Source organism: Medicago sativa, chromosome 7, assembly GCF_051527215.1.
Source record: "Medicago sativa cultivar Bolivia chromosome 7, Bolivia_mono, whole genome shotgun sequence".
Lineage (NCBI taxonomy): Eukaryota > Viridiplantae > Streptophyta > Magnoliopsida > Fabales > Fabaceae > Medicago > Medicago sativa.
Window position 1 is genome coordinate 58,950,019 of NC_140755.1, and position 72,089 is coordinate 59,022,107.

General features: G+C 34.9%; 3 protein-coding genes, 3 long non-coding RNA genes and 3 pseudogenes across 9 annotated transcripts in view; 5 read left to right on the plus strand and 4 right to left on the minus strand.

Annotated features, from left to right (window-relative positions):
* Positions 1–786, plus strand: part of LOC146907208 (uncharacterized) — a 4,175-nt gene extending 3,389 nt beyond the window's left edge. For both annotated transcript variants that reach the window (XR_015017879.1, XR_015017878.1), the window contains exon 7: positions 370–786. This is a non-coding gene — a long non-coding RNA (uncharacterized LOC146907208). The remainder of the gene's footprint in view (positions 1–369) is intronic.
* Positions 1–5,220, minus strand: part of LOC146907207 (uncharacterized) — a 9,547-nt gene extending 4,327 nt beyond the window's left edge. The window contains exons 1-6 of one of the 2 annotated variants that reach the window (XM_085723947.1): positions 5,092–5,220; positions 2,833–2,951; positions 2,528–2,740; positions 2,356–2,448; positions 2,177–2,278; positions 1,766–2,083 (exon numbers count right to left, since the gene is read on the minus strand). In XM_085723947.1, the coding sequence (XP_085580073.1) occupies positions 1,766–2,083; positions 2,177–2,278; positions 2,356–2,448; positions 2,528–2,740; positions 2,833–2,877 (771 nt within the window). In that variant the 5' untranslated portion in view covers positions 2,878–2,951; positions 5,092–5,220. Of the gene's footprint in view, positions 1–1,765; positions 2,084–2,176; positions 2,279–2,355; positions 2,449–2,527; positions 2,741–2,832; positions 3,062–5,091 lie in introns of both variants that reach the window. The other variant, XM_085723946.1, reaches the window with a different exon arrangement.
* LOC146907205 (uncharacterized) overlaps positions 1–5,884 on the plus strand; it is a 15,102-nt pseudogene extending 9,218 nt beyond the window's left edge.
* Positions 5,885–8,546: 2,662 nt separating this feature from the next.
* Positions 8,547–11,135, plus strand: LOC146907209 (uncharacterized). Of its 2 annotated transcripts, none has more exons than XR_015017880.1 (4): positions 8,547–9,050; positions 9,339–9,479; positions 10,398–10,538; positions 10,682–11,135. It is a non-coding gene; the product is annotated as an uncharacterized LOC146907209 (long non-coding RNA). The 2 variants fall into 2 exon arrangements; XR_015017881.1 differs by having other exon boundaries at positions 8,550–9,050; positions 10,398–10,466.
* An 8,267-nt stretch (positions 11,136–19,402) lies between these two features.
* On the plus strand, positions 19,403–20,304 carry LOC146907210 (uncharacterized; annotated as a pseudogene).
* A 10,965-nt stretch (positions 20,305–31,269) lies between these two features.
* On the minus strand, positions 31,270–32,197 carry LOC146907211 (uncharacterized). The gene has a single exon (XM_085730259.1). It carries the CDS (start codon positions 32,173–32,175, stop codon positions 31,279–31,281), a length of 897 nt encoding a protein of 298 aa, XP_085586385.1. The 5' UTR covers positions 32,176–32,197; the 3' UTR covers positions 31,270–31,278.
* Positions 32,198–35,318: 3,121 nt separating this feature from the next.
* LOC146907212 (uncharacterized) lies at positions 35,319–36,576 on the minus strand. Its single transcript, XR_015018680.1, has 4 exons — positions 36,480–36,576; positions 35,907–36,002; positions 35,703–35,818; positions 35,319–35,543 (listed from the first exon to the last, which is right to left on the minus strand). It is a non-coding gene; the product is annotated as an uncharacterized LOC146907212 (long non-coding RNA).
* Positions 36,577–47,836: 11,260 nt separating this feature from the next.
* LOC146907213 (uncharacterized) lies at positions 47,837–48,761 on the minus strand. The gene has a single exon (XM_085730270.1). The coding sequence runs from the start codon at positions 48,728–48,730 to the stop codon at positions 47,837–47,839; it is 894 nt and encodes a 297-aa protein (XP_085586396.1). The 5' UTR covers positions 48,731–48,761.
* Positions 48,762–70,264: 21,503 nt separating this feature from the next.
* LOC146907214 (uncharacterized) lies at positions 70,265–71,166 on the plus strand (annotated as a pseudogene).
* The last annotated feature ends 923 nt before the right edge of the window (positions 71,167–72,089 follow it).

Here is a 72,089-nt window from a genome sequence, read left to right on the forward strand (position 1 = left end):
GCTTAGAGGAAGTATAAAAAATTTACTTAGTCTTCGGAGTTAAAACTAAGCATCCTTCTATTACATGAATGAGATGAAAGCTTAGGATAACCAACCAGTGATGGTAAAATGAGTTTGATTTATTTAAACTATACATTCTAGGATACAATTTTAAATGAATCGATATTGTAATAAATCACAATCTCGTTGTACATTATATAGGATACCTTTAAGTTGTTTGTTGACAAGAAAGTGAAGATTGGGAAGCTGCGAGTTTTGTTTTGTGACTGCTTCCATGAATTATAATATATTTTGGTTCTGCTATTGTTGTTGTCTAAAGCATGTTATTCTTATTTGTTATCTAATCATAAAAGATTGCATTATGTGCAGGTCGCTTGGAATGAGGAACAAGAGGATCATCTAGTTCTAGGAATATTTCATGTTTTTTTTGTTCATTTAGTATAAAATTTTATTTTTCTTGTTATGAAATTTGAGGTACAAGCAAGAAGTTTTTTGCCTATTGTGTCACTGGTTGTATGTGAGGAATTATGCAGTGTGTATTTAGTCTCTTAGGTGCTGTTCTGCTATAGACGTTCTGCTATAGACTGTAAGCTAAGGAGGGTGTTATGGAGTCAATTTAGATTTGTTTGTGCTCTAATTTGTTGTATTTTATTGTATTATTGTCTTGAACAGTTTGTACTATTAGTTTGATATGTAAAAATGTATTTTGGCCATAAATATATATAAGAAAATATTTAACCAAAAAATGTGTAATTATGGTAGTTGAAACTGCCTGATATTTTTTTTTTTTATAAAATAAATCCGTATTTCACACCTGTTTTTTGCTAAAAAAATAGGCGTTATATGTTTGTTTTTACACCCTCTTTTGTGTAAAAGAGGTGTGATATATACACGGATTACACCTGTTTTCTTTAAAAAAAAGGTAGGAAATGTACTTTTCATACCCGTTAGAAAACAGGTGTTGTTTGTCAAACTTACAACACCCGCTGATATAACCTCGATAAAAAACAGGTCTTAAAACTCTAAAAAACAGGTCTTGTATCCCTGATTTGTACTAGTGACACTAAACTGATCGTGCTCTAAACCAAACTAAGAAAAACACTAAGCTAGTATAACAATCGTTATTGACCTACAATTGCATCAGAACTTCATAACCAGCAAAAATTTAATGATTCCAAGCAAAAATTTATTGACCTACAATTATTATTACTATTTTTGTGAGTACTTTACACAAAATTCACTCAAGCGTAGTTGGTAGTATGAGTCAGAGTACAGTTTCATTCCAAGCTGCTCAATTTTTGCACTCAAATATTAATACTTCAAGTATCAATTATGTGATAAAAGATTCTGGTTACTCAAAATAAATAAGTAAAGAAACAAAATTGAAAAGATATACACCGTCACTAAAAAAAAACTAGTAAATAAAAAGACTCAAATCACAGAAAGTCACAAAAAGTAAATTGAAGAATTGCCCTGCAACAGAAAATAGTCAAAAATATTCTGCTATGGAAGGAAGATGGTTCAGCAGTCAGTCTGCAGGTGCAAAATTAAGTATTTAGGGTGTGCAGACACAGTTTATAATAGGATTATAGGTGTATTTTCTACAAACTCAGGGTGTGCAGGTGCACACCCTCACTTGTACATAGCTTCGCCAGTGCACATGATGTATTATTTAGTTAAAGAAAGGAAAAAATCCTTCAATCAGTCCACATGATGTATTATTTAGTCAAAGAAAGGAAAAAAGAAGGATCATAACAGAACTTACATTTGGACCAAAGAAGCTAGCTACTTCATCAGGAATCCTTCCTTCTTTCATTATAATGTAAGCTTTAAATGCTGATTCCAAGCTTGTAAATTTTGCTTTCCAATCGGTATCAGATGATGTAGAAGCAACAGCTGAAATATTACTCAATTTTGAAAGTCGAACTCCTTTATTTCTAAATGTATTAGAAGGAACTGCTCCCATACCCATGGACCGCACTCTTCCAGAGTGCTCAGGCCCAAACACTCTTCCGATAACATCATTCGGAGAAATTTCAGATTCATCAACACTACTTTGAGTTAAACCCGTTTGAATTTGTTCCTGTTAGTATGCAAGTGATCACCAAGTCAAAAACATGCCTAAACCAGATATACAACCATGCATAAACCAATAGTTTATTCCAATTTAACTTACAATTGTAGCCATTGCTGCATCATTTGCAGATGACTCTTTATCTGGTGGATGGGTTTCAAGGTATATTTCTCCACGATTTGGTTGTCGTCCCATTTCCAAGAACTAGAACAGAAAGATGTTAGAATAAATAGTAAATTGTATTAAATAGCAAAACATTTGAAGTTAATTACTAAAACTACCATCTCATGTCTTTTCCTCGAAAGAGCTTTAGAACCACCCCTATGAGGAATCACTTGCTTGCGTCGATTTTCTTCATTTTTTTTACAACGTGCCTATTAAAAAACAAATACAAATACATTTATTAATCATATAATTAATAGCAATAAATGTGTCAAACTGATGCAATTTTACCTGTGTTTCTGGTTTCAAACGATAGTTCACAAAATGAGCCCATTGAATTCGGTCTACACCATCAGGAACGCTGCTTATAAGTTCATCCCTGGTTTTGGATCGATTATATATGTCTTTCCACATAGTTTGTCTATGCGCAGCCCACTTCTTTGAAATGTTAAGATTGCAATATCTCTTTGCTAGGTCTTCAGTGGTCATAAATTGGAATCGAGGCTTCAAAAAAGATATAACAATCACATTTTAAGCATTTGAATGATTATTTTAAATTAATATATAGATGAAAATCTATAAATGTATAATAATACCTTTAAGTCTGTTGCAAAGCAATTATCCTTGTATGCTTTTGGCATGCCCGTTTTTCCATTCCACCTTTCAAAATTAATCGGAAATAATTGGTGATTTGTTGCTAAAATTCCACAATATCCTGCAAGCAAGGCTTGTGCTTCACCATATGGAGCATTTTGTTCATCAAATGGGACAATCACACGTTCTCCAATAGGTAAGTTAACAACATCCCAAATCTGGAGTTTTATCCTTTTAGTAGTGATAAAGATATGATCATGATCAGGTACTAAATGAACAAAATATATTCTCCACTTATGATGCCAAATTAAAAATATATAACAAAATATATAGAAAAATAAATGAACAAACAGCTAGTAGTACACACTATAAATTAGACTAGTTACTAACTGAATTTTTTTTTTTTTTTGAAACCTAGTAGATTGTAATATACTAACTGAATCTTTATTTACATTCAACCTCAACATAAAAACTAGGCCAAAATGCAAAATTGGTATGGTTTCCATCCTATTTTATATAATAATATAAAGTACCTATGTTTTTTAATTTTGTTTAAATTTATTTATCATTTGTAGATCCCTACCTGAACACTGATGCGGGGACCATGTCTCCTTTTGAACATGGAGAAGTGTATGTCCTAGATGATGGTGGTGAGGTAAAAACATATATATATATATTTTTCTATCCTAAGGATGCAAATTACAAGTTTATTTTTAGGATTTTGGTGCCTAGTTGATATTCATAGTGACATGCCATTGACCATTTTCTGAATATACTTATGTTGTTTTTTACCACTTGTTCACTCTTTTCAAATTTTGTCCTTTTACATGTAAGTACAGACAAATATATCTTTTGTTTGTTCACTTAGGTGGCTTGACTCTAATTTTTAGTTTGAAATTTTTATCCTTTCTTTTATATGTATTGAAGGTTGACCTTGATCTTGGAAACTATGAACGTTTCTTGGACATTAAATTGACCCGCGACAATAACATCACTACTGGGAAAATTTATCAGGTGAATAAATGAACGTCCTTTACCTGTATTTATTATTTGGTTTTGACTAGCCATGCCTAACGTGTTGTTGGACTTTTATTTGAATGTCTTTTACTTTTAGTCTGTTATTGAGAAGGAGAGAAGAGGAGATTATCTTGGAAAGACTGTTCAGGTATGTTTAATCATTTTAATTTTTCTTCTTTGATGCCTGTGTAAATAATTTTTCTATATATATGTAAACTAATAACTAACTAAGCAAACCAAATCTAACTAGCCAGCTAGCACAAATGTAAAGAACTAATGCAGCGACGGTGATCAAGTGATGTGCATGACAGCATCATTATATATAGATAATACTTGGCCACAAAAATTAAAATTCTCAATAAACAAATTGTCTTGCAGTCTTTTTAATTACTTCATGATTCCAAATATTTCTTTACAAGAGCAACAAATCAAGTTTTGAGTCAACAAGTCCAATAACTAATTCAATATTCAATAAGAGTCTAGGAGTCAACAAATCCTAATTAAAAAGAAAATATATTCTCTAATTTATTGATTTCTAATAATCTCAATTAGCAGGCTTAGCCGACAGTGTAAAAAGAGTGAAAGCTTCAACTTTGACACTAATAATTTGTATGTATAACACTGAAATTAACACTTATAATCCAACTCATAAGCAAACAAATCTATAACACAGTTAAGTTAACTCAAAAACAGATAGAAACAGAGGAAAACAGAGGAACAATATGAGACAAGCAGGTACTACCAGCTGTAAAAGAAAGAAAATTGAGAATATGGAAACAGAATCAATTCACAATGACCAGCCAACTGAGTTTTATACAATGGCGGCCTTTGATAACCAGGTTGGCTAACAAACATGCATGAAAAACCAAATACCATAATGCAAGTTTCTAAAAATTGAGTTAATTGTGTATATTGTTCTTTAAGGATCGTGAACAATCAAAATTAACCCAAGCTTCTAACAAAACCACTTATGCAAAAACCTTTGAGAATCTTGAACGTATTCAAAGTTTGTCTATAAAAGAGTAAATTTTTATGTGAATGAATTAGACTACAAATTATGCATTCTCGTTATTTATCATGAGAACCAACAATGAAACCCTAATTACAACCCAAATCCCTAAAATTACAACCCAAATTCCTAAAATTACAATCCAAAATAGCTCAAAATCAGAACCAACAATCAAACCCTAATCCCCAAAATCCCCAAAATTACAAGGCATGAGAATTGAAAAGGGAGAAAATACCTTTGAATAGAGATAAGCAGAAGGGTGTGAGTTCTTCGTGTGAGAGAGATACGGGTGTGAGTTCTTCCTGTGAGAGAGAAGTGAGTTCTTCAGTTTTTGTTTTATGAGCGTGAGTTCTCCAGTTTTTGTTTTATGTTTTATTTTTTTTGTTACAGTGTTTGTTTTATTTTTTATTTTTTATTTTTTTTGAAGAACAGTTTTTGTTTTATATAACCCTATAAAAAATTTTATCAAAAAAAAAAACCCTATAAAATTTAGATGAAAAAAAAAGAGGGAAAAGGAAAAAATAATGACATATTAAAAAATCAGGAGCGCGGGAGAGTGAAATTGGAAAAAGGGGCTTCAATTTGTGGGGGTTATTAAACTGCCATAGAATAAGTGCCGCATGAAGTCTCAAATTCCCTTTTTAACTAATTTGCGGGGGTTTTTTATAACCTCCCTTAAATAACCGCCGCAATTGAGCGCGTTTTTTGTAAAAGAAATCATGAGGATAACATATGCATTTTGTCAAGCCTTGAAACTACAATCTCAGGATGTAGTTAATGATATGTTTCTGGTTTGTAACACAAAAACTCTTATTCAACATGTTAGAGAAGATGGTTGGGGTAAATTGTAACTAATAGAGCATTACTTTAGAGTTGAAATATATTTTCCTACCATTGGTAAACAATTAGAAGAGTTGAATAGTATATTTAGGGAGAAAGCAATGGATTTGTTAACTCTAAGTTGAGCTTTGGCTCATAAGGATAATTATAAAGCTTTTAACATTGATATTGTTTTCACTCTTGTTTGAAAAATACTATCCCAAGCTTAACTTGCATTGTCAACACCAATAATTCATTGTTGATGTCCATATAGACCATATCTAAGGGTTAATGGCTAGTGGTGGAGATAGGAAGTCCAACATGATTGCGTGTGGAGAGGAATGAATTATTGTCTGAGGCGGATGGATGCTAGGGTTGCGCAATACTTTTCTGACTGTGTTGTAATGTTTGGTTAAATTATGTTTTTAATTTATGCTTAAAGTTTCAAATTATATAATCCGAACTGCGTACTAGTCTTTGGGGGGTTTGGTACCTTACAGATTATATAATACAAACTGATATTAGCTTTTTCAGATTTTATTTTCTGATTTGTGTTGAGACAATATTCGGATGAACCAAGACAACTTGCAATTTTTTTATAGCTTTTTCAGGGGATTGGGATTATAATAATCCAAACATCATGAAAAAATGGTTCAAATTATAGAATCCAAATGAGATATTTTCTTGAAATTAGAGGGCGCGCGAGAAGTACGGAGGCTCAGAAAGAAATTCTCATCTAACAAAAATGAGTTAAAACCCATTTAGACCATGATGTGTCTTTTACAAACCAAAATACTACAGTGACGCATATTTCACTACACCATTTATTGTCTCTGGCAACACTTTTTTAGGGGACATGTAAAAATTGTCCCCTAAAAGTCTCTAAGGCAACGATTTATGAGTGTTGCCAAAAATATTTTCGCAACCCCTGAAAAACGTCCCCTAAAATACTTTTGGGGACGATTTTGGAGCGTTGCACGAATATTTCTTCGATGACAACCATTAATTGTCCCCTTAGATACTTTTGGGGACGATTTTGGAGCGTCTCACTATTGTTTCTTTGGTGACAACCATTAATTGTCCCCTTAGATACTTTTGGGGACAATTTTAGATTGTTGCATAAAAATTTCACCAACAAATTTTTGGTGGCAATCTTCCCTCCAAAGCTTGTTTACCAAAAAACAAATTTTCCCTCCAACGGTCAACACACCTTTAGATTGTTGCATTAGTTCTAAGAAAAAGGAAGATTTTTGACACTTTTAGTATCCTTATTTAATAATAATATTTTTTTTATTAGGGTGTTCTATTTTTATTTGTTTATATTAATCTACATTTTTATTCAGAAAAACCTCTTTGATAATTACAAATATTACTGGTTAGTCAAACCTATGAATAGTGATAGACATCAATGAAATTAATTACAAATATTTCCTTATTAAAGAATTAAATTTAAGAGTAAATAGTCACTTTAGTCCCTGGCTCTGCACCTCGCTGTCATATAGGTCCCTAACTCAGGATTAAATACAAACAAGTCCCTGACTCTACACTTTAGTCCCTGCCGTTAAAAAAATCTGTTAAGTGATGATGTGGCACGCTGACAAAGAGTATGACGTGTCACAGGGACTAAAGTGAAAGTAAAAAAATGGTCACTTTGGTCCCTAAATCGAAAATCAATATCCTCAATTTACTGTTAGATCCCTGACTATGTATACTTACTGTCAGTTAGGTCCCTGAATCGAAAATCAATATCCTCAATTTACTGTTAGGTCCCTGACTGTGTATACTTACTGTCAGTCAGGTCCCTGATAGTAAACACGAAATTAGGGGTCAAAATCCAAATGCACGTCTGAATGAACTACAAATGCTTACATCTTTCATGCCAACTCCAAGGGGTCCGATGCCAACTATGTGATGTTTGTTAGTTTATTTATTTATATACCGAAATTGCTAAATTATAAGCACAACTGTGGTGCGATATTTTGTTTAATATTTTGCTGAATCATTATGTAATGGCTTGTTGAATTATATGCCCAAATATGGTGCAATCTTTTAATTACTCTATGGCTGACATTAATGACTTAATAGTTATGTTATGGAAACATTTGTTATTAAACTATGGAATCATTTTTATAAGTGTTATAATAATATTTTGATATTTAGCACAAATGCCTTAGTGTTGAGTAAGTAGCATGTTAAACTAACAACTTGCCAAGGATCTTAGTGAAATTTCGTGTTTAATGTCAGGGACCTAACTGATAATAAGTACACACAGTCAGGGACCTAACAGTAAATTTAGGATATTGATTTTCGATTCAGGGACCTAACTGACAGTAAGTATACACAGTCAGGGATCTAACAGTAAATTGAGGATATTGATTTTCGATTCAGGGACCAAAGTGACCATTTTTTACTTTCACTTTAGTCCCTGTGACACGTCATACTCCTTGTCAGCGTGTCACATCATCACTTAACAGATTTTTTAACGGCAGGGACTAAAGTGATAACAGAAGTGTGGAGTCAGGGACTTGTTTGTATTTAATCCTGAGTCAGGGACCTATGTGACAGCGACGTGCAAAGTCAATTAATAAAGTGACTATTTGCTCTAAATTTAATTAAGGGAAAACTTAGGTGTATTTCCTTATTTAATTTCAGGTTTTAAGTTCTTCGGTAGTTAACTGTAGAAGTTTTCCTCGGTAGTTAACTACAGCTGGGTTCTATTTTCCTCGGCAGTTAACTACTGAAGGGTATTTTCGTCTTTTACATGTGTTTCTCAGCCTTTGCATATGTGTCAACAGCGATTATATATATATATATATATATATATATATATATATATATATATATAAAGGTTTTGAGAGTTTGTCAAAAAAAAAATATAAAGGTTTTGAGAAAAGAAGATTCGTATGTGGGCTTCAAAACCAATTTTTTTATGGTAAAAAAAAACATTATTTAAAAAAAAAAAAAGAAGAAACATTTAACATATATAAATATAACACGTATTTTATATTATAGAAAAAAAGTTATTTGTGTTGTACCTTACCTTTATCCATATCGCCTTCATCATCCCAGACACAAATTTCTTCCCCAAATAGTACCTCAAATCTTTCAATCGTTCATCCTTTCCTTCAAATCGTTCTTCAAATCCCTTCACACCAGCTTCGTTCAAATCTCCAAAACCAAATCTCATAATCCTCTAGTTCAAATCGTTCCTCAGACACACCCAAACCCTTTCGACCATGAAAACCCACTTAACCCAATTCGTTCCTTAAACCCAAGTCGCAATCGAACCCAAATCGTTTCTCAGATCTTCGATTTCTCTCTTTAGACCTTAAATCTGTTATTGATTTTGATTTCCCGAACCCATTTGACCATTTGGTATGCTTGACTTCTCTTTGCTTTGGATTTCGATTTTTCTTATTATATATTGTTTTTTGAATGATATATAGAAATTTTTAGTTTCTGTGAATAGATGAGATCGAGAGAAGGATAGGATTTATGATCCATTTCATAATTTTTCTACTTTGTGCTAATTCAATGATTTTGCAATTTAGGTCAGAGTTATTTTTGTTTTTTTAACGGTGTTTTTTCTTATTAAATATTTATCACAATATTTTTAAGACATGTTGTATTGAACTTTTGTGATTCACACATTGTCGACCGCAGATCCACTGTTGTCACCAAATTCAAATCCACCAGAATCAAATTCACTCATTGCTCGCTCCGACCCAGATCAAACGTCGTCATGAATTCTGCTCCAGTCAGATTTTGTCGTCGCCTTCACCACCAAACTCGTGAAAAATAACGGTATGTTTTGTCCTCTCTGCCAATCGTATTTACTCGCAAGGGTTTCGAGATTATCTTGATAATCCCTAATTTCCCAAAAGTTCTTTGTTGAGGTATATCTTTTTTCTGAAATCATTCTTTTATTTTTTCAGTTTTTTATTTAAACCATCATTTTCATGTTGCGTTATCACTAATAGCTCGACTGGAACATCAATTTTTCACGTTTAATCATCAACTTTAAGTTTCATTTTTGCAATGTATTCTTGAATCACATATTGTGTTGTAAATTGTTATATGTGATGTTGATTTGTCTAGATCTGAAGTGGTTTTTAGTTTGTTATATCTTCTATGGTTCTTCTTTTTTCTCTTAATTATTAGTTTTTCATTTGTTTATTTATTTATTGGTTAATTGCCTAGGTTTTGTGTTGCTCTACTTGAGTTTGGAAATATATATTATTATTGTTTATTAGCGTGAAAATAAGATGAGTATATTTTGTGTAATATGTTGTTATTTTTGTTTTTGAGCCAGTTATGCTTGTTCCATACATATAGTTATTTTAGTTTGTATGTCATGATATATGTAAAAAGGCTGTCAACATGGTTACTTCTCTAGTGTCATGATAATTTAGGAAAATTTTCTCATGGGTTTAATAGATTGTAGGTAATGTCCATATCCAATAAGTCTGCTTATGTGTGTTATGGTGATAGTATTTTCACTATTGTTTCTACTTCCATGGTCTAGTTAGAAATTAAAATTTTAGAGTATATGTCCTAGTTATAATTTGATCCAATATTCTTAAAAGTTTCACCTATTATCTTCCTTTTTTGTTATTACTATTATTCTAGCTTAAGCTTGTTTTTCTTAAAGTGCAAGCTACAATTTTGGTTTGGGAGGCTCTTTTAAAAAAATCTAATATTGTTCTGACTGTGTGACTGCAGAACTAAAATTAGATCAATAACTGCAGCTTTCGCTTCTAATGCGGGTGTTGTGTAGCTTCAACAAGATAGGTATGGGTCATGGTACAATGTTTCAGCTCGGAATGTTTGTTTTTCAACATTGAGATCAACATTTCCGTTTAGGTCTGTTGTGATTTTAGGCATTTATGGTTTAACTTCAAGCATGTCTTTGTCATATATACTATTCAATTTTGTTTTTAGAATGGTATGTGTTCTTGTTTTATTAATCTAAGAGTTTTTATGCTTTCTTTGTTGTATGCATTTAGAAGCTACTATGAGACTGAAGTGTGAAGGAACATGACAATGAGCTTGTGTCGTAAATTGAGGCATCCGGCCGTAAGGGATGGGAAGCGTTCAAGGGATGGGAAGTTGAGGCATCCGGCCGATGCCAAAGCATGTAAAGACTTTGATGCAAAACATTCAGATTTTGCTCGTGAAACCCGTAATGAATTACAAGATAAACTTGAATGATCGAGTTGTATGGTGTTTTATTTTGGATTGTAGTTAAACCACATTTTGGATTGTAGTTAAACCACTAAACTTGTCTGAACTATAGTTTTGTTTTGTTATTTTGCTAGGCTTATACTTCGAAGCATTAAACTTATCAAGTAATGTTTGACATTTTGATTGCTAGGATTATTATATTACATCTTTTGTGGTTGTATTTGCTAAATTCGATCTTGTTTGAGTTATAATTGACAATTTTAATATTGCCTTTAAGCTATAGTTACATTTCTAAAATAATTGGAAAATTCTGAAATTTTACGAGAACACTCTAAAAATGTTGCCTGTAAGCTATGGGGACGTTTTTAGGTTTTCTTAAAGATTCACATTTAAGGCAACGTTTTTTAATTGAAGCAATCTATGGGAACATTTAAAAACGTCCCTTCAGAATCCCCAAAAAATCGTCCCCTATTCTTAGGGCTTAGGCGACGTTTTGAAATAGTGCGCCCAAAGATCATGAAAAAACGTCCCCATAGACTATAAGCGACGCTCGTATAGGAGACCCCTGGAAAACGTCCCCTATACCATTAGGCAACGCTTTTCATAGTTCTGGCAACATTTTTCGATTGTTGTTATAAAGGATAAATGGTGTAGTGTTTATTAGACGGTTTTCTACTTTGTGTGGGTGTGTGTGTAATTTTTTAAAGGAATATATTCTTGATTGACAAGTTTTGGTAAGTTTCCTTATGTTTCGTACATAATTTCAGGGTCTTCCCCGACAATTCGGAGGCCCTCTACATTTTTTTATTTAGAAATAATTGAAAAAAATTCAAAATCACTTATAGTGACAGTAAAGAATGCGGCTATCTACTCCTTCAAAACATCCAAAACGTTTTCAAGACACTTGGTTTAGCATATTTGATATCAGATATGTTACAAAGATTTCATCTTTATATCTTACGGAAGCATTGTGTGATGTACTTTTTTGACATAACTGATAAGTGCCGGGAAGTAGTACTTTTAATGTTTATTTATGGCACGTTTGTTACTTGTTTCACAAGTTATCCAGGGAAAAGCTGAGAGAAAAGTGAATTTTGACCTATTACGCTTTAGTCATCTTACTCTACCCATTTGTGCAGGAATTGAGTGTCCAAACATCAAGCAAGTGCAAAAACAACAAATTTGGGCAAAGGCCAGCTTACCATGGCGAGCTGAAGGCGAGCTAAATGGCGAGGACTTCCAGAGAGCACCAGGCCACTTTGCCACTGAGATGGCCATGGCGAGAAATTTCGCCAGGCGAACCAATGGCGAGCTGAAAGGCGAAAGTTAGGCGGTTTGATCAATTTTTGGTGACGTGGCAGAATTCCATTGGTGAAGAAGACTGAGCTCGCCATGGCGAGCTTAATTCTGCCAGGCGAAATGTGACTTTTGCAGATTTGTATAAAAGCTCATTTTCTCTCATTTCTAGATATTAAGTTAGTTTTTATCTTAGTTTTTCTCAGAGTTTTCATAGGTAGATATTTCTTAGGGAGAAATAAGGTAGATCATATAGAGTGAGAGTGATTTTGGAAGTTGGATCTTTATTTCTTTGTTGAGACATCACAAGTGTAATGAATCCTTCCTTTTCAATCCATCCTTGCAAGGCTTCCATGATGATGTGTAGCTAAATACTCTTTGTTGGGATGAGAGGTACTTGATCTTGCTAAACATGTAATCCTTTTGATCTTGCAATATATGGTTCTAGCAATTTATATTCAATATTGTTGTTATTCTTGTGTTAATGCTTTCAATGAGATTCAAGATGATTTGGACACAAACTCTTGAATCTAGAGCTAGAGTAGCAATATATCTTAGGTTAACTTACTTGACATCTTTGTTAATCTTGTGATAATCACCATAATCAAGAGTTAAATGCTTTCGGATACTTAATCAGGCTGGACACGGTCGATTAAGTTATCCGATCGACTTTGTTATTGTTTAAGGGATTTGGACACGAATGTTTAAACGATACCTTAGAGCTAATTATATCGCTTTGGACACGAAGGATAGTTTAGAATTGATTGTGATAATGTTGTTTATAAAGCTAGAATTCGTATGGATCATTAGGTTACGTGTGACGCATGGTTAAGGAACGCTACTCCTAACAAGTTTCAATCCTTATTTACCTCAACTTTTACTTTTTGCAAATTAGTTTAGCTAATCACATTTCAAACAAATATGTACTCTTAATACTTTGAATGATAATTGATGTTGAAATATCCTTGATAACGCACTATTCCCTGTGGAGACGATACAAAAATACTTATCTTGTTTGATGCAAAACTACATACATCAAAATGGCGCCGTTGTCGGGGAATGGTGTTTAGTTATCATAGATAGAACGATTGATTTATCATTTTAAGCATTTGTATATAATCCGTATATATTTTTCTTTATTTGATAGTTGTTTGTACTAACCCCTTGTTGATAAACAAAGAAAAGTTTCTTGTTAGTTGTTTCCGTTTTAGGATCACCACCTAGCCAAAATCATGGCTGATCATGGTTACTTCAACTTCTATACTCCACCCGAGTATGAATCCTATCCTCAATATCAGCAACATTCTTATGAAGATGAGAGATACCAGGTGATTGAAAATACTTTGAATGTCTTCATGCAACAATCCATGATAAACATGCAAGATACCAACCAAAGATTGAAGACTTTATCACTTCAAATTGAGTTGATTCAAGCACAAATCATGGATAACCAAGCCAACAATCAATCCACTCTTAGAGAACAAGAAAATAATCCAAATATGTTTGAGAGAGTAGGAGAGATTGTTGAAGAAGTTGTTGTTCAAAATGAGGAAGTTACAACATTAAAAGAGTGTGGTGCACCACGCAAAGAAGAACTTCCTCAAGAAAGGTCACTTAGTGAAGAGGCCAAAATTGTTGATATTGAAGAAGTAATGGTGGTAAAGAAAAAGGAACGGTTACTAATCAAGGAAGATTTAATGGAAGCAAGAGGGAAGAAGATGAACAAGGTAGAAATCGATCGAGTCATTGATGAAATTTGCGCCTTGTTCAAACCAATGTTAAGGAGGTCGTGGACTCCACATCATATGTACTTAAAGTTCATGGAATTCCTCCCAAAGTGTAGGTTTTCGAAAGATGATGTGCTATTTGTTTCATTTTGGCCACCCTAACGGAAAAGGCGTCGAGCTAACGACGTTAAACAAGCGCTAGTTGGGAGGCAACCCAATTTTGTAAGTTTATTTATTGTTTTATTGCATAAATAAGTTTAGAGTCATATGTATAACAAAGCCAATCCAAAGCAGAAGCAACTTGAAAATTTTGGTCTAAAAATGTCATTTTCGCCAGGCCAAGAATATTCCGCCTGGCGAAATTTACAGGTCATTTGACCTTCGTGCCATAAATCTCGCCATGGCGAGCTTAGCCTCCGCCTGGCGAGATTGCCAAAATGGCAGTTACGTTTTCCCATGCCACTAACTCACCATAACTCCTCCCAACCACCCACTCACCCTCATTATCTCAAAATTTTCGGTTTCATTTTCTTTCTCTCCACCAAACCCATTTTTCACTTTTCCAAACCCTAGATTCACAAACAAATCCAATCCAAGTCAAATCAAGTCAAGCTTTTAATTTTTCATCATCTCTGCATTTGATTTAATCAGGTTTGTTATTAATTTCTTTCATTTTTTTACTGTGCATGTCTTGTTCTTGATAAAACCCTAGGTTAGTTGACAATAATCAATTTTAATCTCTTCTTGTCAATTTGAATCCTTAAATGACTGAGATGAACGAAAATCAGAAACTAATTTGTGTTCTTTTCTTGCTCACACCACAACTTTTGAATTTCTAACCCATTTTTGTAAATTTTCGAATAAAAAGGGTTTGTGTGGTGAAACTCTGATTTAATCATCTCTGGGTCATGATAAGGGTCGAAAAGTAGTGATATAAGTTAGAACAATAATGCAATAGGAAGAAATAAGGGAAAACTGTTGAATTTTTGTGAAAAAAAGGGGAATTTCGAAATTCTGGGTTCCCTCGCCATTGAGTTCGCCATGGCGAGGTGTTCATATAAACCCAGAAACTTTAAACCAAGCTCGCCATGGCGAAATTCTGTCCGCCTGGCGAAATTCACTGGACCCAGATTTTTTTTTATTCTGCTTTGACTGTAATTCTTTCTAATCTTTTGTCCAGTGAATGGTATGGATTTCTTGGTTTTGTTATTGACAGGCATGGCACCTAAGAATACGCAAAAAGCATCAGCTTCCGCTAAGGGAAAAAGGAAGCAAGCTGAAACTGCTGAAGCTTCAAGGCCATATGATGAGCACAGGTTCTTTAGTGCTGGCCATCAGGACAGGTTTCAGGAACTCTGCAGCCGGAAGATTTGGCATGACAAGCAGTTCCAAATCTCAGCTCAAGGGAAATACAAAGTGATGGCTGCCATCATTCAAAAGAGAAAATGGGAGAAACTGGTTGCTCCACACCCTCAACTCAACACAGAGATCGTGCGTGAGTTCTATGCGAACGCCATGCCTCTAGAAGGAGAGGGTTTTAGCTTCAGAACCATGATAAGAGGCAGGGTGATCAACTTTGATCGCGAAGGCATCAATGATTACCTTGGAAAACCGTACAAACTTAAGACCCCAGATGAACTGTGTCCCTTCCACCTCCAACAAAACAAAGGGGATTGGGATCACTCAGCCATTCAAGCAACAATTCTACAACCGGGGAAGGGGTATGAGAAGAGTGTGACCGGGAGGGATACCGTGAAGAAGTGTAACATGACCCCCATTGCTCAAACCCTCTTGAAACTGATCTTGTTCAATGTCAAGCCCAAGAGTCACCTCTCTACTTGCACCATAGATATCCCACCCCTCTTGTACTACATTCTCACCGATCAACCGGTTGACATTGCCCGAATTATTGCTGAAGAACTTAAGGATGTTGCTTTAAGCAACAAGGATAGGGTCCCTTTAGCCTTTCCCGGATTGATAATGGGATTGATCATTAGCCTCCGCATTAAAATCCCTAGCCATATCCATGAGGAGCTGCAGAATCCAATCACTGATGCTATCATTGCAAGGCACAGTGACAAAGAGAAAAAGGGTAAGAAAGGTACCGGAGCTTCCTCATCACACCAACCTCAAGCTCCAGCATCAGCTGATGATTTCTCACACATGGACCCAGCCCAGAGGCAGTGTTTTACTTACACTTGGGACTACCTGGATGCTAACAAGCGGGCGATGACTTCATTGCATGACTCTATGTACCGGATGCAGCTACATGCCGGTTACCCAGCAGACCATCAGGTTCCTTTTCCAGAGGCTTTTCAAGCTTATTGTGCTTGGCCTGGGGACAGGCCATTTGTCTATGGAGGGGGTGGTTCTTCAGATATGCATGTTGATGATCCAGCTGATGAGGATCAGGGTGGGGCAGATTTACATGATCCGGATGCGGTGGTGAGTGCAACAAATTCTAGTGAAGACACTCAGAGTTATGAAGAGGAGGAGTTTTAGGGAGCAGAACTCGAAAGCACATCTGAATTGAGAACATTTGAAGATACTTTCAGTCAATTCCTTATTTCTAGAACTCATCTTTTATTGCTTTTTGTTAATTACTCTTTGAACTATTTGCTTCTGTTGATGTTTACTTTGTTATGTATGACTTTAGTACTTTGGGATGTTTTGAATTTTGTATTGTTCCGTACTATGGGATGTTGTATTGTGATGTTTGTCAAGACAATGTGTTTAATTACGGGTTGTTAGTATTGTTTTAATAACGTATTATGTTATTTTATTTTTGTGGATGTACTTCATTCTGAGCTATTTTTAAAAAATTTGTGGAAGTTTGATAGCCAAAGTGAGCAAATCTCAGATGATTGATAATGATTCATTTTGTGATTAAAGCGCAAAGCCAAGGTACAAGTTTCCGGTTTTTCTAGATTTTTACTTGAATGTGAAACGGGTACTTTGCACAAATTTCATGTAATTTAGTTCTTCGCAATAATATATTTGTTTGTGAACCACTTAGTACTAGCCTAAAAGTGAGGAAACCTCAAATGTTTGTACATATGCAAGGAGACCGGCTTTCATTGTTTAACTCGGTTGTGTTATGTTAAATCCAATCATTGTTTTAAATTGTGTGAAGGCATGGAAGTGATCAAGGCACATTTTTGTTTATGAGTGAAACTTACTTGACCACAAATAGCCTACCTTGTGAGAGAGCGAGTATTTGCTAACCCACTTGAGCCAAATGAATCGGAGTCATCAATTATGAACTGTCAATTCATAAGCACAATGCTTGATGAAGTTGCCTTTAAATTTTTCAAAATTCAGTTCATTTTTGACGCACTTTAGGACTCTGATATGTTTTTAATTGTTGAACCCTAAAATTTCATTGTTATTTGTCCCTTTTGCCTTAGAGTAGAGGAACATTCAATTAGGGTATTTGTTGATTCAAGTTGGGGAGAGAAGGTAGATGTAAATCTTATGTCAAGTACTATGGTGTAATTTTATCTTTGATCAAGACGACATGTTGTTGTAAATACAAAAAGAAAAGAAAAACAATGTGTACATGAAAAGAAAAAAAAAAGAGAAAAAGAAAGGAAAATCCAAAAAGAAAATAAGTTGTCAAGATCAAAGTGCTTCATGTTTAAGCACCAAGGGTTTGTAATGATTGGTAGGAAAGATTGTGAATTTTAATGGTTGATACAAGGAATGTTCCTCTTTGATAGGCTTTTTGATTTCAATTGCCCCACATATGACATTTCTTTTGTAGCCAAGCCAAGTTATAACCCTCAAAGACCTTTTGATCCATGTTTTTATGCCTTTTGAAACGATATTTGGATGGCCACATAACTTGATTGGAATGTTAACTTGATTGCCGGATGTGTGTTCATAACCCTCATTTATATGTTTTCAATTGTTTATCTACTTGCAAAGAAGTGGGTTAGGTGTGGTTTGTGAATAAATGTGTTATTGTTTTGAACTATTTGACATGTACTTTGTGTTTAGAACTCATTTCACATTTGCAGTGGATTGCCAGATAAGTCGGAAGCTTCAGACTTGCCCGCGCATATTTGTCAAATCATTCATCTGTAAAAGCTTTCAAAGTCTTTCTTACTTGTGTCTGGGCGTAGCTTGTTATGTTTTTGATATTTTGTTTGAGGACAAACAAAAAGTTAAGTTGGGGAGAGTTTGATAAGTGCCAGGAAGTAGTACTTTTAATGTTTATTTATGGCACGTTTGTTACTTGTTTCACAAGTTATCCAGGGAAAAGCAGAGAGAAAAGTGAATTTTGACCTATTACGCTTTAGTCATCTTACTCTACCCATTTGTGCAGGAATTGAGTGTCCAAACATCAAGCAAGTGCAAAAACAACAAATTTGGGCAAAGGCCAGCTCGCCATGGCGAGCTGAAGGCGAGCTAAATGGCGAGGACTTCCAGAGAGCACCAGGCCACTCGGCACTGAGATGGCCATGGCGAGAAATTTCGCCAGGCGAACCAATGGCGAGTTGAAAGGCGAAAGTTAGGCGGTTTGATCAATTTTTGGTGACGTGGCAGAATTCCATTGGTGAAGAAGACTGAGCTCGCCATGGCGAGCTTAATTCTGCCAGGCGAAATGTGACTTTTGCAGATTTGTATAAAAGCTCATTTTCTCTCATTTCTAGATATTAAGTTAGTTTTTATCTTAGTTTTTCTCAGAGTTTTCATAGGTAGATATTTCTTAGGGAGAAATAAGGTAGATCATATAGAGTGAGAGTGATTTTGGAAGTTGGATCTTTATTTCTTTGTTGAGACATCACAAGTGTAATGAATCCTTCCTTTTCAATCCATCCTTGCAAGGCTTCCATGATGATGTGTAGCTAAATACTCTTTGTTGGGATGAGAGGTACTTGATCTTGCTAAACATGTAATCCTTTTGATCTTGCAATATATGGTTCTAGCAATTTATATTCAATATTGTTGTTATTCTTGTGTTAATGCTTTCAATGAGATTCAAGATGATTTGGACACAAACTCTTGAATCTAGAGCTAGAGTAGCAATATATCTTAGGTTAACTTACTTGACATCTTTGTTAATCTTGTGATAATCACCATAATCAAGAGTTAAATGCTTTCGGATACTTAATCAGGCTGGACACGGTCGATTAAGTTATCCGATCGACTTTGTTATTGTTTAAGGGATTTGGACACGAATGTTTAAACGATACCTTAGAGCTAATTATATCGCTTTGGACACGAAGGATAGTTTAGAATTGATTGTGATAATGTTGTTTATAAAGCTAGAATTCGTATGGATCATTAGGTTACGTGTGACGCTTGGTTAAGGAACGCTACTCCTAACAAGTTTCAATCCTTATTTACCTCAACTTTTACTTTTTGCAAATTAGTTTAGCTAATCACATTTCAAACAAATATGTACTCTTAATACTTTGAATGATAATTGATGTTGAAATATCCTTGATAACGCACTATTCCCTGTGGAGACGATACAAAAATACTTATCTTGTTTGATGCAAAACTACATACATCAATAACATTGACGTGTTTAACCTTCGTGATCAAGGGTATGATGGTGCAAGCAATATGAGAGGAGAATGGAACATTTTACAAACTGTGTTTATGAAGGATTATCCTCATGCATACTACATTCTTTTTTTTTCTTGCTCATATATTACAACTTGCCTTGGTTACTGCATCATGAGATTCAAACCAATTCATAAATTCTTTGAGAAGCTAACTTTTATTGTCAATGATGTTTGTTCTTCTCCTAAGCGTCATGATTAGTTACAATCTTCCCAACTAAAAGAAATTGATTAGTTGTTGGAGATTGATGAGATTGTACCCGGTAAAGGTGCAAATCAAATTCGTACTGTGAAACGAGCTACAGGTACTCGGTGGGGATCACATTTCAATTCTATTTCTAGCTTGATAAATATGTATGAAGCAACTTGTTGTGTTTTGAAAAAAAAAATGCAAAGGAAGCAACAAATTATTCAACAAGTGGAAATGTTGATAGGGCTTACAATTACTTGATGTCATGTGATTTTAGATTGATCTTGCATTTAATGAAAGAAATCATGGGGATAACATATGTGCTTTGTCAAGCCTTGAAACTAGAATCTCAGGATGTAGTTAATGACATGTTTCTGGTTTGTAACACAAAAACTCTTATTCAACAATTGAGAGAAGATGGTTGGGATAAATTGATTGCTGATGTGAGGATTTTTTATATAAGACATGATATTGACATTCCTGATCTAGATGATATCCATTCAGCCACAAGATTTATACGCTCTCGTGTTGAAGAGAACCATGTAACAATAGAGCATTACTTTAGAGTTGAAATATATTTTACTACCATTGATAAACAATTACAAGAGTTGAATAGTAGATTTAGGGAGCAAGCAATGGATTTGTTAACTCTAAGTTGAGCTTTGGCTCATAAGGATACTTATAAAGCTTTTAACATTGATATTGTTTGCACTCTTGTTGAAAAATACTATCCCAAGCTTAACTTGAATTGTCAACTCCAACAATTCATTGTTGATGTTCATATTGACCATATCTAAGGGATAATGGCTAGTGGGCATGTGGAGATAGGAAGTCCAACGTGATTGCGTTTGGAGAAATTCTTGCATGAGGTTCGGGGAGGGATAAATTATCGTCTAAGGCGGAGGGATGGTAGGGTTGCACAATAGTTTTCTGACTGTGTTGTACGGTTTGGATAAATTATGTTTTTAATTTATGTTTAAAGCTTCAAATTATATAATCTGAACTGCCTACTAGTCTTTGCGGGGTTTGGTACCTTACATATTATATAATACAAACTGATATTTGCTTTTTTAGATTTTATTTTCTAAATTGTGTTGAGACTATATTTGGATGAACCAGGACAACTTGTGATTGTTTTATAGCTTTTTTAGGAGACTGGGATAATAATAATCCAAAAATCGTGAAAAAAATGGTTTGAATTATGGAATTCAAAAGAGGTGTTTTCTTCAAATTATTAGCGGTGTGCAAAAGAATTGGTTAACCTCAACCAAATCACAAACCAAACCTGATCCATATTTGACAAGCCCAGCCCAAATACTTAAAACCAAAACCGGCCATATTATGTCAAAAACTTAAAACCGGATTTGAATCGGGTGTCAACAGTTCTCTAAGTTGATGCAGGGAGAGTTTGAGATGTCTCTCATGGGAGAGCTTACCTTCTTCCTTGGTCTTCAAATAAAGCAAACCCGTGACGGCATCTTCATAGGTCAAACAAAGTATGCACTAGAATTACTCAAGAAGTTCGACATGCAAGATTGTAAGTCCATTGCAACTCCTATGGCTTCAACATTATCAATTGACAAAGATGAATTTGGCATTAAGGTATATGGTATGAAATACTGAGGTATGATCGGTTCCTTGTTTTATTTAACCGCAAGTAAACCCGACATTATGTTTAATATTTGTATGTATGTATGCTAGATATCAAGCCTCCCCTAAGGAATCACATTTAAAAATTGTAAAAAGGATTTTAAGATATTTGAGTGGCACCATTAACTATGGATTGTGGTATCCAAGGGGGAGTTCTTGTTGTTTAGTCAGGTTTTCGGATTCAGACTTTGCCGGTTGCAAATCGGATCGGAAAAACACAAGTGGTACGTGTCATTTGTTTGGAAATTGTTCAATCTCGTGGCATAGTAAAAAGCAACATAGTGTTGCTCTTTCTACCACTGAGGCTGAATATGTGGCAGCCCGCGGGAGTTGTTGCTCTTAAATTTTATGGATCAAACAACAACTCATTGCCTATGATTTAAAACTAGGTTGTGTTCCAATCAAATGTGACAACACTAGTGCTATTAATCTTACCAAAAACCCAGTATTATATTCAAGGACTAAACATATTGAGATTTGGCATCATTTTCTTAGGGATCATGTTGAATAGAAGGATGTAATGTTTGAGTATGTTGGCACTAAAAGTCAACTTGCTGACATTTTTATAAAACCTCTACCATTCGAGTCTTTTCTCAAGACTCGTAGGGAACTAGGTATCTTGGATACTTCTTGCCTTAAATAAGCAAGAGCTTCTTTTTATTTATTTTTTGGTTGTTTCTCGCATACGTATATTTTCTTCTTTGTGCCTTCATTTGCATGTTTCACTAGTGTTCAATTGCAATTGTCACTTGTGTTGTTCCTTGTTTCTATATATTTTAAGTTTTGTTGAATACTAATCCTTTTTGACGTTGTCAAAGGGGGAGAAATATGTTGATGTTCCGTGTTACTTTTCCTTCTTGATGTTTCGCTTTTTCGTTTTTCTCTATGCTATATGTCAGAGGGAGCAATCATCAACAACTGTTTGACATCAACAACTGTTTGGCATCATCAAAAAGGGGGAGATTGAAGCCTACATAATTTTACTTTATATGTTTTTGATGATGTTCTTTAGTTCTGTTTATAGTTTTTATTGTCTAGTATTTAGCATGTTAAAGCACCCAACATCTATGTCTCTTGGTCTTGGGATTCAGTTGTGTCGTGTGCATTACTTGCTCACTTGAAATATTGTCATATTTCATCTTTTCACTGGTTGAATCGATTCAACATACCTTGAATCGTATCATCTGAAGTTTCTGACTTCAAATGAAACGATTCACCACCTTTTTGAGTCGTATCATATGTGAATCGATTCATCACAGTTTGAATCGCATCATAAAACTCTTCTAGCTTGCACTGAATTGATTCAACGAAAGGTTGAATCGCATCATTCTTCATCTTGGGATCACTTGAATCAATTCACACTTCCACTGAATCGTATCATTCTTCATGTATCTCTGGCTTGTATTTTTGCTGTATGAATCGATTCACTCATTTAGTGAATCGATTCACTATGTTCTTTTTGTGCGAAAATTTACTCTTGTCACTCCTCTCTATATATACTCTCCTCCTCATAACTCCCAAATTATTGAATCATTTGCATCTATTCTCTCTAGGTCTCAAAAACTCTTTGTCCATAAATTCTTCAAGATTAAACACTTTTTCTTATAATCACTTTGAACAATGAGTCACATTGATTTGCTAGGGTGCTGGTAGGGATTGTAAGTTGGTTCTTTCAAGGAGATTGGTTGGACTTAATCAAGGCTCCAGAGTGAAGTGAATAATCTCATTCCACCTCCAAAGGTCTTGGGGGTCTTTCTAATTGTTCTTGAAGTCAAAGGGGATTCATTTACTGGACATAACATCGAAGACTTGAGTGAAGAGTTCGAAGGGGTGCACGGGTAATCAAGGATTCGAAGATTCAAGGAGCACCAAATTCAAATGTTATTTTAAGTTTGGGGGAGTGTTTGCATAGGGGTTGATGTAACACCCCGTTTTCCCAACATAAAAATTTCACATATAAATCAGAGTCATTCAACATCAACGGAATGTCACACTTCTTTTCATAAAATCATAAATGGAATAAATAACAATTCATCCTTCATAAATTGGTCAACATAAATATTCAAAAACTTCGCAGCGGATTTTAATTCAACAACATAATTAATCTTGGCACGAAGGCCTCATCAAAACATCTCGTAATAATCCAAAAACGAAATCATAGGCATGTAAAATCATAAGCAGTACGTAAGGAATAGAAAATAGCCACAAAAGTTCCCATCCCGTTACATATCAGAGCACCTAAAGACACAGTGAGAGATAGCCACTCACGACAGCAATCAACAACTACTTATTCTCGATCACATGCAAGTTACTCATACGAAGACCAACATTTCCAAGCAGAAGGGGTGAGATTCACAAACAATAATGTTAAGCATATAATTCAACAATTATATTTAACAACATAAACATCATCAACATATCATAACAATGGTCATGTAGCATCATTATCATCATCATAATCAACTTCATAATCAACATCAATATCAACTTCATAAATCAACTTAACAACTTGACTCGACAATGCAACTTAACTCGACTATGCAACTCTATCATTTTACTCATGCATGTGATACCATTCTAGGGCATAAGCCCTCGTCGCTTTTGAGCATAAATATACTCCTAGGGTATGAGCCCTCGTCGCTATTGACCAAAAGCTCCTAGGGCATGAGCCCTCGTCTTTAAATGAGTATGCATGGACTCAACATCTTACAACTTAGACAACATGAATGTCTTATATGACTCCAATAATTTGGATCAACATCTCACATCTTAGACCAACACATGCAGCTTTAATCAATAGTAAACAGCAACATGGCAGCACATCAACAATCTCAAGATATAAAAATATCAAAATGTAATCATCGTCTCAAAACATCACTTATAATTCACATAATGCATATACGATTATATATATATATATATATATATATATATATATATATATATATCATTAGTAACAACATTAAATCATCTTATAACAACTTCACAGATCATCGTTAATATTATATTCAAACATCAACAATTCATCATATAACATCGTATTCAAACATCAACAATTCATCATGCAATTTTGTAAAAACATAATAAATTATACATAACATATTTCCATGTCAAACCAAGGATACTAGAAAGATATCACAATTATCAACAACTTTCATGTTTATACCAAAGACCAATTTAAAACAGAGACGTGTGAAAAAGACGCAAAAACATGAAACAGAGAATGTTGTCACCGTACAATTTCGCTAAGACCTCCTCGGAGTATTTTCATCATAACTCAAACACTAAAATTCATTTTCACGTCAAATCAAAGCCACTGGAAAGCTAACAAAATTATCTAAAACTTTCATGTTTACACCCAAGGCCAATTCTGTACCGATCAATACCAGTTTTCGTTTCAAATTCGAAAAAGTTGTGCAAAAAGTCCATAAAAATTCACTGTGACCTACGTGCAGTAATTTAACCATAACTCAAGTTCTATAAATTGTTTTGACGTCAGACCAACGGCATTACAAAACTCACCTCCATACCTACAAATTTTGTGTTTACACCTAAGACTAATTATGTACCAATCAATACCAGTTTTCGTTTCAAATTTGAAAAAGTTGTGCAGAAAGTACATAAAAATTCACTGTGACCTACGTGCAGTAATTTGACCACAACTCAAGTTTTTTTTTTTTTTGACAAGAAGAAACTTATTGAATTTCATTCATAATAATAGTAGAGATACAAGATGGAATCCTAATATGAATATGGAAACTAGCATGACGCAAAGCCACTCTAGCAAAGCTATGAGCGACTTCGTTGGCTTGTCTCCGAATAAACCTAACATCAGAGGTTACTAAATCAGAAGCTAATAAGCGTCTACAGTCATTGATTACTGCACTAAAATTAGAGACACCACTTTTACTACCATAAAGACTATCTACCACAGTTTTGGAATCAAGTTCAAAATCCACAATACCCAGCTGCAGATCGCGAACCCAATACATAGCTGATAATAAACCTAAAGCCTCGCCCAAATCCACATCAAGAAGCGGGGTCATCCATTCAGTCTTGGCTAACACATAACGACCTTCATCATCTCGAATACACACACTAATGCCAACCCGATTCCGAGCTTGAGAAAAGGCCGCATCAACATTACATTTAAATCTGCCGGGACTTGGTTTAATCCACTTCAAGTCATTCGGGGTAGCAGGATGCTGAGGGATAGGATGACGAATAGTCTGAGCATTCCTCCAAATAGTAAGAAGAGATCCTGCACGAGCACAAATAGCTTGAGCTGTTTCAGTAACATTATTCCATACCTTATTGTTTCGATGCTTCCATATACTCCAGAGGGTCACACTAAAAACTTGTTTTTGCTGTTGGTCCAGGTGTTGTAAGATAGCAAACACATTGGTTGGAAAGCTTGCATCAATATCAAAAACAGCCATCAAAATACTCCATAAACCACTACGCTGCCAACAAATCATGCTTTTATTACACATAAAGAATAAATGGGTGCTATCCTCACCAAAATCATCACACACTGCACACCTATCAGTACATTGAACTCCTTTTGATTGCAATCGGATTCTTGTGGGCAAACAATTACGACAAGCTCTCCATAGGAAATTTTTGACCTTCGGGGGCAATTTTAAACTCCAAATACAATTCCAGTTACCCGGTACACGATGCTGTATAACTGCCACATCATGATTCAGAATATCCTTGTAAGCACTTTTAACTGAATAAGCACCATCCCTCTCGAATTGCCAAACAGGCACATCATGAGTTACCGATGGGAATAACAGAGTATTAAAAATATTTCTTGCAGTAGCATTGTCAAAAAAAGCATTAATTAGATTCATATTCCATTGCTTATAGGGTGTAACCAACAAGTCAGAAACAGTCATAGATGGCCAATCCAAATGTTGACGAGTAGAAGGTAAAATTCGTGCAGCATTACTGAGCCATGGGTGATCCCAAACTGGAATGCGTTCTCCTGTGCCTATACTCCACTGAAAACCACGACGAATCACATCTTTGACACTCCATATGCTACGCCAAACATAACTAGGATTATGGCCTAAGCTAGCTCCAAAATAATCACTTCGAGAAAAATATTTAGCTTTGAGTAAACGAGTGATTAGAGACTCTGGAGAAGAAACCAACTTCCAAGCCTGCTTACCAACCATAGCCATATTAAAAGCCTTAAGGCCCTTAAAACCCATACCTCCAAACACCTTAGGAACTGAAAGGCGTTCCCAAGATAACCAATGCAATCCTCTAGAATTCGCTGAATTATGACCCCACCAGAAGGAGTTTAACATTTTCTCGATCTCATTAATAAGGGATCCCGGAAGAAGGAAAATACTCATCACATAAGAAGGGATAGATTGCAAAACAGACTTAATGAGAACCTCCCTTCCAGCCTGCGAGAGACAACGACTACTCCAAGAGCTAATTTTTTTCCATATACGATCCTTAATAAATTTAAATGTTGCATGTTTGCTACGTCCAATCACAGATGGTAGCCCAAGATATTTACCTGTTCCCAACACTTGACGAACACCTAGAGTAGTAGCAATGAGATTCTTCAAATCATCTGGAGTATTGCGACTACAAAATAATTCTGACTTCTGGAGATTAATGGCCTGCCCCGAAGCTTCTTCATAAGTAGCCAAGATATTTTTCATACAAACAGCCTCACTTTCACAAGCTCTAAAGAAAAGAAAACAATCATCTGCAAAGAGAAGGTGAGAAATGACTGGTGCATCTGTGCATATCATAGTACCTCTAATGTCATTACGACGTTCAGCTTCACGAATAAGGGAGGAAAGACCTTCAGCACAAATGATGAACAAATAAGGTGAAAGGGGATCACCTTGACGAAGGCCGCGCCCTGGTACAATAGGACCCACCGATGCTCCATTAACCAAGATCGAGTAATCAACCGTCTCAACACAAAGCATAATCCAGCTAACCCAACGAGATGAGAAACCCATTTGAATCATGATATCTCGTAAATAATCCCAATCCAATCTATCATAAGCTTTACTAATGTCCAACTTAAGTGCAACATCCCCACTCTTTCCTTTAGCCTTGGCCTTCATATAGTGTACAATTTCAATAGCCACCATGGCATTGTCTAAAATGGATCGACCTGGGACAAAAGCTAACTGATTAATAGAAATGCACTTATCGAGCACTTGTTTAAGCCTATTAGCAAGCACCTTGGCTACACTTTTATACACAACATTGCAGAGAGCAATAGGCCGCCAATCTTTCATGGAAGTCTGTGAATCACCCTTTGGAATAAGTGTAATATTAGTAGAATTGACATGTGGTGGGAAAGCACCACTTTCTAGCCAATGACAACCTGCCTGATAAACTTCATGACCACAAGTGTCCCAAAAATGTTGATAGAAACCTGGGTTAAAACCATCCGGCCCTGGACATTTATCTGCTTGCATGGAAAAAGCTGCTTGTTTGAACTCCTCTAGGGTGAAGGCCGCAAGTAACATATCATTGTCATCCCCGGTGATTGAAGTTGGAACCAAATTAATGACACTTACACGCGAACTCGGTGTTTTTTGAAAGAGATGCATGAAATAATCACGCGCAATATGCTTTAGACCATCTTCAGACCGACATTGAAAACCATTCTCATCTTCCAGATGTACAATTCTATTTAGCTTTCTTCTAGTGCTGGCTGCCGCATGGAAAAACTTCGTATTAAGGTCTCCCTCACGGTACCAAAATGTCTTAGCACGCTGTTTCCAAAAAATATCATCCTTGATTAATAATTTATCCAACCTATGCCGTAACATGTTGAAATAACTCACATTTGAGGCATCCACATGCGAACGGACAGCTTCAAGCTTACGTTGAGTCTTGCGGATCTCTTGTCGAGTGTTTTGATTACCATTCATGCTCCATTTAGATAGGTCCAACGCACATTGTTTGAGTTTATTCACAAGAGGACGAGTACCATAACCTTGCCATCTTTGAGAAACAAAAGGTCCAAATTCGGGTTCAACAAGCCACGCATTCTCAAAGCGAAAACGACGTAGACCACAACTAGGAGTAGGCTGCGGAGCACAATCTAGCCAAAGAGGATAGTGATCAGAGGAAGTGGTAGTAAGACATTCAAGTTTTGCATTCTGAAATTTGTCGAACCAACTATCATTTGCCATAGCTCTATCTAATTTCTCCTCCACATCTCGATCAGTTCCGAGGCTTTTAAACCAAGTGAAAGCATAACCATCCATATGAATATCAGCAAGTCCAGCATCCAAGACAGCTTGCCGGAAACCTTGAATAAGCCATGGTTGACGATCTGACCTTCCTTTCTTTTCATCAGCGGATATAATATCATTAAAATCTCCAATAATACACCAAGGAAGTTGAGAAAGATTGGATAATTGCCGAAGTAAATTCCAAGACTCTCTCCTCCTTCCTCCTTCTGGCATACCATAGAAACCAGTTAGCCTCCATCTTCCTCTCAAAGAGTCATTCACCTCCATATCAATATGATTTTGGGAGAAATTCGTGATAGTACAATCAAAATTCTTAGTCCATAGACAAGCCAAACCACCTCCAACAGAAAAACAGTAATCAAAAGTCAACATATGTTTCAATTCATCAATTTTATTAGACGTTGTCATTGTTTCAGATAGGATTATTGCATTCGGTTTTTAGGTCCGAACAAGGTACTTTAAATTAGGAATTGTACTCGGGCTACCTAAACCCCGACAGTTCCAACTGATAACACTCATTATGTGTTGCACTTGAATTGATGTAAACAAGACTGGAAGGACATAAGACAACGGCAAAACTCTTATCAAACATACATTAAACCAAAGCCAAACCGTACCTTTGACCACAAAAGTATACAAAAAAATCAAAGAAACCTTTGTCTTATGTGAATAGTTAATCAAGCCAAATAAAGGAAAACACGTGACATAGCAAACAAATTCAAAAATGGGAATCCAGACTAAAGCAAACGGTGGGGGAGACAAACACAATACACAAGATGAAATCAATGAATTTTCACAAAGGACGTTACAGTACGGCGGCGAGACAACAACGGAGACACACCAACGGAAAGATTGAGAGTATCGTATCAACTTAGCACGACGAAAAAAGTAACGATGGCCGGTGAGTTGGATTATCGCGAGTTGCGGCGATTAGGTTGCGATTAGACAGGAAAACAGAATCCTTAACGCTTAACAAATACTTTCAGAAACAATGAAACAAAATAACAGAGGATACCAGAGAACTCTTGCCTTTATCTATCGATCCAGATTGAAGAAAATTATCAGAACCCGAACAGAAAGAACAGAAGACTAACCACAGCCGAACAGGAAATCAGCCATGACACAAGGAGAACAAACAATCAAAGCGATGGGGAACCAAACACAAACGATCAAGAATGAGAAAACGTTCAATCTGATCGACACCAAACTCTCACAGAGGGGCGGCGGAAAACCCTAGGAGAGAAAATCGTAAAAAAATCGTATTATCGAAAAGTTGAGAGTTGCGTTTTAATTACCATAACTCAAGTTTTATAAATCTTTTTGACATCAGACCAACGGCATTAGAAAACTAACATCCTTAACCTGTTTATTTTCTCTTAATTCCAATTCTTCCCCAAAGCCTCATTATTCTAAATAATTATATTTCTCCACTAAATATATACTTCCACTAAATATATTCTTGCACTAAATATATTTCTCCACTAGATATATACTTCCACTACATATATACTTCCACTAAATATATTCTTCCACTGAATATATTTCTCCACTAAATAATAAAATAGGGGCTACTAATAAATATCAACACATAATAATAAAAATATCACTTATCAAACATATTAATTAAATTATAACGGAAAAGACTCTAAACTCAAATAAATAAATAAGTAATAAAAATAGGGCGTTACAATTGAAGAATTAGGTTTAATTTCAAGGAACTCTTGTAAACACATTGTATTCAACAATGTTACTATTAGTGGATGACCTTGGTGAAGGCGTGTACATCATCAATAAGAGTAGATGTATCTCTAGCAAGGACGAGAAAGAGCGAACTACTATAAAAATATTGGTGTTGTCTCTCTTCCCTATCCTCTTTACTTTTCAATATTGCATATGTTAATTGAATCATTGTTAGGATAATAGCTTGTATTGATCTAAGTTTTTTTCATTAACCTAATTCGTTGAATTAGGTTTTAATAATTTGCTTAAGATCAATTGAGTACAATTTCTATTTAATTCTTCAATTCTATATGCACTGTATTTTTTATTGATAGCTTGGTATAATTTTCATATATAGGTTTGGTTTTGAAATTGTCTAAGTTTTGCAAATTGTTCAAGACACATTAAAGTTTGATTGTAAAAAGATTTGTAATGTGAATATCTCAATTCTACATTGGATCTTATTATCACAGAGTTTCATCTTTTTGTATATTGTTTTGATTGTTCACGCAAAACTCCAATAGTCAATTTAATTGAAATTACTTTTTATCAGAAAGAAGTTTATAACTTGAATTGAATAGAGCCTGAAGTGAATAATTGGTTAAAACTCCTAAAATTGTGTTACTTTTTAGTTTTTTATTAAGAAAATTTTCAAAAGATTTAATTTGCTACCTAAAATTTTAATTAACTTTTAAATATCAATGTAATTTATATCTTGTTGTATAAATTGCTACAAGGAGTACAGTGAAGGAAGTTTATAAGAAGGAAGTTATGTATCTTTAAAGTTTATAAGAAACAAGTATATTATCTAGGTACGCTCCAAGACTATAAACATAAAACATTAAGTATCATAATGGTAAAAATCATAACAAAATCATAATTAGGCAACAAGTTTAATTAATGAGAACATGAAAATGCTTGTTTTATTTCAAGTAATTTCATTGATACAAATTGAGAACATAGAGATACTCAGAGAAATATTCTAAACTGAACAAAACAATAATGTTTCTTTTATCTCTAGTAATTTCTTTGATACAAAGCAAACATGTTGCTTTGATCATTAAGTATCTTGCTCAAACTATGATCCTTCCCACTATCACATGATTTCTGGTACACAATCTTCTTCCTCTTATGAATCTTGTTGAGTCTTCTATCCTCAAGTGCCCAACTCTCTTTCAAAGACTTCCACTTGTTCTCAAAAATATCACTAAGCCTCATAGCAATTTTGTGAACAACATCCCTTTGAGGATAAAGCCATCCATGATAGAACACAGACCTCATATCCTCGGCAAACTCATCCGGTGTTGAATAAAATTTCAGCTTGGCTTCAATATCTTTTAATCCAATTGCCTTCAATTTATCGGACGTCTTCGATGATTTGTTCTTCAAAAACTTGAGATCAAGAGGGTTTTTCAAAGCCCATCCATCTCTTCCGGTTATCATTCTACTCACTATCGCCCAACATTGCATCCTTTTATAACGCTCCATTGGGGTTTTCTTCTCTTTATTCATCATCAATTCTGCACCATCGCCATTCTTCTTTAAGCCATATTTTTCAGTCCTTGGGTGATCTTTGACAACAGAAGGTGTACTTGTATCATTACCTGAAGAAACAGTTGTTGTTGTTGTTGTTGTTGCTGCTTTGTTGGAGTGTTCTTTTTTGTTGTTCTGGTTGGTATCAACAACGTTGTTCTTCTTATGTTGAGACAAAGATATTGTTGAATCAAGCCAATAGCCAGTGACAATTGGCTTTGCATGATCTTCCATCTTTCTCCTCTTGCTAGCTGATCCTTGAGAGTGATCATCCATAGAATCATCAATGAGTGAACTAGCTATAGCATGCTTTTTAGGATAAGAAATCTTTATAATAAGACGTTTACGAGGTTCACTGGTAGTAATCAATGAAGAACTCATGATTTTGTGCTTATAGCAAAGTTGAAATCTGATGCTTCTTTGAATTAGGTTTAGGTTATTATGGGAAGGTGTTGGGTTTGTTTTATATATATATATATGATGATCGAATCAAATCTTTTAAACTAAATCTTTTGAATAAATCATTTGAGTAACAAACTAATATGATATATACGAGTTATTTTCTTCCCAAATCTATTATATAATATATGAAACTTAATAACTACCAAAAATACAATCTTAAGTCATTTTAATTATTTGACACGTCATCAAAATTATATTTTTTGTGCCTTTTATTTTATGATCCCCAGCTTGACTCAGTTGGTAAGTACAATGCATAATATATGCAAGTCTGGGGTTCGAACCCCAGACACCACAAAAAAAAAAACTGATAATTAAAACAAACTACAACAATAACACAATTCTAAATATCTAGTTGTTACATGAAATCTGGGGACAAAAATAACACCTTCAAAAAATCTGACTCAGTCTGAATTTTATCCTACTATCGCCATGGGCCAATACTAGCAGTATTAAGAAATCTCAGGCAGTTCCGTTTAAGTCCTCACAATTGAGTGTCTCCAATGTGGATGTTCTTAGAATGTTAAATGTTACTTCCTCCGTTCCTTTATAATTGTCACTTTTGCATACAATTTTTGTTTCTAATTAACTGTCATTTTCAAAGTTCAAAGTATCATTAATTGTGGCTTTATCTATATTACCTCTATATATTTATTGCAGAGAGAGAAATGTATGAAATGAAGTATTAAATGATTAAGGTTATTATAGGAAAAATATAAATTGTTGTATCAAAAGTAGTAAAAGTATTTGTTGTTTTGGTTTGTGTAAAAAGTCAAAATGTGACAACTAAAAAGGAACAGAGGAGTACTTAGTAAACAATAAACACCGATAGTATATTCTCTGATTACTACTCTATTTCTATCAATAACACAATTCTAATCATTTGATGCTTTAAATTTTTTTACTATTTTGTGTCTTTTCGATACAAAAAAAAAAGTAAAAAAGAATTAAGTTAATTTTGTAACAAAAAATTTGTTTTGTATAGTTGTGTTCGAACAAACCAAATAATTAAATATCTACCAAAAAAAACCCAAATAATTAAAAGAAGATTTTTACGATAAACAAACTCAAAAAAAAAAAAATACGAGTCCTTTCAAAAAAAAAAAAAAAACTAATATGATATATACACAAAACTCCTGAGAATTCGGTAACACAAAACTCCTGATCTTTTCTTACATCTTACAGACAACATACTCCTTCTGTTCTTTTTTAAGTGTCTTTTTAAAAAATTAACACTAAATTAACGATGTGTATTTTTGCACATTTTCTTCCTATTATACCCTCATTTTAATCCGTCAATAAATTATTATTTTTTTGCAGAAACTTTATCTTTCCAATAAATTTATGTTATGTTTCTGTCGTAACAATATCTCACTCTCTCATAACAAACAATTGTCAATTTTCTAAATAATGTGTACATATTTTTAATTATTTTAAGTCAATATAAAAATTATATTGATGAAACTTCTTCTTCTTCATTGTCATCTTGTTCTTGTATTTTTTCAAATGAGTCTTCAACTATTGCTCCCTCTTCACCTCTATCAGCAGTTACAATGAGTCTTCCACTTTTTCTTCCTTTTGAACATTCATGGAGTCTTAAAAAGGAACGGAGGGAGTAATTAGGAAGAATAGTGATAATCCAACTTCTTCTACAACTATTAGAAAATCGTACTCTAGTAAAACATTATAATTATCCTCGGTTAAACTTGTAATCTTTTTAATTTTATGGATTCAATCATCGTCTTAAAAATTAAAAAACTAATTTATTCATATTTTGAAGAAGAAAAAAAATTTAGTTTATCTTCCAAGCCTAACTAATTCAATATATCGTCATTTTGCAGATTTATCACTATCAAGCCTAACTAATTCTTCTATCGTCATTTTGCAGATTTATCACATCCAAGTCTAACTAATTCCCAATTTTTTAACAAAAAAGAGAAGTTTGTTTGAAAATTTACAAATTTATGGAAGTAAGGAATAAACAAACGAATGAACCTTTAATAGTGAAGAATAAATGAATGTAATACTCCCTCTGTTTCTTTTTAAGTGTCTTTTTAGGATGAATTTTTCGTTCCTATTTAACTGTCGTTTTGGTATTTTAAGGGTATGATTTGTCAATTATACCATTTGTCAATTATTCTTATATTTTTCAATAAAACTCATTAATGCTATATATTTGGAAAACTAAAGTTTGTTTTTTTAAACAAAATTTGTTTCTTGTTATCTTCAAATTTAAACAAAATTTTGTTACCTATGATAATAGTTCCATGAAGAACAATATCACAATATTTTTCACACAAAATTCCAATAGTCAATTTAATTGACTATTTACTCAAGATTAAAACTTCCAAGTCTAACTGATTCCCTTATACTACTACTACTATAAGAAATTCTAACTATAACAAAATTTCATAATTATACTTGCTTAAACTGATAACCTTATTGATTTTACCCTTTGAGGGCGCCTCTTTACCCTATATGGTGCAATGTTTACCCATTTAGGGTGCAATTACCCATTAAGGGCGAAATGTAGTCTTTTATTGGTGATCCATTAAATCTTCGCTCACTACTACAAAAATGGGCTTATATAGCGCTTTTTTTTGGCTTTAGGTAGCGCTTTTGAAGCGCTATTGTAAATGGCGCTGGTAAAGGTAATATAGCGCTTTTTTTCTGTATAAAGCGCTAGCTATAGCAGGGTTTATATAGCGCTTTATGTCAAAAAGTGCTAGCAAAGGTTATCCTTAGACAGCGCTTTCAAAAATAAACGTCATCTAAGACAAGTTTAAAAACAGCGTTTTTGTTTTAAAAGCGCTATGTAACAATAGGTTTAGATAACGCTTTATAAAGGAAAAAAAGCGCTAGGAAAAGCATTTATTTTATTTTATTTTTGTCAAAAAAAATTCCTTTCCAGATAGCATTTTTTTTATTAATTTAAAGTAATATATATATATATATATATATATATATATATATATATATATAAAGTCTGAAATTTAAAGGGAAATGTATATAATTTAGGCACATTATAATTGAGACTATTATTTATCGAATAAAACATAACCATATCATAAAAAATGTATGTATATATAGCATAAAAGTCAGAAATGTATAGCCTCTAATATGGTAACATCGATATCTCTAAGAGTTACAACTAATTAGTTGACATAAAGATCAATATCTTCTATGGTATCATGCAGTCTTCATCTATCTTCTTGGTCTTCTCAACATTTTTATCCAAAACAAGCACGCAAATCATCATTCATTTCCAAACTTCGTTCACTCTCCTCCACCTGAATATATACCAGAAAACGCCATTAAGCAATAACACTATATTATATTAGAGATAAATTCAAAGTACTACTGATCATGAGTAGAAATCAAAGCAAGATTATAAATTAAAACAACTACGTACCACTTCTAGCAAATATATTTAGAAACATTAAACTCACCTTATTATAAAAAAAAATCATATAACTTTTAGGCTGATCATGAACCGACACCATTCTTCTTAGATTTCTATTAGTTTATCTTTTGAGTATGTCACACACTTGAAACCATCAATGTACTGTATATATTATAACATTAAAAATAACCATGTTACTTAATAAACTTAATTATACATAGATATTATACTTTAATATAAAAAAACATACCAACTTTGGAATCTCATTTAGTTTTGAAATGAGAATATCTTTCATAAACCTCATCACAAAGTACCCGCAATCTATACCATTTTCTTGGCAAGGACACTACAAAAAAATAAAATAATAAGTAATTGTATAAGTTAGTTTATTTGGTATGCCATGTAGAAGTCACGATGGATGATTATGGAATTGATTAGTAGGTTATACAAAAGGCATATGCATAGTGTATATCATATTATCACATCATTCAATTAGTTTATTAGAAAATAATTCTAGTCACACACAAAAAGTGTTATTGTTTATATATATAAAAAAAAATTGAACCAAAAGAAAAATTATTCATCTTACTAGTTGTGTAGAGTTTAATTAAACCCAAAATCTTTAATAAACAATTGTCAAATTTCAGTAATTATTCATCAAACAAAAATTTTGAATTTTCGATTGTCAAATTCATCCTAATCACTAACAGTGAAGTCTTAAATTTAGTTTGAACCTTGAAAACCTAAAATATCCAGATGAAAATATGAAAAAATTAAAGAATATTTGAGTTAAATTGAGGTAAGGAAAGAATGAAGATGGTACCTGAGATGAAGAATTGAGTATTGAAAAAGCTGTAACCGGTCGACGGTAGCGACGATATGATGCACCGCAATTAAGAGTGAGATAGAGGTGGTTGTTCTGGAAAGAATCGAAAGAGACGATTATGGTTTTGGAATAGATCGAAGGAAGCGAGTGATGGTGATGAATGAATTGATAGATATAGGTGGTTGGTGATGAATGAATCAATAGAGGTGGTGGTTCTGGACTGAATTTCCTGCACACGATCTAATGAAAGTTTTGAGTAAAGTAGTTTTGGGTTATGTTATTAATTGCTTTAAAAAATACGTTTAATGAAAATTATGCTATAGTTTTTATTTTATCTTTAGGATGCATTAAAATAGGGATTTCCATTAAAATTGGGATTCTTTGTTACTTTTGAGTATATAATAAAAAGAAGTTACGCTTTGTTGTTAGTGTATAAAGCTTTTTTTTTTGTGTAACAAAAAAAAGCATTTTTTTTTCAAATATAAATAAAAAAACAAAAAACGCAAACTTCATGAAAATTATGTTATAGTTTTTATTTTATCTTTAGGATGCATTAAAATAGGGATTTCCATTAAAATTGGGATTCTTTGTTACTTTTGAGTATATAACACCATTAAAATTGGGATTCTTTGTTACTTTTGAGTATATAACAAAAAGAAGTTACGCTTTGTTGTTAGTGTATAAAGCGTTTTTTTTTTCAAATATAAATAAAAAAACAAAAAACGCAACGTGCAAAGTAGGATTTATGGAAAAGTAGGATTTAGTGGGACCAGGACATTTGATTTGTTTTTTTAGTTTGGATTTGTTTTTTGGGAAAAAGTTTAGATTTGTTTTTTTTTTTAAAGTTTAGATTTAGTTTGTTATATATAATATACATAACAAAGGTTTGTTATATATATGATAAAAGAATTAAAAAAGGTTTGTACCAAATTTTTTTTTTTTAAAAAAAAGGTGTGCTTTGTTACTGCAATCCATTTTTCATTTTTTTTTGAAAGATGCAATCCATTTTTCATAAAAATTCAAAAAAATATTTGAAATATGCTATGCAGGGGATCGAACAGGGGACCTGTTAGTTAATGTACATTAAATCAGTTAATAAAATGACGCTTTTTTTAACCTATAAGCGCTATCTTTCTCAAGCATACAATAGCGCTTTTTTTAACCTATAAGCGCTATTTAAGGTTGATTTATATATAGCGCTTTTCATAAAAAGTGCCATATACGATTAATCATGTTTTTTATTTAAATAACTATTATTTTTATTTAGCCTATACTGACGCTTTCAATACAAAGCGCTATATATACTTAAAATGATAGATAGCGCTTTTTCAAAAAAGCGCTAGCTAAGACCTCCATGTTTTAATTTATAGCGCTTTATGTTAAAAGCGCTATTTATGAGGCGCTATATTTTCCCAATTTTGTAGTAGTGGCTCTTCGCGTTGAAATTAATTTGATCATTATGACTTCTCATCTTTGTTTCTAATTTGGTGATCAGTTAATTTGATCATTAGGGTGTTATCTCTCTTCCCTCTCCTCTTTACATTTCAATATTGCATATGTTAATTGAATAATTGTTAGGATAGTAACTTGTATTGATCTAAGATGTTTTTCATCGAAAGTTAGCCTAATTCCTTGAATTAGGTTTTAATAATTTGCTTAAGATCAATTGAGTTCAATTTCTATTCAATTCTATATGCATTGTATTTTTGATTGGTAGCTTGGTATAATTTTCATATAGGTTTGATTTTGAAATTGTCTAAGTTTTGCAATTTGTTCAAGACACATTAGAGTCTGATTGTAATAAGATTTGTATTGTGAATCTCTCAATTCTACAATGGATCTTATTATCACATAGTTTCATCTTTCTGTATATTAATTTGATTGTTCACACAAAATTCACATAGTCAATTTAATTGAAATAACTTTTTATCAAAACTCCATAAAACTTTTTCAAAAATCTATTCATCCCCCCCCCCCCCCCCCCCCCCCCCCCCCCTCCCCTTCCTCCCCTTCTAGCTTATAATCTTATTAGCCATATAGACCAACAAGTGGTATCATAAAGTGTGTTCTCTTCTTAACGGCTAACTACCGGAAGAGTTGATCCATATGGCAAGTAAGGAGCCCAAGGGGGTGTATAAGCACCTATTCTCGACGGCAAAAATTACAACTATTAGAAAAAATGCATGAGCGTTCATATCCAATCGGTGGACATGGATGTGTGGGACGCCGTGGTCAACGGGCAGTTTCAACCGCAAGTTGTTGTCAACGGTGTGGCACAAGAAAAGCCAAAACCGATTTGGGTGATGATGACAAAAAGAAGGTCCAATATGATTTGAAGGCGCAAAATATCCTCATTTCCTCTCTTGGAGTTAATGAGTATCATTCCGTCTCTCATTGTAAGACTGCTAAAGCTATCTAGGATGCATTGGAAACCCTTCATGAAGGAACTGATGATGTTAAATAATCAAAAATCAATACCCTTGTGCAACCATATGAGATTTTTCGCATGGAGGATGGTGAATCCATCTCCTCCATGCAAATGAGATTTACTCGTATTGTTAACAAGTTGCAAAACCTTGGTAAGGACATTTCAAACCAAGATTGGACTAATAAGATTTTGAGATGTATGACAAGGGAATGGCAGCCCAAGGTTACCGCTATCAAGGAATCGCAAAATCTCAATGATCTTAGCATGATCACACTCTTTGGTAAGCTAAAGGAACATGAGCATGAGATCACCCGGTTCAAATCTAGTGAGGAAGAAGGCAAGTTGAAAGACAAGAAACTGGTTGTGTTTAAATCTTCTTCGTCCAAGGTAAGTTCATCTATCATTAGTGAGGATGATTCCGGCGGAGAATCACCAAATGAAGAAGATATGGTACTCTTTGTAAAACGGTTTAATCGCTACATCAAAAAGCATGGGTTCAGACGTAGCGACAAAAACTCCTCAAACTCTAAAAGGTCACAAACAAAAGGAGAAATTAGTAAAGATGAAAATGTCCTGAGTTGCTTTGGATGCGGAAAGGTGGGTCATCTAAGAAGTGAGTGTCCCGGTTTGATCAAGTGTAAATAAAAAGCAAGTTCATCCGATAAGTCAAGAGGAAGGAGAGCTTACATAGCATGGGAAGACGATGAAGTGTCCTATACAAAAAGTGACTCCGAAAATGATGAGATTGCTCAACTATGCTTCATGGGACAAAGAAAGAAATCAGAATCGATATGACAAAAAATTGACCCTCAACTCTCCCGTTAATCTACTGGACAAACTGAATTGAAATCCCAACATAAACAAAGATTATAATTTTCTAGTTTGATGAAAAAAACCTGAGAGTCGGTCCCGTAAAGCATGTTTTACTGCCAAGTCACACAGAGCATAAACATTAATAAAAACAAGTTCATTTTTACTTTGAACAAACTGCCTTGATTGCCAAAAAACGATCGATGTTTGTAGTAAACCACACTTCAACTTCTGAAGTATCCCTCATAGGTAACAAACCACCTCACGCACCAACCGAAGGCTGAAAAGAATAATCGCAACCAGAATCACCACAATTAGACAATACAACAGAGTCGTCCAAACAACCAATTGTTTCGTTTCTTTAATACACATGATAAATGGTTTTTTGTCACAAAATAACCTGTACAATTCTTTCCTCTTTTCCAAACTCCCCAAACTCCTGACATTATAAGATAAAAAATGCATGATAACCAGCCTTCACCCGAATAATGGGTGCCTCAACCACTCATAATAAGTGTAAGAAAAGTTTATCAATTTAGCCTTGAACCATGTAAAAGAAAGTAATTTGACTTAATCTAGCAATTGAGGTAGCTCTAAAAATTGGTTGCTGAATATCTGATTGTTTCTTTCTTTCCAGATCGTCCAAACACATGCGAACCATATAAGTTTTAGAAACGGATGAGTTTGTCTGGGGAATCCACCTAACTGACTGAATTGATGGAAATTATCGTGAGCACAAAAGAACCGACCAAAGAGATGCCAAGGCAATTACAAATTTGCATCCGTAACTGATTGAAATGACGGCAAGTAATGAAAATGTTATCTGCTGACTCCTGAATCCCACAACCACCTAAGCAGGCATTTGCTTCTACTTGAATGATACTCCTCGTGATGAGATTATCCTTTGTTGGAAGACGGTTGTGGAAGAGACACCATACAAATAAAGATATTTTAAGTGGGACATGTTTGAGCCAAACATTAGCTGTGTCAACCCGCGCAATGTTTTGGATTGGCATTGTAAACATGTGATAAAATCGCTGACTGAGAAACCGTTGATTTGGTCAAGTAAGCATTTCCAACGGCCGTGAACACCATCGTGCAAAACAATGTTACAGCTTTTTTAAAGAAATAATTACTTTTAAGTGTATTGTATCCGTTTGTTACAGTTTTTAGAAAAAATCAGAATCTAAAATAATCCAAAATCTGAATTATAATATTTAAAAAAAAATCACTTTTATTTTAATTCGTAACAAACGAACCCTAGCACACAAAATTATAATATTTTTTCTGTACATAGAAAAACAAAACAAATTACCTAAAAAAAAAAACAAATCTTTATTTAAAAAAGAAAAAAACAAAACAAATCTTCAAATAAGGATTCTCCCGTATAATATTGCTCTCATCCGTTGCACGAACATAATATATATTCTTATAAATATTGCTTGTTGGACTGGTACCCCCACATCAACTATTTATTTCTCGAAAAGTAGTATTTAGTTATTAGGGTTCGATATCGACTGCAATCTTTCAGCCATGAATCATCAGTCTCTCACCACCAAAATCGCGGCGGAGTCACCAGCCATCTTTCCGGAAAAACTCATCATGGAAGTGCTTTCCTACCTTCCTGTGAAAACTTTACTTCGATTTAAGTGTGTCACTCATTCATGGAAAGAACTCATATCCACTCCTTCCTTTATTAGGTTGCACCTTAAGCGATCAGCAGTTAGGTCACGGTCTATGATGGCATAAGGCACCTTTGTATTTAGTTTCTGTTGCTACCTGTGCGTCTTGTCCAGGTTTCACGTCAATAATATTTGCTGATTAATTTTTGGTGACAATGTTTTGAAGTTTCCCTTTTGTATTCTCTAGTTTAAGAATTATGGTTTGTATTTTGAGTAACAGTGGTTGATCGACTATAGTTTATATCACGAGTAATAATATTAAGTGGTTGTCCTTCAAAAAAAAAAAATATTAAGTGGTTGATTCTTTACAATAAATGAGTTTTGAATGAATAATTTGTGATTATCTATTAAACTCTGTGTGTTGATGGATTGACTTTTTTTATTTTTTTATTTTTTTATTTTTTATAGAGAATGATCTTGTTATAGTAGTTCAAATTTGGAGTTCCAGAGTTTTGACATAGTTGGTTTAAGTTATTTATCAAAGTTATCTTCCTACTATATATATATTTGTGTGTGTTAAGCCTTCGATTACGTGAACGAATCTTAATTGAATTTAGTTCTCGAATGAACCAGAAGGACCGGAGTTGTTGGATGTTGCTCGGTGTTGCTATAAATTAACAACGAAAAAGCTCTGCGTCAATCTTTAGCCCCTTCGAGTCGGCGACAGAGCAACAACCCTATGACGCCCACCATTGTGGAAGGTTTGTTCTTTGATGGAATTCATTGACCACTTCAGCCCGATCAAGGGTTTCTATTATAAATTTTAATGTTGTTTGCAACTTTTGAAATTATCAACCCATTGCCTTTTTTGTCTTTCTTTGAATATAGTTTAATTTACTTGACAAACAATCACTAGAGAGGTTTATAATTTAATAGAGTAGACTAGACTGTTACTTTTTTTTTCCTCCCAATTTTTCCTCTTCCACGTGAGTCAATTTTTGAGTCAAAAATGAGTTGGTGTAGATTGCTATTCTTAGGGAAAAAAACGTGCTGAATTGGTCAACTCCTTTTTCCACTTATCCCATAATCTTATGGCGCCACGTTTAACTGAATAGTGCTAAAGATCAGCCCTCAACGTGTTACACGTTTCTTGGCTTTGTGATGGGCAAGACTCTATGAAAGGGAAATATATTCTCTCTATTTAAATGGTCATTGAACCCATACTCTTCTATCTACAGAAAACTACACCATCGAGTTTGAGTGAGTTAAGGTTTAGAATAGTTAAACAAATTGGTTGTAGCAGCAGCAAAAAGCTCTTTTCTGACAAAGCCATTTGGTTGGAGGTTAAACAACACATTTAAACCAGTAAGCGAAAGCAAATTAAGAACGCTAACCTCCAACCATTTCTATGTGAGAACCGATTTGTTTAACTATTCTAAACCTTAACTCACTCAAATTCGATGGTGTAGTTTTCTATAGAGAGAAGAGTAGGTTCAGTGACCATGAAAGCATATTTAGAACACTAACCTCTAGCCAGTGATATGTGAGAAAAGAGCTTGTGCTAAAACCGATTTGTTTCACTATTCTAAACCTTTAGCACTGTACAGTTACTTTAGCTCAAATATGTTATTTTAGTTGATAAACTATTTCACTGTTACCCCCTGCTGTCAGTTAATAATTAAATGATGCTGATATGTAGCAGTTAACTTGTTAACTTTGATCAAATCGCTGTCTTTTAAAAGCTTCAGGGTGTCAAAACGTTACGTTAAATGGTCACAAATATCATTTTAGCACTATAAATGTCGTCTAATAGTGCTAGAAAGGCATTTGTTGCAGTAAATAGTTTCCTTTCTAGCACTATAAATGATCATTTGTGACCATTAAACGTGCGTTTTGACACCCTGGAGCTTTTAAAAGACAACATTATGATCCAAGTCAACAACTTAAGGACTACATCAGCATCAGTTTAACGGATACTAACAGCAGGGGTAACGGTAAAATAGTTTATCAACTAAAAGGACCTATTTGAAAAGGATTAACTTGAGAATCTTGTCAAACTAAAAGGACCAAGAGTGGTATTTGGCCGAATTGATACATTAATTAGTTTTATTGAAAAAGATAAGAGTAATTGAGAATGGGTTTAATTGACAAATTATACCCTTAAATTACCAAAACAACAGTTAAATATAAACATTAAATCCATAGTCAAACGATTAATTAATTTTTTTAGTTATCATTTCCAATCCTAAAATTATCTATTACTCCCTCAGTTTCTTTTTAAATGTTGTCTAACAACAGATTTAGCTTTCTTATTCAACTGTTGTTTTGCTATTATAAAGTGTATAATCTGTCAATTATACTCTTTCTACTTACACTTATCTTTTTCAATTAAAATAATAAATGTTGTCTATTTTGAAAATTTTTTTTTTTTTTTGTAACGAAGTTTGTTTATTTTTATCTTCAAATTCAAACATTGTGTGATCATTTTGCTACGCGCACCCCCTGCTTCCTGCTTTTCTTGTTGAAAACTGCTCTATACACCCCCTGCATGTTATCTTTCTATGTAAAAAAAAACCCCAAGAAATGCCTATTATTTTCCTTTTATATTTTTTGATCCTTGATAATTCTTGCATGTTAAATTTTGGTTAAAAATGTATGGAAAAATATTTTGTTCATTGTTTTCTTTCTATGTTAAAATTTTGCTAAAAACTTGTGAAAAATCTTTGAAGATTTTGTGGACTTTTCTTGTAAGTAATTTTGGTGTTTGAGAACTGCCTTTTGGAATAAAATTACATGTGAAAATCCATTTCAAAATATGTAGGATATGTTCTTGTTTTTGCTTACTTTTTGTTGAGTTTCTTGTGACATTATGGTGTGATTTGGAGCTTGGTTTTTGGTGCATAAAAGTGGCTTTGAACATGTAACTATTTGAGTGAATTTGCCTATTAAATGTGATGTATGCTTGCTGTTTTGATTTAGTTTTTTTTATGAACTTTGTGTTGTAAATAATGCAAAATGCTTGTGAGGAATAAAAGTGCATAAAGAGCTTGAAAACCTTATATTTTTTTGGCATGTTAATTTTCCTTGATCCTCATGTTTGTTTCCTTGGAATAAATCACTTGAAACTTCTTAATGTTGTGAGAATCTAGGTCTTGAGCTTGCTTTAGAATTATATTGAGTTTCAAGTCCTTTTTGTCACTTTTTGTTAAAGTTGTTAGTTTACTTTACTTGCAAGTTATCATTGCCTTACTATGCATTTGTTATTTTGTTTCTATATCATTGGTGCTACTAACCACTTTATTTTCATGTTTCATACATTCCATAAGCTCATCTCATCTCATATTCTAATTTTCTTGCAATTTAATTTTCATGCCAAGACTTAGCATGTAAAAATTTAGGGATTTTGTAATATTTTTCTTATGCTTTTAAATTCTTGCAAGACCATAGAATGTAACTAGGCCAATGATGTAAAGGACAATGGACTCTAATGAAGTACACCGACACAAGCACCGACACATGCACACACATCACATAGATACTTTAGATGTATGTTTAGGGTATGCATGCCTTTATCCTATAGGAACCGTCTTTACTTTTCTACGCGCGCGCTTTTATTTTAAATGCTATTTGAAAAATGATATTTACGCCTAAGAGTTACTAAATGAAGAATTGGAGGGAGAAGAAAGTGTTTGAATTTTTATTTTATTTGAATTGAAGGAATTTTGATTCCTTGCCTACGTACCCTTTTAAGGGATCAAATCCATCGTAGTTCTCTTCCAAAAATGTTTTTGTTTTTGTTGATTGATTTTAGTTTTGAAAAAGAGAATTTTTAAGAATAAGAGAGAGAGGCCTCAAGGGCATGAGATTTAGAAAACGTGAGGTGGAATTAGTTATTTCGCAAAGAAAGTCAAAGTATTATTAGAATTCATTAAAGTTTTTTGTTTAAGAAAATGAAAGGAAAATTCAATGGGATTTTGATCCCAAGGTTTATTTGGAAAATGATTTGAGTGATATTGTTCATGTTTTTTGGAAAAGAGAATTTTGGCCTAAGTTTCAAAGTTCCTAAACATACATCTAAGCATACATTCCCTAAACATACATCTAATTTTATTAACTATAATAATAGTTTCATGAAGAGCTGAAATTCTATAAATAAGATGACTAACATTGTTTCAAATTTCATATGCAAAAAAAAAAAAAAAATCTAATAGAAATCATAGTTTTCTTGTTGGCTTCTATATCATTGGTGCTACTAACCACTTTATTTTCATGTTTCATACATTCCATAAGCTCATCTCATCTCATATTCTAATTTTCTTGCAATTTAATTTTCATGCCAAGACTTAGCATGTAAAAATTTAGGGATTTTGTAATATTTTTCTTATGCTTTTAAATTCTTGCAAGACCATAGAATGTAACTAGGCCAATGATGTAAAGGACAATGGACTCTAATGAAGTACACCGACACAAGCACCGACACATGCACACACATCACATAGATACTTTAGATGTATGTTTAGGGTATGCATGCCTTTATCCTATAGGAACCGTCTTTACTTTTCTACGCGCGCGCTTTTATTTTAAATGCTATTTGAAAAATGATATTTACGCCTAAGAGTTACTAAATGAAGAATTGGAGGGAGAAGAAAGTGTTTGAATTTTTATTTTATTTGAATTGAAGGAATTTTGATTCCTTGCCTACGTACCCTTTTAAGGGATCAAATCCATCGTAGTTCTCTTCCAAAAATGTTTTTGTTTTTGTTGATTGATTTTAGTTTTGAAAAAGAGAATTTTTAAGAATAAGAGAGAGAGGCCTCAAGGGCATGAGATTTAGAAAACGTGAGGTGGAATTAGTTATTTCGCAAAGAAAGTCAAAGTATTATTAGAATTCATTAAAGTTTTTTGTTTAAGAAAATGAAAGGAAAATTCAATGGGATTTTGATCCCAAGGTTTATTTGGAAAATGATTTGAGTGATATTGTTCATGTTTTTTGGAAAAGAGAATTTTGGCCTAAGTTTCAAAGTTCCTAAACATACATCTAAGCATACATTCCCTAAACATACATCTAATTTTATTAACTATAATAATAGTTTCATGAAGAGCTGAAATTCTATAAATAAGATGACTAACATTGTTTCAAATTTCATATGCAAAAAAAAAAAAAAAAATCTAATAGAAATCATAGTTTTCTTGTTGGCTTCTAAACCCTTGGTTCAGCCCCCCCCCCCCCCCCCCCCCGCTCTCTCTCTCTCTCTCTCTCTCTCTCTCTCTCTGAAGGTTTCGTCTGATATAAGGTCTATATTTATAGTAAAAGAATCTCTAAAAAATTGGAACAAATCTGACGCATAAATCGTTTTGACGTCAGACCAACGGCATTCCAAAACTCACCTCCATACCTACAAATTTTGTGTTTACACCTAAGACTAATTATGTACCAATCAATACCAGTTTTCGTTTCAAATTTGAAAAAGTTGTGCAGAAAGTCCATAAAAATTCACTGTGACCTACGTGCAGTAATTTGACCATAACTCAAGTTTTATAAATCTTTTTGACGTCAGACCAACGGCATTAGAAAACTAACATCCTTAACCTGTTTATTTTCTCTTAATTCCAATTCTTCCCCAAAGCCTCATTATTCTAAATAATTATATTTCTCCACTAAATATATACTTCCACTAAATATATTCTTGCACTAAATATATTTCTCCACTAGATATATACTTCCACTACATATATACTTCCATTAAATATATTCTTCCACTAAATATATTTCTCCACTAAATAATAAAATAGGGGCTACTAATAAATATCAACACATAATAATAAAAATATCACTTATCAAACATATTAATTAAATTATAACGGAAAAGACTCTAAACTCAAATAAATAAATAAGTAATAAAAATAGGGCGTTACAATTGAAGAATTAGGTTTAATTTCAAGGAACTCTTGTAAACACATTGTATTCAACAATGTTACTATTAGTGGATGACCTTGGTGAAGGCGTGTACCCAAAATCATGGCTCAATTTTGACAGATTTATGATCCTCAATTTCGAGTCACTTTGTCACCAAAAGATTTAATTTGCTCCCTAAAATCTCAATTAACTTTTCAATATCAAAGTAATTTATATCTAGTGACCAAAAAAAAAGTAATTAATAACTTGTTGTATAAATTGCTACAAGGAGTACAGTGAAGGAAGTTTATAAGAAGGAAGTTATGTATCTTTAAAGTTTATAAGAAACAAGTATATTATCTAGGTACGCTCCAAGACTATAAACATAAAACATTAAGTATCATAATGGTAAAAATCATAACAAAATCATAATTAGGCAACAAGTTTAATTAATGAGAACAAATTAAGATTACTTGCAGAATTAAAACTAAACATGAAAATGCTTCTTTTATTTCAAGTAATTTCAATGATACAAATAATAGAGAACATAGAGATACTCATAGGAAAAACTATATAGAACAATGTTGCTTTTATCTCTCTAGTAATTTGTTTGATACAAAGCAAACATGTTGCTTTGATCATTAAGTATCTTGCTCAAACTATGATCCTTCCCACTATCACATGATTTCTGGTACACAATCTTCTTCCTCTTATGAATCTTGTTGAGTCTTCTATCCTCAAGTGCCCAACTCTCTTTCAAAGACTTCCACTTGTTCTCAAAAATATCACTAAGCCTCATAGCAATTTTGTGAACAACATCCCTTTGAGGATAAAGCCATCCATGATAGAACACAGACCTCATATCCTCGGCAAACTCATCCGGTGTTGAATAAAATTTCAGCTTGGCTTCAATATCTTTTAATCCAATTGCCTTCAATTTATCGGACGTCTTCGATGATTTGTTCTTCAAAAACTTGAGATCAAGAGGGTTTTTCAAAGCCCATCCATCTCTTCCGGTTATCATTCTACTCACTATCGCCCAACATTGCATCCTTTTATAACGCTCCATTGGGGTTTTCTTCTCTTTATTCATCATCAATTCTGCATCATCGCCATTCTTCTTTAAGCCATATTTTTCAGTCCTTGGGTGATCTTTGACAACAGAAGTTGTACTTGTATCATTACCTGAAGAAACAGTTGTTGTTGTTGTTGTTGTTGTTGCTGCTTTGTTGGAGTGTTCTTTTTTGTTGTTCTGGTTGGTATCAACAACGTTGTTCTTCTTATGTTGAGACAAAGATATTGTTGAATCAAGCCAATAGCCAGTGACAATTGGCTTTGCATGATCTTCCATCTTTCTCCTCTTGCTAGCTGATCCTTGAGAGTGATCATCCATAGAATCATCAATGAGTGAACTAGCATGCTTTTTAGGATAAGAAATCTTTATAATAAGACGTTTACGAGGTTCACTGGTAGTAATCAATGAAGAACTCATGATTTTGTGCTTATAGCAAAGTTGAAATCTGATGCTTCTTTGAATTAGGTTTAGGTTATGGGAAGGTGTTGGGTTTGTTTTATATATATATATATATATATATATGATGATCGAATCAAATCTTTTAAACTAAATCTTTTGAATAAATCATTTGAGTAACAAACTAATATGATATATACGAGTTATTTTCTTCCCAAATCTATTATATAATATATGAAACTTACTAACTTCCCTAAAAAAATGAAACTTAATAACTACCAAAAATACAATAAGTCATTTTAAAAATTCTTTGAGAAGTTAACTTTTATTGTCAATGATGTTTGTTCTTCTCTTAAGCTTCATGATTAGTTACAATCTTCCCAACTAAAAGAAATTGATTATTTGTTGGAGATTGATGAGATTGTACCTGGTGAAGGTGCAAATCAAATTCGTACTGTGAAATGAGCTACAGATACTCGGTGGGGATCACATTTCAATTACATTTCTAGCTTGATAAATATGTATGAAGCAACTTCTTGTGTTTTGAAAGAAAAAAAATTGCAAAGGAAGCAACAAATTATTCAACAAGTGGAAATGTTGATAGTGGTTACAATTACTTGATGTCATGTGATTTTATATTGATCTTGCATTTGATAAAAGAAATCATGAGGATAACATATGCATTTTGTCAAGCCTTGAAACTACAATCTCAGGATGTAGTTAATGATATGTTTCTGGTTTGTAACACAAAAACTCTTATTCAACATGTTAGAGAAGATGGTTGGGGTAAATTGTAACTAATAGAGCATTACTTTAGAGTTGAAATATATTTTCCTACCATTGGTAAACAATTAGAAGAGTTGAATAGTATATTTAGGGAGAAAGCAATGGATTTGTTAACTCTAAGTTGAGCTTTGGCTCATAAGGATAATTATAAAGCTTTTAACATTGATATTGTTTTCACTCTTGTTTGAAAAATACTATCCCAAGCTTAACTTGCATTGTCAACACCAATAATTCATTGTTGATGTCCATATAGACCATATCTAAGGGTTAATGGCTAGTGGTGGAGATAGGAAGTCCAACATGATTGTGTGTGGAGAGGAATGAATTATTGTCTGAGGCGGATGGATGCTAGGGTTGCGCAATACTTTTCTGACTGTGTTGTAACGTTTGGTTAAATTATGTTTTTAATTTATGCTTAAAGTTTCAAATTATATAATCCGAACTACGTACTAGTCTTTAGGGGGTTTGGTACCTTACAGATTATATAATACAAACTGATATTAGCTTTTTCAGATTTTATTTTCTGATTTGTGTTGAGACAATATTCGGATGAACCAAGACAACTTGCAATTTTTTTATAGCTTTTTCAGGGGATTGGGATTATAATAATCCAAACATCATGAAAAAATGGTTCAAATTATAGAATCCAAACGAGATATTTTCTTGAAATTAGAGGGCGCGCGAGAAGTACGGAGGCTCAGAAAGAAATTCTCATCTAACAAAAATGAGTTAAAACCCATTTAGACCATGATGTGTCTTTTACAAACCAAAATACTACAGTGACGCATATTTATTAGACGGTTTTCTACTTTGTGTGGGTGTGTGTGTAATTTTTTAAAGGAATATATTCTTGATTGACAAGTTTTGGTAAGTTTCCTTATGTTTCGTACATAATTTCAGGGTCTTCCCCGACAATTCGGAGGCCCTCTACATTTTTTTATTTAGAAATAATTGAAAAAAATTCAAAATCACTTATAGTGACAGTAAAGAATGCGGCTATCTACTCCTTCAAAACATCCAAAACGTTTTCAAGACACTTGGTTTAGCATATTTGATATCAGATATGTTACAAAGATTTCATCTTTATATCTTACGGAAGCATTGTGTGATGTACTTTTTCGACATAACTGATAAGTGCCAGGAAGTAGTACTTTTAATGTTTATTTATGGCACGTTTGTTACTTGTTTCACAAGTTATCCAGGGAAAAGCCGAGAGAAAAGTGAATTTTGACCTATTACGCTTTAGTCATCTTACTCTACCCATTTGTGCAGGAATTGAGTGTCCAAACATCAAGCAAGTGCAAAAACAACAAATTTGGGCAAAGGCCAGCTTGCCATGGCGAGCTGAAGGCGAGCTAAATGGCGAGGACTTCCAGAGAGCACCAGGCCACTTCGCCACTGAGATGGCCATGGCGAGAAATTTCGCCAGGCGAACCAATGGCGAGCTGAAAGGCGAAAGTTAGGCGGTTTGATCAATTTTTGGTGACGTGGCAGAATTCCATTGGTGAAGAAGACTGAGCTCGCCATGGCGAGCTTAATTCTGCCAGGCGAAATGTGACTTTTGCAGATTTGTATAAAAGCTCATTTTCTCTCATTTCTAGATATTAAGTTAGTTTTTATCTTAGTTTTCTCAGAGTTTTCATAGGTAGATATTTCTTAGGGAGAAATAAGGTAGATCATATAGAGTGAGAGTGATTTTGGAAGTTGGATCTTTATTTCTTTGTTGAGACATCACAAGTGTAATGAATCCTTCCTTTTCAATCCATCCTTGCAAGGCTTCCATGATGATGTGTAGCTAAATACTCTTTGTTGGGATGAGAGGTATTTGATCTTGCTAAACATGTAATCCTTTTGATCTTGCAATATATGGTTCTAGCAATTTATATTCAATATTGTTGTTATTCTTGTGTTAATGCTTTCAATGAGATTCAAGATGATTTGGACACAAACTCTTGAATCTAGAGCTAGAGTAGCAATATATCTTAGGTTAACTTACTTGACATCTTTGTTAATCTTGTGATAATCACCATAATCAAGAGTTAAATGCTTTCGGATACTTAATCAGGCTGGACACGGTCGATTAAGTTATCCGATCGACTTTGTTATTGTTTAAGGGATTTGGACACGAATGTTTAAACGATACCTTAGAGCTAATTATATCGCTTTGGACACGAATGATAGTTTAGAATTGATTGTGATAATGTTGTTTATAAAGCTAGAATTCGTATGGATCATTAGGTTACGTGTGACGCTTGGTTAAGGAACGCTACTCCTAACAAGTTTCAATCCTTATTTACCTCAACTTTTACTTTTTGCAAATTAGTTTAGCTAATCACATTTCAAACAAATATGTACTCTTAATACTTTGAATGATAATTGATGTTGAAATATCCTTGATAACGCACTATTCCCTGTGGAGACGATACAAAAATACTTATCTTGTTTGATGCAAAACTACATACATCAAAATGGCGCCGTTGCCGGGGAATGGTGTTTAGTTATCATAGATAGAACGATTGATTTATCATTTTAAGCATTTGTATATAATCCGTATATATTTTTCTTTATTTGATAGTTGTTTGTACTAACCCCTTGTTGATAAACAAAGAAAAGTTTCTTGTTAGTTGTTTCCGTTTTAGGATCACCACCTAGCCAAAATCATGGCTGATCATGGTTACTTCAACTTCTATACTCCACCCGAGTATGAATCCTATCCTCAATATCAGCAACATTCTTATGAAGATGAGAGATACCAGGTGATTGAAAATACTTTGAATGTCTTCATGCAACAATCCATGATAAACATGCAAGATACCAACCAAAGATTGAAGACTTTATCACTTCAAATTGAGTTGATTCAAGCACAAATCATGGATAACCAAGCCAACAATCAATCCACTCTTAGAGAACAAGAAAATAATCCAAATATGTTTGAGAGAGTAGGAGAGATTGTTGAAGAAGTTGTTGTTCAAAATGAGGAAGTTACAACATTAAAAGAGTGTGGTGCACCACGCAAAGAAGAACTTCCTCAAGAAAGGTCACTTAGTGAAGAGGCCAAAATTGTTGATATTGAAGAAGTAATGGTGGTAAAGAAAAAGGAACGGTTACTAATCAAGGAAGATTTAATGGAAGCAAGAGGGAAGAAGATGAAGAAGGTAGAAATCGATCGAGTCATTGATGAAATTTGCGCCTTGTTCAAACCAATGTTAAGGAGGTCGTGGACTCCACATCATCTGTACTTAAAGTTCATGGAATTCCTCCCAAAGTGTAGGTTTTCGAAAGATGATGTGCTATTTGTTTCATTTTGGCCACCCTAACGGAAAAGGCGTCGAGCTAACGACGTTAAACAAGCGCTAGTTGGGAGGCAACCCAATTTTGTAAGTTTATTTATTATTTTATTGCATAAATAAGTTTAGAGTCATATGTATAACAAAGCCAATCCAAAGCAGAAGCAACTTGAAAATTTTGGTCTAAAAATGTCATGTTCGCCAGGCCAAGAATATTCCGCCTGGCGAAATTTACAGGTCATTTGACCTTCGTGCCATAAATCTCGCCATGGCGAGCTTAGCCTCCGCCTGGCAAGATTGCCAAAATGGCAGTTACGTTTTCCCATGCCACTAACTCACCATAACTCCTCCCAACCACCCACTCACCCTCATTATCTCAAAATTTTCGGTTTCATTTTCTTTCTCTCCACCAAACCCATTTTTCACTTTTCCAAACCCTAGATTCACAAACAAATCCAATCCAAGTCAAATCAAGTCAAGCTTTTAATTTTTCATCATCTCTGCATTTGATTTAATCAGGTTTGTTATTAATTTCTTTCATTTTTTTACTGTGCATGTCTTGTTCTTGATAAAACCCTAGGTTAGTTGACAATAATCAATTTTAATCTCTTCTTGTCAATTTGAATCCCTAAATGACTGAGATGAACGAAAATCAGAAACTAATTTGTGTTCTTTTCTTGCTCACACCACAACTTTTGAATTTCTAACCCATTTTTGTAAATTTTCGAATAAAAAGGGTTTGTGTGGTGAAACTCTGATTTAATCATCTCTGGGTCATGATAAGGGTCGAAAAGTAGTGATATAAGTTAGAACAATAATGCAATAGGAAGAAATAAGGGAAAACTGTTGAATTTTTGTGAAAAAAAAGGGGAATTTCGAAATTCTGGGTTCCCTCGCCATTGAGTTCGCCATGGCGAGGTGTTCATATAAACCCAGAAACTTTAAACCAAGCTCGCCATGGCGAAATTCTGTCCGCCTGGCGAAATTCACTGGACCCAGAATTTTTTTTTATTCTGCTTTGACTGTAATTCTTTCTAATCTTTTGTCCTGTGAATGGTATGGATTTCCTGGTTTTGTTATTGACAGGCATGGCACCTAAGAATACGCAAAAAGCATCAGCTTCCACTAAGGGAAAAAGGAAGCAAGCTGAAACTGCTGAAGCTTCAAGGCCATATGATGAGCACAGGTTCTTTAGTGCTGACCATCAGGACAGGTTTCAGGAACTCTGCAGCCGGAAGATTTGGCATGACAAGCAGTTCCAAATCTCAGCTCAAGGGAAATACAAAGTGATGGCTGCCATCATTCAAAAGAGAAAATGGGAGAAACTGGTTGCTCCACACCCTCAACTCAACACAGAGATCGTGCGTGAGTTCTATGCGAACGCCATGCCTCTAGAAGGAGAGGGTTTTAGCTTCAGAACCATGATAAGGGGCAGGGTGATCAACTTTGATCGCGAAGGCATCAATGATTACCTTGGAAAACCGTACAAACTTAAGACCCCAGATGAACTGTGTCCCTTCCACCTCCAACAAAACAAAGGGGATTGGGATCACTCAGCCATTCAAGCAACAATTCTACAACCGGGGAAGGGGTATGAGAAGAGTGTGACCGGGAGGGATACCGTGAAGAAGTGTAACATGACCCCCATTGCTCAAACCCTCTTGAAACTGATCTTGTTCAATGTCAAGCCCAAGAGTCACCTCTCTACTTGCACCATAGATATCCCACCCCTCTTGTACTACATTCTCACCGATCAACCGGTTGACATTGCCCGAATTATTGCTGAAGAACTTAAGGATGTTGCTTTAAGCAACAAGGATAGGGTCCCTTTAGCCTTTCCCGGATTGATAATGGGATTGATCATTAGCCTCCGCATTAAAATCCCTAGCCATATCCATGAGGAGCTGCAGAATCCAATCACTGATGCTATCATTGCAAGGCACAATGACAAAGAGAAAAAGGGTAAGAAAGGTACCGGAGCTTCCTCATCACACCAACCTCAAGCTCCAGCATCAGCTGATGATTTCTCACACATGGACCCTGTTGGAACAAAATGTGTTTAACAATGAACCTTAAAGGGTTTTGATGATAACAAGGTATTAAAAATTGTAAATTGGACTAGCTAATATTTGTTCAAGTGTACAGGACCATAATTATAAAGTTACATCATCATTGGTTCTGAATGAGCAAATAAAGAGCTATGGAAACAACAAAAATTTGAAGCTTGGACGCTCCTGAAGGCAACTTGCTACTGAAGAGAAAAAGCGCTCCTAAAGTCAAGCTGCTCCTGAAGAAATAGCGCTCCTGAAGTAGGCTGCTCCTGAAGAATAGTGCTTCTGAAGACAAGAGGTCCAGAAGCCACATCATCAGAAGCTGCGTCATCAGAAGCTGCAGAAGTCATATCATCAGAAGCTGCATCATCAGAAGCTGCATCATCAGAAGCCATTTCACCAGAAGCTGAATATCAACTGGATTTGCAAAGAATCAAGAATTGAAGAATTATCAATGCAAAAGCTGTCTATTGGATTCGAAAACACAAACAAAGGATTAGTGGAGTTTGCAACGGTCATTTCAAAGGTGTTTGAAGGCGTGTGTTTGCAATTTGGATGAAAGCGTTGACATTGTACTTTGTACGAATTGTACAACCACGTTCTCCACTACTCTGTTTTGTGTCCGCGCTACAGGACAAGAAAACAGCTCCAGAATACGGTTTCGCCTGCATAGATGTTCCTTTGGATAAGGAATGGATTTCAAATTTGTTCTTCATAGGACAACAGCCAAATCAGGCAAAAGATTATTGGTGAAAGATCAAGCTTCAACAACGACTCTTTGGTGTGCTGGCAATTTCACAACGTCTCTCTCACACCTCTATATAAAGGAGTGAAGACCTAGAGAATTGGTAATGCAAGAACGCTGAACGAAAGACTCACAAGATTTTCACAAGTACCAAACCTCTGCTGAAATTGTTCTGCATTCACTTAGAATTTCTGTGTCTCAAAGTCATATCTTAGAAATTCTTAAGTCCATTGAGTCTGTATCTGATTTGTATTGTGAGCACCTCTGATTGTATATCAAGTGTTCAACCTTAAACAATTTTCTGTGTAATTTTGTTTAGTTAGGAAGTCTCTTGCAGTTGTGCTTGAGCAGGAAGTCTCTTGATTGTGTTCTTGAGCAAAGGAAGTCTCTTGCTTGTGTGCTTGAGCATTGGAAGTCTCTTGCTTGTGTGCTTGAGCATTTGTAATCAGATATTACTCATAGTGAAATCTCCTTGGAAGTGCAAGGGGGACTGGACTACTTCCGGATTGTGGAAGGAACCAGTATAATTGCTTTGTGTCGTTCTTCTTCTCTCTCTCTGTTTTATTCCGCTGCATTTAGATTCTGATTATCACTTCAGAAGCTGTCTCGCTTAGCTTCTGATCAGTGTGTTCAGTTTTTAGGAGAAACGAAGAATTTTTCTAAAACACAATTCAACCCCCCTTCTTGTGTTTTTCTCACCTTCAATTGGTATCTAGAGCCTTGGTCTGTTGTGTATCACTTAACCGTGCAACAGTCAAAGATCTGAGAAAAACATGACTACTCCTCCTCCTGATGGTGATACTAGCTATAAAAATGTCTCACATGATTATAGTGATAGTAAGAAAACCAGTGTTGGAAAAGTTCCAAAGTTCAATGGAGATGCTGAAGAGTTCTCTTGGTGGAAGACCAATTTTTACAGTTACATCATGAGCCTAGATGAAGAATTGTGGGATATTCTGGAAGACGGCGTTGGTGGTTTAGTCCTTGATGAAGAAGGAGCTGCTGTGGATAGAAAGAAACATACTCCAGAACTGAGGAAACTCTACAAGAAGCATCATATTATCAGAGGAGCTCTTGTCACGGCCATACCCAAAGCAGAATACATGAAGATGAGTGACAAATCCACTGCTAAAGCTATGTTTGCTTCTCTCTGTTCAAATTATGAAGGGAGCAAGAAGGTCAAAGAAGCAAAGGCTCTCCTGCTTGTACATCAGTATGAGTTATTCAAGATGAAGGATGATGAAACTATTGAGGAGATGTACTCAAGGTTTCAAACTTTAGTTTCTGGGCTACAGATTCTAAAGAAGAGCTATGTTGCTTCTGATCATGTAAGCAAGATACTCAGAAGCTTACCTGCTAGATGGAGACCAAAGGTGACTGCCATTGAGGAAGCTAAAGATTTAAACACTTTAAGTGTCGAAGATCTTGTTAGTTCTCTCAAAGTTCATGAGTTAAGTCTTAATGAACATGAGTCTACTAAGAAGAGTAAATCAATAGCTCTTCCATCCAAAGGCAAGTCATCAAAAGCTCTCAAAGTGGTTGAATCTGAAGAGGAAGAACAGTCAAGTTCAGGTTCTGAACCAGATGCTGCTGAAATGGCCATGCTCTCAAACAGACTTCAATATCTGGCCAAGAAGAACAGAAAGTTTCTCTCCAGAAGGGGTAACTCCAGAAGCTCAAAGAAAGAAGATCAGAAGGGATGCTTCAACTGTAAGAAGCCTGGACACTTCATTGCTGAATGCCCTGATCTTCAAAGAGAAAAGTCAAAGGACAAGTCAAAGAGGTCTACATTCAAACCAAGCAAACTCAAGAAGCAGATTAAGCAGAGTTTAATGGCAACCTGGGATGATTTGGGTAGTGAATCTGGATCTGATAAAGAGGAAGCTGATGAAGATGCAAAGGTAGCTGTTGGGTTGGTAGCAACAGCAACTTCAGAAGCTGGATCAGATTCAGACTCAGAAGATGAAAACGAGGTATATTCCAAAATTCCCAGAGATGAACTTGTTGAGTCACTTAAAGAACTTCTTACACATTTTGAAGTAAGAACCAATGAGTTGAAGGATTTAAAAGAAAAATATGCTGATTTGGTACAACAGCAAAAATCAACTCTATTGGATCTGAAAGCTTCTGAACAAGGACTTAGGGGCTTTGATTTCATGTGTAAAACATATGAAGATCAGCTCAGGTTCTTATGTCAGAAGCTACAAGAAAAGTGTAATGAAAAACCTTTAAGTAATCATGAAATTGCTCTTGAAGATTTCATTATATCTGGCATTGACAGAAGCAGAGTAGCTTCTATGATTTATAGCATTTACAAGAACAATGGCAGAGGAATTGGTTTTCCAGAAGTGAAACTTGATAAAACCAATCTAAAGTCTTGTTGTGAATGCATCAAGGAAGGTCTGAAAACATTCTTTGTACCAGAAGGGGCTGAATTGGAAACTGTTGTTCAATCAGAACCTGAAGCTTCTAGTTCTAAGGCTAAGATTACTTCAAAGCCAAAGAACTCTAAGTCAAAGGCTATGATCAAATCTGATTCCAAGACTTCAAAGGTTAGGATCCTGAAAAGATCAGAACCTATTCCTCAGAGTCTGGTGAAACCAAAATCTGGGGTTCTGAAGTCTAAGTTTCAGAAGAAGACAGTTACTGCTTCTGAAGTACCAAAACCTAAGGTGATGGTTAATCAGAAGCAACCCAACTCACAGCACAAGGTACAAGAAGTGAAGAGTAAAGCCTTAAGTACTAACCTTCCAGGACCCATAGAACAATGGGTACCTAAATCTAAAAATGTCAATGATGCAGGTATGTCTAAGAGCAGTGCCAAAGCAAAGATCATGGTACCTAGACAGCGGTTGCTCAAGACACATGACAGGAGACAAGTCCATGTTCCTCAGCCTAACAATGAAAGAGGGAGGAAATGTGAAATTTGGAGGCAACCAGTCAGGCAAGATCATAGGTACAGGAACTATTGGTAATTCCTCTACCTCAATTAATAATGTATGGTTGGTAGATGGTCTTGAACATAACCTTTTGAGCATTAGTCAATTTTGTGATAATGGTTATGATGTGCTTTTTGAAAAACCCAACTGTACAGTAATCAACAAGGAAGACAAATCCATTGTGTTCAAGGGAAAGAGAGTTGACAATGTCTATAAAATCAATTTTTCTGAACTGGCTGATCAGAAGGTGATTTGCCTACTATCAGTGAATGATAAGAAATGGATGTGGCACAGAAGGTTGGGACATGCTAACTGGAGGTTAATCTCTAAGCTTAGTAAGTTACAACTTGTGAAAGGGCTACCAGACATTGACTATCATTCAGATGCACTCTGTGGTGCATGTCAGAGAGGGAAAATTGTGAAATTATCTTTTAAAACCAAAGACATTGTTTCAACCTCAAGACCTTTAGAATTACTCCATATTGATTTATTTGGACCAGTGAGTACTGCATCCTTATATGGAAGTAGATATGGATTAGTCATTGTTGATGATTACAGCAGATGGACTTGGGTGAAATTCATAAAGAGTAAAGATGTTGCGTGTGATGTATTCAGTAGCTTCTGCACTCAAATTCAATCTGAAAAAGAATCAAAAATTTTGAAAATCAGAAGTGATCATGGTGGAGAATTTGAAAATGAGCCATTTGAAGCTTTTTGTGAAAAACATGGAATTTTCCATGAATTCTCTTCTCCTAGAACACCACAACAAAATGGGGTTGTAGAGAGAAAGAATAGAACTTTACAAGAAATGGCCAGAACCATGATTCATGAAAACAATTTACCAAAACATTTTTGGGCAGAAGCAGTGAATACAGCATGCTATGTTCAAAACAGGATCTATATTAGACCTATTTTGGAGAAAACAGCATATGAACTCTTTAAAGGAAGAAAACCCAATATCTCTTACTTTCATCAATTTGGATGTACATGTTACATTCTGAACAACAAGCTCTACCTAAAGAAATTTGATGCCAAGGCCCAAAGAGGAATCTTTTTGGGTTACTCTGAAAGGTCAAAGGCATACAGAGTGTATAATTCAGAAACACTCTGTGTTGAAGAATCTATGCACGTTAAATTTGATGACAAGGAGCTTGAAGATAAAACTTCAAAGCAAGGTGAAAGTTCTGCAGAGATACAGGTTCCTGAAGCTACTCCAGAACCTGATCAGATAGCTGAGTCTGAAGATAGTCCAGAAGCTGAACCCACATCAGAAGCGCAAGATGAAGCTGCTTCTGATGAAGCACAAGATGACTCACATCAAGAAGATCCTCCCAGAAACACATTCAAACACAAGTCTTCACATCCTGAAGAGCTAATCATTGGAAACAAAGATAGTCCAAGAAGAACAAGATCACATTTCAGATAAGAAGAGTCAATGATTGGACTAATCTCAATGATTGAACCTACAACAGTTGATGAAGCACTTTCAGATGATGGATGGATCCTAGCTATGCAAGAAGAGTTGAATTAATTTCAAAGAAATAATGTGTGGGATCTGGTACCCAAACCTCAGCACAAGAACATTATTGGAACAAAATGGGTATTCAGAAACAAGCTGAATGAGCAAGGTGAAGTAACAAGAAACAAAGCCAGACTTGTTGCACAAGGGTATAGTCAACAAGAAGGCATTGATTACACTGAAACGTTTGCTCCAGTTGCAAGATTGGAAGCAATCAGGTTACTTCTTTCCTATGCAGTTAATCATGGCATAATATTATATCAGATGGATGTCAAGAGTGCATTTCTCAATGGTGTCATAGAAGAAGAAGTGTATGTTAAGCAACCTCCTGGATTTGAGGATATTAAATATCCTGACCATGTTTTTAAATTGAAGAAATCACTATATGGCTTGAAACAAGCTCCCAGAGCTTGGTATGATAGACTAAGTAATTTCTTAATCAAAAATAACTTTAAGAGAGGACAGGTTGACACTACACTCTTCAGAAGGACCCTTGGGAAAGATATTCTTGTTGTGCAAATATATGTTGATGATATAATATTTGGTTCTACTAATGCATCTCTTTGCAAGGAATTTTCTGAGTTAATGCAGGATGAATTTGAAATGAGCATGATGGGAGAGCTGAAGTTCTTCCTGGGCATTCAAATCAATCAATGCAAAGATGGAGTCTATGTTCATCAATCAAAGTACACAAAGGAGCTTCTGAAGAAGTTCAAACTTGAAGATTGTAAAGTGATGAACACTCCAATGCACCCTATGTGCACCTTAAGCAAAGAAGATGAAGGAGCTAAAGTAGATCAGAAGCTGTATAGAGGTATGATTGGTTCTTTGTTATACCTCACTGCATCTAGGCCAGATATTTTATTCAGTGTATGCTTGTGTGCAAGATTCCAATCAGATCCTAGAGAATCTCATATGACTGCTGTCAAGAGAATCTTCAGGTATTTGAAAGGAACGACCAATCTTGGACTCCTTTATAGGAAATCCTTAGATTATAAGCTAATTGGATTCTGTGATGCTGATTATGCTGGTGATAGGATTGAAAGAAAGTCAACCAGTGGCAATTGTCAATTTCTGGGTGATAATCTTATATCCTGGGCTAGCAAAAGACAAACAACTATTGCTATGTCTACAGCAGAAGCAGAATACATTTCAGCTGCAAGTTGTTGTACACAACTACTTTGGATGAAACATCAGTTGGAAGATTATCAGATAACTGCTAACAGTATTCCCATTTATTGTGATAATACTGCTGCTATTTGTTTGTCTAAAAATCCAATTTTGCATTCAAGAGCGAAGCACATTGAAATCAAACACCATTTTATCAGAGATTATGTTCAAAAAGGAATTTTAGATATACAATTCATTGATACTGAAAATCAATGGGCTGATATATTTACTAAGCCTTTAACTGTTGAAAGATTTGATTTTATAAAGAAAAATTTGAACATGCACTTTGTATCTGATTAAATGCTTGCTTGCTCCTGAATAGGATTTTAGGTTCTGAAGTTAGTTCAGAAGCGGTAGTCCATCAGAAGCTCTTTATTGAGGTTCTGAGGAAAACTCGCTTCTGATGATGACGTCAGCATCTGAAGTCCAGAAGCTGGATTTGTTGCTTCTGAATAGTTGAATTAGTGGAAACGTTGGAAGTTACCTTTTAAAAAGTAACTTCTGGCCCACTAACTTGGTAGTTACTCTGTGAACTTCTTACGTGGCCTGTATGTGTTGGTGTATAACTAAAAGGGCAATGATGATTTAATAGCTTTGAAAGTACTTTTCACGCGCCCCCAATTTTGTCATTAATGTTATGTTTGTTTGTCTCTTTTGAATTGCAATCGTTTTACTTCTAACACTTTGTCAATTCACACACTACTCACTCACAACAAACACATTTGCTCTCAAACCTCTTGCGAAGTAAGCGCATTCTCTCAAACTTAGAACCCTAAAATCTTCATCTTCTTCAAATCTTCGTCAATCATCAAATGGCATCATCAAGCTCAAAAGTTTCAGAATCTACATCAAACAAGCAAAGCGTATCAGAATCTGGGTCCATCTACAAAGAGAAGACTATGGATATTCCATGGGAATCCTTAATAGTTCAAGTAGAGTCACCGGTGGATTTTGCTTCACTCAAGAAGTATGAAGTAAACATGGAAGGTTTGATAGAAACTCAGATGATGTCTGAGTATTTCAAGATGCTAAATGGGCCAACATATGTGAACTTGGTCAAGGACTTTTGGTTAAAAGCTGAAGTGTACAATGAAAAGCCTGCAAAAGTCGTAAGCAAACAAGCGGGGTCAAAGAAAGGGAAAATGGTCATGGATACGAATCCTACATCATTTGATAGCTTAGAAATAAGGTCTGAAGTGATGGGCATTCCTATAACCATCACTGAGGACGTTATAGCTAAAGCCTGCAGGATGCATGCAGAGGGAAGATTCCAAGAAATAGTCAGGAAGGAAGATGTCCTGCTAAAAGGTTACTACAACTCTCTTCTGGGTGGGAAGAAAGATGCCAAGCCTTCAGAGATGGAGATTCACAACAGAATGTTGGTGAAATTCAGTAATGATTGCTTCTTTCAAAGAGAAGGAGGGTCTGACCAACCCAACAACCAACAGAAGCTAGCAATTTATTTCATGACCAATCTTGAAAAGATAAACTTCCCCAGATATGTAATGGATCATCTCTGCTGGGCCATAAACGAAAGCACTACAAGAGGAAGAAAACAAGTACCCTATGGAAGATTGCTTTCTGAAATCTTTCATCAAGGAAGGGTGCTGGAGTTCTTAAAAAGGACAAGGAGTGCTTCTGATAAATGTTTCGAAGTCTCTACTGCTGAAAGGACTATCAGTAGCAGGAGCTTATGCTCTATGAAGTTCATCAAAGAAGCCCCTAAAGATGAAAAGTGGTTAGAGATGACAACTGCTGAAACTGAGATAATCAGGGACTTTCCTTCCATCTTTAAGGAAAGTGACTCTGATTTCCTAGTTCAATCAGTAGCTGAGTACGTCTTGGAGGAAGATGCAAGGTCTCAGGAGGAAGCTGCTCTTGCTAAAGGGAAAGGCAAGAAGGCCAAGGCAGTTGCTGTGTCAGAAGCTGCTGTTTCTGAGGCACCTGAAGGGAAAAGGGCCAGAACTAGTTCTGAATCAGAAGCTGCTCCTACTAAAGGAAAGAAGGCCAGAACTAGTACTGAGTCAGAAGCTGCTAAACCTGTTTTTATCAAGGAAAAAGGAAAGATGCAGAAGGTTGGTGCTGCTTCTATTCCACAGAAGAGGAGAAAAGGTAAGGCAGACTTGGTAATCACTCAAGAGCAGCTGGATGAAGCTCTTGAAGAAATAGAGAAAGAGGAGGCTGATCCCAAGCTGAAGAAGAAGAAGGCTCCCCTTCAACTTGTGAGTCCTATGGTTGAGATGACTCGAATAAGGAAAAGGATGGCAGATGAACGTGCTGCCGATCTTATATCAGAAAGAAAGGATCAAAAAGCTCAATACATTCATCAAAGAGATGAAAAGCTCAAGGCTTTGGGATTGGAGGACTGTGATAGGTTCTACAAAGATAAACTGGCTGAAGTAAGAGCCATTGCTGGTAAACCTATTGAAGACAATGAGGAAGACGATATGATGCTCGTCTTTGAAAATGCTCCAGAAGAGGGAACTTCAGAAGCAGTTTCTCAATCTGCTGATCCACAGAAGATCACTTCTGAAGCTGACCCTGCAGATCAGGTAATTCAGATTCCAGTCACCTCTATCCCCACTTCACCCTCTTCACCATCAGCACCTGAACAAATAGAAGACACTTCTGTCTTAGACAATCTTGCTCTCCACTACTCAGGTGAATTACCCATAGACAAAACTTCAGAAAAGGCCTCTGAAACAACTCCAGAAGCAGCTGCTTCTGAAAATGTTGTTTCAGAAAACCCCCATCAACAAACACCTGAACCACAAAAACCCACAACACCCCCACAATCACCAATAGCCATCATTGACCCCCAACTCAACAATCAAACAACAACTTCACTACAACAACCACCAACTGAAACTGAATTTCAACCTTTACCTGAACACTCTCCAGAACCAACTCCCATGGATGTTGACATCTCTCTAGTCAATGTTCAAGACTCAACCTCCACCACACACATTGATTCTGACCAGCCTTCATCTTCAAACACACAAACACACCTTACCTTTCCAATTCCTAACCCCATTCAAGATTTAGAAATCAGTGATTCTGATCTTGAAACCCTTGATCATCCACCCACAAACATCCTGGAATCTGGATATATTAATTCTGAGCTTCTCACAATCTTGAGTCAGATGCATAATCAGGTGGATCAAAGAAGGACAATTGATCTCACAGGTGCATATGAAGACTCCTGGGCATCTCTTCAAAACCGGGCAGCTGCGGTTATTGAAGAAATCAAGGCCAAATGCATCAGAGTCAAGCAAGCTTCAGTCAGAAGGCTAATGGAGCAAGTGAATCAGAGTCTTAGAGTAAGAAGTTCTACACTGCTTCTGGCAAACCAGCCTTTCTTCTTTGAAACGGATTACTTGACCAGAGAAGCAAGGCTGTGTAAGCTTCTGAAGAAACAGATGACACAGCAGCAGCAAGAAGCTAGAGAAAGGGAACAAGCTCTTCTTCAGAGGCAACAACAACTTGAAGAACTGTTGAAGAAGAAGATTGAAGAAATGGAAGAGATGAAGAAACAACAACAAACCAACCCTTAGTTGCACACCCTTGTGTTTTTCTTTGTTTGTTGTCTGTTTTAAAATTTCTTAGTCCTTGCTTCTGAAACCATCTTGTCTTATTTCTCTTGCTTCTGAATGCTTACTGATTCTGACTGTTTAGCTGCTTCTGACAATTGATATACATGTTTGACAATTGATATACATATATTTTGCTCTGACTTATTTAGTTCACTTTCTTTTATACTCTCTCCTGTTTGAGTTTTTCTCATATCTTTTTGTCTTTTATGCTTAAATTTTTTTTGATAATGACAAAAGGGGGAGTATATGTGACAAGTATTTAAAGGCTCTGAGCCCCATTAATGGCATTTGAAATTTTTGAAAACCTTCTATCATTTTTTTTTACCTTATTGGTATAAGCTATGAACGAACGAAGGAGTATCAAAATTCAAGTAAAATTAATTGAACCATTCTTCTTATCTATAAGTTAATTCTTTCAATGATTCAATTTTGTTTTTAAGCTCTGATAATATTATTGCGCGAAAAATGAATTTAATTAACCTGGATAGAACTTAGGGGGAGCTTACAAACCTCACCTTAAAGACTATCAGACTCAGGGGGAGTCTGAGCTTACAAACCTCAGAACCCCAAAGTCAACTTGTTAATTAGATTAACAACAATTGATCAATTTTAAATACTTTTGTTTGTCATCATCAAAAAGGGGGAGATTGTTGGAACAAAATGTGTTTAACAATGAACCTTAAAGGGTTTTGATGATAACAAGGTATTAAAAATTGTAAATTGGACTAGCTAATATTTGTTCAAGTGTACAGGACCATAATTATAAAGTTACATCATCATTGGTTCTGAATGAGCAAATAAAGAGCTATGGAAACAACAAAAATTTGAAGCTTGGACGCTCCTGAAGGCAACTTGCTACTGAAGAGAAAAAGCGCTCCTGAAGTCAAGCTGCTCCTGAAGAAATAGCGCTCCTGAAGTAGGCTGCTCCTGAAGAATAGTGCTTCTGAAGACAAGAGGTCCAGAAGCCACATCATCAGAAGCTGCGTCATCAGAAGCTGCAGAAGTCATATCATCAGAAGCTGCATCATCAGAAGCTGCATCATCAGAAGCCATTTCACCAGAAGCTGAATATCAACTGGATTTGCAAAGAATCAAGAATTGAAGAATTATCAATGCAAAAGCTGTCTATTGGATTCGAAAACACAAACAAAGGATTAGTGGAGTTTGCAACGGTCATTTCAAAGGTGTTTGAAGGCGTGTGTTTGCAATTTGGACGAAAGCGTTGACATTGTACTTTGTACGAATTGTACAACCACGTTCTCCACTACTCTGTTTTGTGTCCGCGCTACAGGACAAGAAAACAGCTCCAGAATACGGTTTCGCCTGCATAGATGTTCCTTTGGATAAGGAATGGATTTCAAATTTGTTCTTCATAGGACAACAGCCAAATCAGGCAAAAGATTATTGGTGAAAGATCAAGCTTCAACAACGACTCTTTGGTGTGCTGGCAATTTCACAACGTCTCTCTCACACCTCTATATAAAGGAGTGAAGACCTAGAGAATTGGTAATGCAAGAACGCTGAACGAAAGACTCACAAGATTTTCACAAGTACCAAACCTCTGCTGAAATTGTTCTGCATTCACTTAGAATTTCTGTGTCTCAAAGTCATATCTTAGAAATTCTTAAGTCCATTGAGTCTGTATCTAATTTGTATTGTGAGCACCTCTGATTGTATATCAAGTGTTCAACCTTAAACAATTTTCTGTGTAATTTTGTTTAGTTAGGAAGTCTCTTGCAGTTGTGCTTGAGCAGGAAGTCTCTTGATTGTGTTCTTGAGCAAAGGAAGTCTCTTGCTTGTGTGCTTGAGCATTGGAAGTCTCTTGCTTGTGTGCTTGAGCATTTGTAATCAGATATTACTCATAGTGAAATCTCCTTGGAAGTGCAAGGGGGACTGGACTACTTCCGGATTGTGGAAGGAACCAGTATAATTGCTTTGTGTCGTTCTTCTTCTCTCTCTCTGTTTTATTCCGCTGCATTTAGATTCTGATTATCACTTCAGAAGCTGTCTCGCTTAGCTTCTGATCAGTGTGTTCAGTTTTTAGGAGAAACGAAGAATTTTTCTAAAACACAATTCAACCCCCCTTCTTGTGTTTTTCTCACCTTCAGACCCAGCCCAGAGGCAGTGTTTTACTTACACTTGGGACTACCTGGATGCTAACAAGCGGGCGATGACTTCATTGCATGACTCTATGTACCGGATGCAGCTACATGCCGGTTACCCAGCAGACCATCAGGTTCCTTTTCCAGAGGCTTTTCAAGCTTATTGTGCTTGGCCTGGGGACAGGCCATTTGTCTATGGAGGGGGTGGTTCTTCAGATATGCATGTTGATGATCCAGCTGATGAGGATCAGGGTGGGGCAGATTTACATGATCCAGATGCGGTGGTGAGTGCAACAAATTCTAGTGAAGACACTCAGAGTTATGAAGAGGAGGAGTTTTAGGGAGCAGAACTCGAAAGCACATCTGAATTGAGAACATTTGAAGATGCTTTCAGTCAATTCCTTATTTCTAGAACTCATCTTTTATTGCTTTTTGTTAATTACTCTTTGAACTATTTGCTTCTGTTGATGTTTACTTTGTTATGTATGACTTTAGTACTTTGGGATGTTTTGAATTTTGTATTGTTCCGTACTATGGGATGTTGTATTGTGATGTTTGTCAAGACAATGTGTTTAATTACGGGTTGTTAGTATTGTTTTAATAACGTATTGTGTTATTTTATTTTTGTGGATGTACTTCATTCTGAGCTATTTTTAAAAAATTTGTGGAAGTTTGATAGCCAAAGTGAGCAAATCTCAGATGATTGATAATGATTCATTTTGTGATTAAAGCGCAAAGCCAAGGTACAAGTTTCCGGTTTTTCTAGATTTTTACTTGAATGTGAAATGGGTACTTTGCACAAATTTCATGTAATTTAGTTCTTCGCAATAATATATTTGTTTGTGAACCACTTAGTACTAGCCTAAAAGTGAGGAAACCTCAATGTTTGTACATATGCAAGGAGACCGGCTTTCATTGTTTAACTCGGTTGTGTTATGTTAAATCCAATCATTGTTTTAAATTGTGTGAAGGCATGGAAGTGATCAATGCACATTTTTGTTTATGAGTGAAACTTACTTGACCACAAATAGCCTACCTTGTGAGAGAGCGAGTATTTGCTAACCCACTTGAGCCAAATGAATCGGAGTCATCAATTATGAACTGTCAATTCATAAGCACAATGCTTGATGAAGTTGCCTTTAAATTTTTCAAAATTCAGTTCATTTTTGACGCACTTTAGGACTCTGATATGTTTTTAATTGTTGAACCCTAAAATTTCATTGTTATTTGTCCCTTTTGCCTTAGAGTAGAGGAACATTCAATTAGGGTATTTGTTGATTCAAGTTGGGGAGAGAAGGTAGATGTAAATCTTATGTCAAGTACTATGGTGTAATTTTATCTTTGATCAAGACGACATGTTGTTGTAAATACAAAAAGAAAAGAAAAACAATGTGTACATGAAAAGAAAAAAAAAAAAAAGAGAAAAAGAAAGGAAAATCCAAAAAGAAAATAAGTTGTCAAGATCAAAGTGCTTCATGTTTAAGCACCAAGGGTTTGTAATGATTGGTAGGAAAGATTGTGAATTTTAATGGTTGATACAAGGAATGTTCCTCTTTGATAGGCTTTTTGATTTCAATTGCCCCACATATGACATTTCTTTTGTAGCCAAGCCAAGTTATAACCCTCAAAGACCTTTTGATCCATGTTTTTATGCCTTTTGAAACGATATTTGGATGGCCACATAACTTGATTGGAATGTTAACTTGATTGCCGGATGTGTGTTCATAACCCTCATTTATATGTTTTCAATTGTTTATCTACTTGCAAAGAAGTGGGTTAGGTGTGGTTTGTGAATAAATGTGTTATTGTTTTGAACTATTTGACATGTACTTTGTGTTTAGAACTCATTTCACATTTGCAGTGGATTGCCAGATAAGTCGGAAGCTTCAGACTTGCCCGCGCATATTTGTCAAATCATTCATCTGTAAAAGCTTTCAAAGTCTTTCTTACTTGTGTTTGGGCGTAGCTTGTTATGTTTTTGATATTTTGTTTGAGGACAAACAGAAAGTTAAGTTGGGGAGAGTTTGATAAGTGCCAGGAAGTAGTACTTTTAATGTTTATTTATGGCATGTTTGTTACTTGTTTCACAAGTTATCCAGGGAAAAGCCGAGAGAAAAGTGAATTTTGACCTATTACGCTTTAGTCATCTTACTCTACCCATTTGTGCAGGAATTGAGTGTCCAAACATCAAGCAAGTGCAAAAACAACAAATTTAGGCAAAGGCCAGCTCGCCATGGCGAGCTGAAGGCGAGCTAAATGGCGAGGACTTCCAGAGAGCACCAGGCCACTTCGCCACTGAGATGGCCATGGCGAGAAATTTCGCCAGCCGAACCAATGGCGAGTTGAAAGGCGAAAGTTAGGCGGTTTGATCAATTTTTGGTGACGTGGCAGAATTCCATTGGTGAAGAAGACTGAGCTCGCCATGGCGAGCTTAATTCTGCCAGGCGAAATGTGACTTTTGCAGATTTGTATAAAAGCTCATTTTCTCTCATTTCTAGATATTAAGTTAGTTTTTATCTTAGTTTTTCTCAGAGTTTTCATAGGTAGATATTTCTTAGGGAGAAATAAAGTAGATCATATAGAGTGAGAGTGATTTTGGAAGTTGGATCTTTATTTCTTTGTTGAGACATCACAAGTGTAATGAATCCTTCCTTTTCAATCCATCCTTGCAAGGCTTCCATGATGATGTGTAGCTAAATACTCTTTGTTGGGATGAGAGGTACTTGATCTTGCTAAACATGTAATCCTTTTGATCTTGCAATATATGGTTCTAGCAATTTATATTCAATATTGTTGTTATTCTTGTGTTAATGCTTTCAATGAGATTCAAGATGATTTGGACACAAACTCTTGAATCTAGAGCTAGAGTAGCAATATATCTTAGGTTAACTTACTTGACATCTTTGTTAATCTTGTGATAATCACCATAATCAAGAGTTAAATGCTTTCGGATACTTAATCAGGCTGGACACGGTCGATTAAGTTATCCGATCGACTTTGTTATTGTTTAAGAGATTTGGACACGAATGTTTAAACGATACCTTAGAGCTAATTATATCGCTTTGGACACGAAGGATAGTTTAGAATTGATTGTGATAATGTTGTTTATAAAGCTAGAATTCGTATGGATCATTAGGTTACGTGTGTCGCTTGGTTAAGGAACGCTACTCCTAACAAGTTTCAATCCTTATTTACCTCAACTTTTACTTTTTGCAAATTAGTTTAGCTAATCACATTTCAAACAAATATGTACTCTTAATACTTTGAATGATAATTGATGTTGAAATATCCTTGATAACGCACTATTCCCTGTGGAGACGATACAAAAATACTTATCTTGTTTGATGCAAAACTACATACATCAATAACATTGACGTGTTTAACCTTCGTGATCAAGGGTATGATGGTGCAAGCAATATGAGAGGAGAATGGAACATTTTACAAACTGTGTTTATGAAGGATTGTCCTCATGCATACTACATTCTTTTTTTTTTCTTGCTCATATATTACAACTTGCCTTGGTTACTGCATCATGAGATTCAAACCAATTCATAAATTCTTTGAGAAGCTGACTTTTATTGTCAATGATGTTTGTTCTTCTCCTAAGCGTCATGATTAGTTACAATCTTCCCAACTAAAAGAAATTGATTAGTTGTTGGAGATTGATGAGATTGTACCCGGTAAAGGTGAAAATCAAATTCGTACTGTGAAACGAGCTACAGATACTCGGTGGGGATCACATTTCAATTCTATTTCTAGCTTGATAAATATGTATGAAGCAACTTGTTGTGTTTTGAAAAAAAAATGCAAAGGAAGCAACAAATTATTCAACAAGTGGAAATGTTGATAGGGCTTACAATTACTTGATGTCATGTGATTTTAGATTGATCTTGCATTTAATGAAAGAAATCATGGGGATAACATATGTGCTTTGTCAAGCCTTGAAACTAGAATCTCAGGATGTAGTTAATGACATGTTTCTGGTTTGTAACACAAAAACTCTTATTCAACAATTGAGAGAAGATGGTTGGGATAAATTGATTGCTGATGTGAGGATTTTTTATATAAGACATGATATTGACATTCCTGATCTAGATGATATCCATTCAGCCACAAGATTTATACGCTCTCGTGTTGAAGAGAACCATGTAACAATAGAGCATTACTTTAGAGTTGAAATATATTTTACTACCATTGATAAACAATTACAAGAGTTGAATAGTAGATTTAGGGAGCAAGCAATGGATTTGTTAACTCTAAGTTGAGCTTTGGCTCATAAGGATACTTATAAAGCTTTTAACATAGATATTGTTTGCACTCTTGTTGAAAAATACTATCCCAAGCTTAACTTGAATTGTCAACTCCAACAACTCATTGTTGATGTTCATATTGACCATATCTAGGGGATAATGGCTAGTGGGCATGTGGAGATAGGAAGTCCAACGTGATTGCGTTTGGAGAAAATCTTGCATGAGGTTCGGGGAGGGATAAATTATCGTCTAAGGCGGAGGGATGGTAGGGTTGCACAATAGTTTTCTGACTGTGTTGTACGGTTTGGATAAATTATGTTTTTAATTTATGTTTAAAGCTTCAAATTATATAATCTGAACTGCCTACTAGTCTTTGCGGGGTTTGGTACCTTACATATTATATAATACAAACTGATATTTGCTTTTTTAGATTTTTATTTTCTAAATTGTGTTGAGACTATATTTGGATGAACCAGGACAACTTGTGATTGTTTTATAGCTTTGTTAGGAGACTGGGATAATAATAATCCAAAAATCGTGAAAAAAATGGTTTGAATTATGGAATTCAAAAGAGGTATTTTCTTCAAATTATTAGAGGTGTGCAAAAGAATTGGTTAACCTCAACCAAATCACAAACCAAACCTGATCCATATTTGACAAGCCCAGCCCAAATACTTAAAACCAAAACCGGCCCATATTATGTCAAAAACTTAAAACCGGATTTGAATCGGGTGTCAACAGTTCTCTAAGTTGATGCAGGGAGAGTTTGAGATGTCTCTCATGGGAGAGCTTACCTTCTTCCTTGGTCTTCAAATAAAGCAAACCCGTGACGGCATCTTCATAGGTCAAACAAAGTATGCACTAGAATTACTCAAGAAGTTCGACATGCAAGATTGTAAGTCCATTGCAACTCCTATGGCTTCAGCACTATCAATTGA

Coding starts and splice junctions, on each gene's coding strand:
- LOC146907211 (XM_085730259.1), bottom strand. CDS start 32,175: ATGAGTTCTTCATTGATTACTACCAGTGAACCTCGTAAACGTCTTATT.
- LOC146907213 (XM_085730270.1), bottom strand. CDS start 48,730: ATGAGTTCTTCATTGATTACTACCAGTGAACCTCGTAAACGTCTTATT.